The sequence below is a fragment of the Hemicordylus capensis genome, chromosome 4 (assembly GCF_027244095.1).
Source record: "Hemicordylus capensis ecotype Gifberg chromosome 4, rHemCap1.1.pri, whole genome shotgun sequence".
Classification (NCBI taxonomy): Eukaryota; Metazoa; Chordata; class Lepidosauria; order Squamata; family Cordylidae; genus Hemicordylus; species Hemicordylus capensis.
In genome coordinates this window covers 258,228,544-258,300,632 of record NC_069660.1, presented here as the reverse complement: position 1 = coordinate 258,300,632, position 72,089 = coordinate 258,228,544, and the positions used below count along the sequence as shown (strand labels likewise).

The following is a 72,089-nucleotide window of genomic DNA, read 5'->3' as shown; positions in this document are numbered from 1 at the left end:
AGGAAAGCGACAGCAGCGGTGGGGAAGAAAAGGCGATCGGGCAGGCGAACAGGCAGATGGAGCGGGAGAGAAAGCGGCAGCCAGGGGGGAGAGAATGTGGCAGCTGGTGGAGGTGGGGGTGGAGAGAAAGCAGCGGCTGGTGGGGGGAAGGGAAAGTGATGGCCGGCCCAAAAAAGGTGAATGGGTGAGTGGGTGATGGGGGAGAGAGAGGAAGCAGTGGGCAGTGGCAGCAGCTGGCCAGGCAGTTGGCTGGAGAGAGAAAACAGAGGGCGGGTGGGTGGGGGAAGAGTAAGCGGCGGCGGCGGGGTGGGTGGGAGGGAGGTCCAGAGGAAGCATATGCCATCTCCAACCTGTGGCCTCCACTGCGAGCCAGCAGGAGAGTGCACATCACCTCCAACCGGCCTAGTCACGAGGAAGATGGCCAAGCAGGCATGGGAGAGGGTGGTGAAACTTCTTTCTTAGGGCTTGCCTGCCGCCCAAATGACTGGTTTGGCCATACCCGGCCCATTTCAGGCCTCTCTGCGTTTGCACAGAGAGCCCCGAAATGGGACAAGAATGGGGCGGGGGAACCAAGGGGGAGAGGAGGGGAGAGGCGGGGGGGGGGCAATAATAACAGAGGGGCCTGAGAATGGGAGAGAGCTGAAAGGGAAGGGGGAAGAGGGAAGAGGAGGGGGTAGGGCTGAGAACGAGGGGCTGTGAACAAGGCTCGGTGAGAATGAGGGAGGGAGTGGGGGAGAACTGAGAGGGAGAGGGCAGGGGGAGAAAAAAGGGAGAACTAGAGGTGCAGATGCTTTGTGCCCGGGTCAGCTAGTATATATATATATAATATGGCTCCCTGTACCCAAGGGGCTCACAACCTAAAAAAGAAACATGATAGTCACCAGCAACAGCCACTGGAAGCATGCTGTGCTGGGGCTGCATAAGGTCAGCTGCTCTTCCCCTGCTAAATATAATAGAATCACCACTTTTAAAAGGTGCCTCTTAGCAGCAGGGATTTCAGATATTCATCATTGAACCAACAATAGATTGGTTATGGGAATTGGCCCTATTTATTTAAAATAATTAAATAACAAAGTGGGGAAGATGGAGATGGAGCTTTTCCACACCTCCCTCCCTATCTGATAAGCGACTGGTCCTATTAGAGTCCCCCTCCCCACCACCATGCAGTTCCAATCACTGTAGGAGCACATGTACGGTCGTGGGTGGATTTGCAGTTCTCAAGATCGAGATCAAGTTCTTTACTGACATGAAGAGATTGATTTATTACGTGTGTGTGTGTTTTGAGTGAAATGTTTGATGATTAATGTGGCACTTATATCATCTATTGATGCGGGATAGATCTGCAGTCTTTCCAAGGAATCCAATGGGAGTGCTAATAATGCCTAATTGGGCACAATATGAGATCTAAAAAAGCAATACCACTGTTTCATCCTTGAATTGAAATTTAATGAACATTGAGCTTAGACTGAAAAAATGATTGCAATTTCTAACGTATTATTGAGATAAATTGTATTACTGTTTATAATATAAAGTAATATAGATATTGATTTATTGACAATGGATCATGCTTTGAAATGGGTGAGACGCCAGCTGCCAACAATTGTGCCATTTAGTTTTCTATGCCATTGTAAAATGTTTAATTCATAATTTTCCTTTCCGTAAAAATACTGCAAGTAATTCATGAATGTTATGATACATTCCCCCCCCCACTTTATAACCTTTGCAAAAGTGAAAAAGTATGTAAGACTACATAAAAGTATATTTTTAAAAATCAAAAATTCTTCCTATCAGGATGATGATAAACATATTTGTACAATTTGATGTTCTTTGGGCTATTTGCAAAAGGCTTTACTAGTTGTTGACCCATGACTTCCTTGCTGTTTTGTTCTGCCACCTTAACCCTGTTCAGACATTATGTTGTACCTGTATTCAGATGACTGTACACATGTACATGTTTTTGTGTGAATGACTATATCTATGTTTTAAAAGTAAACCTGAGTACAGGCGCCTCAAATGCTTGGTACAGATAGGAAGTACGCCTGCAATGGAACATGTGCATACAGATCTGTGCCTGTGTACGCTATACACAGAGGTCATTCTCACAATCAAAAACTCTATTCTACCTAGGATGGGAACTGTGTGAGCAAAAGGGTTAGCAGGAAGAGCTTACTTCCCTGCACATGAGCAGTTTCTGTTCCTTGGGCAGGTGGATCACCTGCCCAGACAAGCACCGGCTGCTCCTTGTAGCTCTGAGGGTTGGGGTGCCGGGACACATTGCCCCATATCACCCCACTTCTTGGAGCTCCAGTAATGGACAGCATGAGTGTGTGGTGCATTATGGGGATCCCCCCTCATCCCCGAGAATCCCACAGTCTGCTAGTGGCTGACAGACAAGCAAAAAACCAAGTGCTTGCTCCCTTAACCTTGATTTAGAGGGAAGTTCCATAGGTGGTTTTGGTGACGCCGTGCCACTGGGATTGGACCTGATCCCAGTGGTACACAAACGCATGCAAAATTGGGCTGGGCTTCCTTCTCCTGGTGCTGCTCGTTTGTGTGAATAGCCTGTATGTGGTCACAGATTGTATAAGTGTTGAAAATAACAAGCCCTTTCTCACGATCAGTGAGAAGGACTACCGGTTGGGCAGTGGGGAAGGCTGAAGAATGTCCCTCCCAGGAGCCTCATGCTGCTGGGAGGGCCGTTTGTCCCAGCCCCGCCTGTGCACGAGCCCCAGAAGCCTCCTGATTGGCCAGGCACCCTGGGGGGGGGGGTTAGTCTGCAGCTACTGCTGCTCCCTGCCCCAAACAGTCAGTCGGTGCCTGGCTTTCCCCGCCCGTCCCTCCCCAGGGGTGCAGAACGGGCATGCACTGGTTGTCCTTTTGGGGGCTGAGTAGGAATTTTTGCCCCCAACTGATTGGCCTTTTGTTGGGGGTTTTCCCCGCCTACTCTGTTCTGCTGTCCTAGTTAGGGTTACAGTGGTCCCTCGACTTACGTAATTAATCCATTCCGAACGCACGTTCGGAGGTCGAAATTTTCATAAGTCGAAGAGCGCACCACGGAAGTCTGGAAACATTCATAAGTCGAGGAAACCGCATCTAAAAATTCGTAGGTCGAGTAAGCTGAATCTAAACCGGCAACTACTTCCTGTCTTTTTTGTCGCTCGTAACTCGAAAACATCGGATGTCGAGTAGTTCGTAGGTCGAGGGATTACTGTATCTAGTTAGTTCGGTCACAACAGGGCAGGGACAGTGCGGGCTGGGTTAGCAGAAAAGGGGATTTAACATCAGTAAGCACCCTTGGGCAGTTTTAATCGGTTGGGCGAACAATTGCTCCCTTGTGGTTCTCGCGGCCCAGGGAGGCTGGTTGGCCATTAAACCAGCTTCAGGCCTTCACAAATCCATGGGCTCAGCGGTCCGAGAGATGCGAACCCCTGTAAATGTCCAGACCCCTTGGGGTTGACTGTGAAGGGACAGAAGCAGGTTCTTACCTGCTTCTTTCTGGAGTCAAGGTGTGTTGCCCGTTTAGGACTTGGGCCAGGACTGCGACGTCTGAACCCAGTCTTTGTGAGGCCCAAACTGTCAAAGGGGGGTGGAGTGTTCCCCTCTTTTGTCCGCTACTCAAGTTTTAATTGGTTAAATAAGGTTGTGGCCCATTATACCAACATTTTGTGTCCGTGTCTTCTTGGGGCTATGGGCCTGGTGACAAACTTACCTCCCCCTCAGACAACTGCCTAGTCCTTGCTGGATGTGTTATTGCGCCCTGGTGGCCACCAGCTGCCTCTGGCAGCACAGAGGTTTGGGCGCCAGGATGCATTGTCCTGGCCCTCAGACATCCCATAATGCACTGCTTGAGAGCATGGAGCATTGTGGGGATCCCCAAAGAGACGGACGTGTGCTTGCCATTCCTTTTTTTGTTCATTGCTGCTTTTTATTTGCTCGCTGACACATAAGCAAAAACACCAAGCCAAGGGAACCTGGTGTTTTTGCTCCCTTAACTCCTTCCTTTAACTCCATTTTAGAGATGGGCTCCTCATGCAGGTTTGCCGCCAGCAACCCCTTGCCTGCTGCTTCTCACGTGCAGCCGCGACTGGACTCGGTTGTGTGTGAGAGCAGCCTCAACATGTGAATAGGGCTTTTGATTCTCTGGTTTCGTCATTCCTGTGGGATTTTTGTGTGTGTTGGAGTTGAAATGGCTATAATATTTTTGTTATTGTGTTATCACTTGACTTTCTTTGGTCTTGCTTCTTTGCTAGGAGAAAAAGGTGGGATATACATCTTTTAATAAACAGGTAGTTGGAATATAAAACAGTGGTGTCCCGTGAACGTGCCTCCGGAGTGTGTGTGTGTGTGTTGTGGTGGGAGACACCTTTAAGAGTAAATTAATTTGGTGCTCACTTATGCTGCCGCAGCACCTGAATGCTGTTCGGAGCTGCAGCATGCTGCCCATCAGCCTCTACGGCGGGGAAGCACCTCCGCCACTCACCTGACTTCTACAGAGATGAGCACCCTCCAGCTGCCAGGTGAGTGGCAGAGTCGCTTCCCCGCCGTAGGGGCTGCTGGGCGGCACATTGTGGCTCCGAACAGCATTCAGGTGCTGCCACAGCGGACGTAAGCACCGAATTAATTTACTCTTAAAGGTGCCTCCCGCCCCCTCACCCAAAGCACATTCATGGGTTGCTACTGATATAAAATAAGCTTTTTATGTGAAACATTCAAGATAACTAAGCAAAAATATGATTTTGTTTTTAGTAAAGGCTTAGGAAAGTGGTGTTTAATACTAAATGCCACCAGCGTTTGCACAGCTGAATATTTCCCTTGCTCAGCACTGAAAATAATGTGACTGACATGCCCTTAAAACCTCCAATCAGTTGGCTAATACCAATCAGACCATGCAGGGCCAATGGGTGACTTAGGCAGAGTAATCTCTCAAAGCAAAGGCTACCAAAGAAAGGCATCCCATGCATGAATAACAGTGGCATCAACCAATCTGTGCTGAGTGAAAGATTAAGTTAACAAGTCTTCATATTCATATTAATCACCAAGGTGAATTTTACAGGCGATGTAGTCTATTTTCTCATCTGGTTTGCTGCAGGCCATAGAGCACACCATGGTTGAAAAGAGCTGGTGTGAAAAAACCTGAAACATCCCCTGTTTCCAGCTTTTAAAAATGTGTCTTATGGAAGCGAGATAGCTTTTGATCTCTGAGAGTAATCTGTGTGTGTGTCAGGGGTGGGGGGGAAGCTAGGGATGAACTGAACTTTTAAGAAACCACAGGCTGATCTCCTGACTAAATACTGAAATTAAATCATCCTTTGGAGTAACTCTTGAGTAGCACTATTGAGTAACTTCATCTGGATGTTAGCAGAGGTGTGTAAATTTATGTCTGTTTGATTATTACATTTATATACTACCCCATCCAAATGGCTCTGGGCAGTGCACAAAAAAAAAAATATAAAACCCACAAATCAGTCTTTTAAAAACAATCCTTACAGAACAATGTAAAAACAGCATAAAAACATTAACAATCAAAACATTTTTAAAAGTTTAAACACCCTGGAAGGCCAGGCCAAACAGATAGGTTTTAAGGGCTTTCCTGAAGGCCAACAATGAAATCAAACTTTGGATTAAGATGTTGTTGCCAAAATATGAAAATAAGGGATTGTCAGAACACGGCCTCTGTGTCTGATTATATAGCTGCAGCAGCAAAGTATACCTTAGCACAACACAATGCAGCTCTGTGCTTCCTGTTCCTATTGTGAAGACAAATATGACTATGGCAATTTCATCCATCCTCCTTTCTTTGGATTGCAGAATCCATTAAAAAAGCCCCACTTTACTGGCAAGCAGAAAACCCAGAACCTTGACTTACAGAGTCAATTTTCAAAGCTGCCAGTGTGGCTTGTATACTTTAGTGCTTTGTGCTTTCTTCGTTTATCATCAGGCTATCTTCAGAACTAGAAATATATTTTAAAAGAAGAGATAAAAAGAATGAAAATATCTCATTGGCCCACATCCAGATGAATGAAGTGCTGGTACAGTGATACTACAACTCACTATGGAGGAGGGAAGATTTCCATCAATCTCCCTTTTCCGGTGAAGTTAATTCTGCCTCCTTACAATACATCCCTGAGGTTCATGCAGCCCTCAGGGACATATTTTCAGGAGACATAGTGGACTTCAGAGGGAACAGGAGACTGATAAAAATCACTCCTCCTGCCCAGAAGCAGCACAGCATTACCAGCACAAGCACTGTGTTAGTCTGTATGTCAGTCAATATATTCTTGCCCCTTTGCATGCTTACAATTTCTACTTAAAAAAATAAATAAAACTTCTTCACTTTACCATCATAGCCTGATTCAGACATTATGTTGTACAAATGTATAGATGTCTCAGGGGCATAGCAAGGTTGTAGAGGGCCCAGAGACAAGATTTTAAAATGCCCCCCCTCCTCCTGAAGTTCAGAAATCTCAAATGAGGCTGAATAGTGGTAACAAAAAGCACAGTAAAATGTATTATTTTATATCTATCTATCTATCTATCTATCTATCTATCTATCTATCTATCTATCTATCTATCTATCCATCCTATGTGCCACAATAGAACACCATCCTAAATTATTTTTTTTAAGGTTTTGTAAATTGTGGACGATGCAAGTCATATAATCGTGCTAGAGAAAGACATGCTGTTCTGGTAGCTCCAGGTCTTAACACTCAGATCAATTTTGGAGTATGAATACAACTGAAGGAAGCCTGGGCGGGTGCACGGCTGTGAGAGTCAGTCATGTGACTTGCCTCTGGGGGGCCCCCCAAGGCAGGGGCCCCCAGACAACTGTCTCCCCTTGCCCTATTATAGTTACGCCCCTGAGATGTCTGTACACTCATACAAATGTTTGTATGAAGGTACAGAAGAGGGCAACCAAAAATGATCAGGGTCCTGGAGCACCTTCCTGTTCCTTATATGAGGCTAGGCTACAGCATCTGGGGCTCTTTACCTTGGAAAAGAGGCGACTAAGGGGAGACATGATCGAAGTGTATAAAATTATGCATGGAGTGGAAAGGGCAGACAGAGATAAATTTCTCTCTCACACACACAACACTAGAACAAGGGGTCACCCCATGAAACTGAAGGTTGGGAAATGTAGGACCGACAAGAGGAAGTACTTTTTTACACAGCGCATAATTAATCTATGGAATTCTTTGCCATGGCATGAGGTGATGGCCACCAGTTTGGATGGCTTTAAAAGGGGCTTAGACAGATTCATGGTGGACGGACAGGTCTATCAATGGCTACTAGTCTGATGGCTGTGGGCCAACTCCAGCCTCAAAGGCATGATGCCTCTCAATACCAGTTGCAGGGAAGCAACAGCAGGAGAGAGGGCATGCACATACCTCTTGCCTGTGCGCTCCTCATAGGCATCTGGTGGACCACTGTCTGAAACAGGATGATGCTGGACTAGATGGGCCTTGTGCCTGATCCAGCAGGGCTGTTCTTCTGTTGTGTGAATGATTCTACCTGGGTTGATTTTAAAAGTGAACCTGGATACAGGCCCTTCAAATGCATGGTACAGACAGGAAGTTATGTACATTCTGTACATATGAATGACTGTACCAGTGTACAGATCTGTACCTGTGTGCACTGTATGTTTGTATGAGTGTTGAACATAAAATGTGAATGGGCCTTTTGTCTTGCTAAAACTAGATCTAGACTTTCACAGTTGAGTGTAAATCCTCTCTAATAAAAGCCTTGGTGTCCGTCCGTGGACACCCAGGCATGTGTCCGTGCCTCCCTCGGCCGTTCTGGGCATGCGCAGAGCGCATGCCCAGAACGCACCGAGGAAGACACGACCGCCAGCACCGGCCGCCATGTTGGGTGTCTTGCAGGCGGCGGGCGGCGAGCGGAGGAGGAAAAGCCCAGGCGTGCGGAGGAGGCGGCGGCGGAAGCCGGGCAAGGCGGCGGCGGGCCCGGCCGGAGCCGCAGACTCGCCCGGAGGAGGCGGTGGGCCCGGCGGGGGGAGGCCAGGGAAGACGGCGGCGGGGCCCGGCAAGGCGGCAGGGCTGGCCGCAAGGGTGGGGAGAGGGTCACGGGAAGCGGCGAAGGGAAGCCGGCCGGGAAAGCAATGCCGGCTGTGGAAGTGATGGCGGCGCTGGGGAAGCGGCGGGAAAGCGGTGCAGGGAAGCGGCGCCGGGGAAGCGATGCCAAACGGGGGTTAACAAGCACACACAGCCACGGGAAATACATTGCAAAAACAACGGCCCCTGCCGACGCCCGCCCCCTCCAAACCAGCAGTAGCCACGGTCCACCCCCACCCCTGCTCAGCCGCCCGAAAGCCAACATAGCCAAAACACACACACACACTCAGCCCGACCTTCGAGCGAGACCTCTTCGGCCCTCCGGGGCCTTGGCCGGCTGGCTGTTAGTGGTCAGGTAGGTGGGCCAGGCTGGTCTCCGCACCACTGCCTCTCACCGCGCGCCTGCCTTCCGCTCCCCCGTCCCTGCCCGCCGCTGCCGCTGCCTTCCAACCCACGGCCGCTGAGGGGAGCGGGTCTGGCTGTTGTGGCGGCGGCAGCTGGGTCCCGTTTCGGGCTGGCCTGTGTGCCGCCGGGAGCTCCGCACTGTGTCTGGCCTCAATTCCCTGTTGCTAGAGGGAAGCCTGTCCCTTTTCAGTGTTGCTTCATGCATTTTCTCCAGTTTGGCATGCTTTCCCCGACAACAATTAAATACGTGTTTCCTGATGGGCAATCACATGGAATAAAAGCAAGCAACAAGAATTGCTCCCCCAGGAGATGAAGAACGAAAGGACCAGGTAGATGACATACACAGAGAGGGGAACATCACACTTTCCAATTGCAGCCTTCTCCTTTCTGCTAAGGAAATGAAGTTCGCAGAGTAAAAACACCAGCAAACATCCATGTCCTGTTTTCCGCCCAGAGAGAGAGGGGAAGGAGTGAGGGAGGGAGACAGGACAATAGAAAGATGGAAAGAAGGAAGGAAAGAAAAGAGAGAGAAGGGAAGGAAAAGGACAAAAGAAACAAGGAGGTAGGGAGGGAAAGTAGGAAAGAGAGAAGTGAGGAAGGAAGGAAGAAGAAAGAAAAAGGAGAAAGGAATGAGGGAGAGGAACCAAAAAAAAAGGGAGGGAGGAGCAGCCAGCCCCAAAGAGTGAGCCCATTAAAGAAAGAAAAAAGGAAAAGAGAAAGAAAACAGAAAGATGGGGGTGAAAAGAGTGGAATACAGGAAAGAGACAGAGAGGGAGAGAGACGAAAGGAAGGAAAGGAAACAGAGAAAGAGGGAGAGAAAAGGAAGGAGTGAAAGAGAGAGAGAGAGAAAGAAAAATGGAACGGAGGGCGAAAGAATAAAGGAAACAACAACAACAACAACAGGTACTAGCGCCCGTTATTTTAACGGGCTTAAAAATACTAGTATTAATAATAAATCGGTTGCTTTTCAGTTCAAAGAGGGTGACAACATAGCATACTTCGGTCATATTACCCATAGCTTACATGCTTCCTACAGTATTGACCTTGGACTTAGCAGTGCATAAAATACATTGGCTAACTGAGCAAAGAGACACCTTTAAAAGTGGTGATTCTCTTATATTTAGCAGGGGGAGAGCAACTGGCTCAATCCAACCCCAGCACATTAGGAGTGTGCACGGAACCGGCTGGTCCACTTGGGTTCAAGTCTGAAGCAGACCCAAACTGGACTGGGCCATTTTGGTCTGGCACCCCCTCCAATGCCCCATGTTCGGTCCGGTCCGGTCCGGGGGCGGGGTTCACAAGTTTGTTTTTTTGTTTCATTTTTCTTTCTTTTTTTAAACTTACCCTCTCCAGGGGACTTATCTGAGGTGGCAGATGTATGTTTCTGCAGAGGTTCCCCCTCCCCCCTGCCAGCCTCCCTTAGTTCCAAAATTTGGACACCTCTCTCTCTCTCTCTCTCTCTCTCTCTCTCTCTCTCTCTCTCTCTCTGTTGTTTCATTTTGATTCCACCTTTCAAAGACATCCCAAGGTAGTTTTAAAAAGTTAAATTACAATACAACTCCATTAAAAAATCACATTTAAAACCTTCAAATTAGTTAAACAGTAAAAACCACAGGAGGTTTTTATATCTCAGGAGGACTACAAGTAAGACTATTATGCTCTTGAATAATGGTTGCATCTCTCTCCCCATCCTCTGTATTATCCCTTGTATTATATATGGTAAAATTATCTTGGTGCTCTCCCTTAAGGGTTGCTAAACATATGTCTCCCAGTTTTGGCATGAGGTAGGGCTGTGCCATCTGAACTATAAGGCTGTATCTATGCTAATAATATATATTTGTTGTATACCAGTTAATTGTCATGACATTCTTCAAGAATCCTAGGAATTATAAGCCGGTGAGAGTTCAGAGAATTCAGAGACCTCTATCATAGAACTACAGCTCCCAGGCTTCCCTGAGGAGAGAGAATGACTATTAATCCAGTCTACAGTGTAGATTTTTAATTTTTAATTTAATTTTTAATTTATTGTTAAATTTATATACCGCCTTTCATTAAAACAATCCCAAGGTGGTTTACACAAAAATTAAAAACAAGACTATAAAAATGACACAATTATAATATTAAGCTAAAATATAAAACAAATCTGACTAAAAAGATTTAAAATACAAGCATTAAAACTGTATAAAATACAAAGAAGCAGCAGCAGAGACAATCATATAAAAGCCTGGGTAAAAAGCCAAGATTTAACACGCTTTCTAAAAACTGTGATGGAGACCGAGGAGTGAATAGCCACCGGGAGGCGGGAGAGCATTTCAGAGTCTGGGGGCAGCAACAGAGAAGGCCCTGTCCCACATGAACGACAACCGAGCCTCCCTCATTGTCAGCACCCAGAGCAGAGCCCCCTCAGATGACCTTGTCAAGCGGGCAGCAACCCTTGGGTGCAGGCGGTCCCTGAGGTATCCTAGGCCCAAACCAGGATAACCGGTTATCCCCAGGTATCCCAGTTTCCCCAAGATATCTCCAAGTATAAGAAAACTAGACTCTGTCTTAGGATTTTACTTCAAGCTGCCAATTTTTGTTGTTGAGGGTGTATAAGAGATTTTCTCAACCAAACTGGGAATCTATCCATATTTATCTTGACTAGCATATAATAACCAGTTGGTTACAAAATGCTTATGGATCATTTCTTGAGTGTATAAAATACCAGTGTCTGCAAATGCATGATTACTGGCCTTGTTTCTGCAGCACTGAGTACATCCTGAAACGAGTGTCCAGCACCTAATATGGCTAATCACTGTAATGCTACATAGCTCCTCCTGTGCTCTGGACTCCAATAAACTGCAGGCTTTGGGCTCTGCTACCATGGTAACAATATTGTCTATTTCCCCATTATTAGAAAATATAAAATCTAGCAATTTCTTGGTTCTGTCTCCAGTGTATTTTGGAACAAAAGGGCAAAAAAGAGAAATAAACGAGTTGTTCTAGTAAGAACTAATCTGCTTACTTTCCTTTCACTATCCCTACAGCTGGACTAAATTTGGTCCAAATCAGTTAGGCAGTTCACAAGTTAGCCCACTTCTGCCTCAAATGTTTAAGTGTCTGCCATCTTGAATCGAGGTGGTAGACATCATCACAAATTATGCCCTTGAGCAATCCCTATATGTCCCCACACCTGTAGCAAATTTGGTTCAAATTGGTTAGGCAGTTCATAAGGTAGCCCAATTGTGCCTCAAATGTTCATGTGTGTGCCATGTTGGATTGGGGTGGATGACATAATTACAAACCATGCCATTGAGGTGTCCCTGTGTGTCACTCAATACAACTGTACCTAATTTGATTCAACTCAGTTAGACGGTCCACAAGTTAGTCCACTTGCTCCTCAAACATTTATGCACCCACCATCTTGAACTGGGGTGGATGGCATCATCACAAATTAAGCCATTGAGGCATCCCTATGTGTCCTCTGCAGCTGTAGCAAATTTGGTTCAAATCAGTTAGGTGGTTCACAGGTTAGCCCACTTGTGTCTCAAATGTTTACGCTTTTACCATCTTGAACTGGGGTAGATTACATCATCACAAACTACACCATTGAGGTGTCCCTATGTGTCCATACAACTGTGCCTGATTTTGTTCATATTGGTCCAGGCATTGCAAAGTTGATAGTGGGAGGGAGCACACACACTGTATAACACATGGACACACACACACACACACACACACACACACACACACACACACACACACACGGAATGCTGGGTGATCTCATAAGCCTACTGGAAAGTTGGCTAAAAAGAAGCATCATAATCACAGGGATCTTGGTTATTTCCTCCTAGGGAAGTTCAGTTTGTTTGGACACCATTAAAACAGGATTGTTTCATAGGGCTTTTGGGAGCAACTTGTTAATTGATTATTAGTTCTGCAGATGTATTTTGCGGATATTGATGCTTTTGTTATAATTATTGCTTCTGTAATATATTTTTTTGCTTGAGTTTTGTTTTTACTTTGCTTTATTGTGGTTTTAAATTATTGTAAGTCCCCCCCCCCCGCAAGTCCTGCTATGCTGCCTCATCACGGTGGTGGTGGAGGTGTCCCTGGGAGGATGAGCAAAATACGCCGGGAGGTATACTCCCAGTAGGGTCACCCAAAGTGCCAAGGTCATCCTAGCTGCCCAGCTAAAGCAAGCAGGCACCTATATTGGGCTGCAGCAATATAGGAAGGTGCTGGAGGCGGACGATCACTTCAGTGACAACGACAAAGGCATCATTTCATACTGCGTGGGAGAAGGCAATGGTAAACCACTCCTGTATTTTACCAAGAAAACCACATGGATAGACAAAATGGAATGATGGTTGATGTAGTGCTGGATGATGGGCTCCTCAGGTCGGAATGGTACTTAACATGCTACTGAGGTAGAGCTGAGGATCTCTCAGAGCACTAATAGTGTTTATGACACGGTTAGAATAAAGCCTTTTGGACATCTAGCAGCTGATGTTGTTGTGTGGGAAAAGAAACTCCAAACCTGCGAAGACAGAATTACAGAGGGAACATGGAACGTAAGAAGCATGAATATGAGAAAGCTCGGCACAGTGAAAGATGAAAGCTCGACATAGTGTGCCCTCAGAGGAAGGCAAGAAAGGAGGCGCCCAGGCTAGGGGAGAGCATAACCCCTGCTAACTTGGCAAAGAGGCACCTTTTAACGTGGTGATTCTCTTTATTTAGCAGGGGGAGAGTAACTGGCCCTATCCACCTCCAGTGACTGTTGCTGGTGTCTATATTATATTTCTTTTTAGACTGTGAGCCCTTTGGGTACAGGGTTCCCGCTTATTTGTTTGTTAATTTGTTTGTTTATTTGTTATTTCTCTGTGTAAACTGCCCTGAGCCATTTTTGGAAGGGTGGTATAGAAATTGATTGATTGATTGATTGATTGATTGATTGATTGATTGATTGAATGAATGAATGAAATAACATCAGCCCCATAGAGACCAGCTCTGGCCTGTGAGGAAGTTGGGGCAGCCCCCCCCCCCACCTTCCAGGAGTACAGAAAGACCAGTGTGCCCTGAGAGGAAGACAAGAAAGGAGGGACCCAGGCCGGGGAGCACTTGTCCTCAGCTTCTGAAAAGACCAAGAGCCTGAGACAACGTTTTATTAATATGTTATTTGCTTCTTTTAATATTGTAAACTGCTTTGGGTGCCTTTGTCAAGGCAGAAAGGCAGTATAAAAATGTAGTAAATAAAATAAAATAAAATAAAAATAAGTAGAATTGACTACAGATTAACATCTTGGGCATCAGTGAATTAAAATGGACTGGAATGGGACATTTTCAGTCAGGAAATCATACTGTTTACTACTCAGGACACGAAAACCAAAGAAGGAACGGTGTTGCTTTCAGAGTCAGGAAGGATATAGCAATGACAGTACTTGGGTACAATGTGGTCAGTGATTGACTAATATGAATTAGATTTCATGGGCAACCCTTTAACATGACAATTCTTCAAGTTTATTTCCCAACAAATGATGCAGAAGAAGAGGAAGTTGATGAGTTTTATGCTCAAGCTCAGTCTGAAATTGACAGAACATGCAAGCAAGATGTGATGCTGTTGGTTGGAGACTGGAATGCCAAAGCTGGAAAAGGTAAGGAGGAAAACACAGTCAGCCTATATGGCCCAGGAAACAGACACCAAGCAGGAGAATGACTTATTAGTTTCTGCCAAGCTAATGATATCTTCATTGCTAACACATTCTTCAAACCAAAGCGGCACCTATACACATAGACATCACCAGATGGAATACACAGAAATAAAATTGATTACATTATTGTTGCAAGGAGTTGGAAGAGCTCAGTTATAACTGGAGAGACATGGCCAGGGTCCAGTTGTGGAACCGATCATGAACAAGTTCCAAGTCAAGTTAAAGCAGAAAAACAAAGCTATCCAGCTTCCATGATATGATCTTGAGAATGTACCCATCATTTTCAAGGAGAACATCAGGAACCGCTTTGAAGTTCTGGACCTCATTGATATGGAACCAGAGGAACTGTGGAATGAAAGCAAAGAAGCTGTTAAGGATGAATGCAAAAAGAGACTGTCAAAGACCAAGAAACAGAAGAAAGCAAAATGGATGTCAGAATAGATGGTGGAAATATTCCAGAAGAGGAGAGAAGCCAAAGTCAAGAATGATAAAGTCCTCAAGAAGGAACTTAATGGGCAATTTAACAAAGCTGTTAGAAGAGACAAGAGCAATACTACAATGACATCTGTAAAGATCTTGAGTATCAATCCAGAATTTTCACTCGAGGCACAAATGACCGGGCTCAAACTATCATACTTTGGACACATTATACGAAGACTTAGCACCCTTGAGAAGTTTATAATGCTGGGGGAAGTTGAAGGAAAGAGAAGAAGATGAACAGCAGCAAAGTGGATGGACTCGATTATAACAGCAATGAATGCACCACTGAATGCACCACTGAGAGACCTTAAAGGCCAAGTTGAAGACAGATCATCCTGGAGAGAATCTATCTATGTGGTCGCTAAGAGTCGACACCAACTTGATGGCACTTAATCAATCAATCAATCAAAGTTGCCTTGGGGATTCACTGAGACTGAAAAGCAGATTCTAAGTACAAATAACATAAATACTGGCCTCGTTCATACAGTTCTCAAAATCAGGGGGAAAGCTGGACTATCCACAGTTGCATGATTGTATGAACTCAAAAAAATCCCTCCACCCCAGGTTGCTCAGAGCAGGGTAACACAATTTCCCTGCTCTGATCTTATCCTAGGTAGGAGGAAAGGAGAGCTCTCCTACTTTGATTTTCTGGTCATGTGAACCCACTTGCCTCTTCTATCCAGCCACTGGGACCCAGTAGGCTCTGCTTCCGATGGAAACAATAGAGTGCTCCCATGCATGCATATGGTACGCTGCAAAGCAGACTCGATGATCCTGAAATTGAAGAAACTTCAGCAGGGCTGCAGGGGCGAGCCCTTCAGCAGGGCTGCACTATTGGGCAAATGGGTTCAAAGGACCCGGGCCACCACCCCCATGCAGGCATCAGGAGTCAAAATCGACTTGACTGCACACTTTACTTTATGATGTTAGAGCCCAGGGTTGAGGAGGAAAATATTCTTATTGAGGAGAAAGCTGGGTTCCACAGAACAAATCTACAATTCACCAATGCTTCATTATATCATAAGTGTGTGCTTCAGTTTCATCAGATATTTATTTACACAAAAATTATTAATTTTCTGAATCTCATTTCATATAAAAGAAGGTGATGTGTCAACATTTGATTTAGATTAAAAGTGATGAGTCCTAATCTAATCCTTGTACACACCAGCTTTGGGAGCCTAAAGGTAAATTGTGTTGACTCCTGGCGACCACAGAGTCCTGTGGTTGTCTTTGGTGGAATACAGGAGGGGTTTACCATTGCCATCTCCCGCACAGTATGAGATGATGCCTTTCAGCATATCTTCCTATATCGCTGCTGCCCAATATAGATGTTTCCCATAGTCTAGGAAACATACCAGCAGGGATTCAAACTGGCAACCTCTGGCTTGGTAGCCAAGCCATTTCCCTGCTGCGCCATTAGATGCTAAAGCACAGCTTAAAGATTCTATTGCTACTGTAACTGCTGTTGGTTGGGGATGCCTTCTAGCTAATTTCCTCTTTATTTTTTATGTAAACAACAACAAAGAACTATCAGTATCAACCAGTATCAACCAGTATCAATCATATTGCAGATGATAAAATTGCTGTGTTTGTGTATGCTCACTTATTTCTACCACTTTAATCAGGATGACACACTTATTGAGAGATTTTGGAGGAAATTGTATAAAAAGGCATTTAATAATTCATTATACTAGAAGATCCAATTTAATGTTCTTGCAGGGAGAAAGTCTAGTATTCATATACTGAAAATCCATGGTATTGACATTGAACATTTGAAGCACTGAGGGATAAAATTTCATGAAAACTAGCTGGAACACTCATGTCAAAACAACAAAGCTTAAAGCTCTAGAAACATCTAATGCGATTTGGTTTCGCAGGAACAAGAAGGGGCAACTTAATAACATTTACATTGCAAGCTATTGAGGGAATGCTTGATTAACGGTGCTGAAATCTAGGGTGCAGCAGTGTCTAAAAATTTAGAACAGTGTTCATTTTAAGGCCTGGGAGTTGGTGGTGGCTTCCATTAAACCTAAGTGCAGCTCCCTGACCGATTGTTCATTGGGCCTATATGAAGCTTTGACCAAAGCACCATGTGGGAGCAACCTTTCCCACTGTGCAGTGATGCAGTTTGCCCAGTATTGGTAGAATTCCTTTAAGGGAAATGGAGCACTTTTGAGCCCCTGCACCATCTTGGAAGGCATGTGTGGAGTGTTGGGAAGTGGGTTTCCCATGATTGATTGATTAAGTGTCGTCAAGTCGGTGTTGACTCTTAGCGACCACATAGATAGATTCTCTCCAGAATGGTCTGTCTTCAACTGGGCCTTTAAGGTCTCTCAGTGGTGCATTCATTGCTGTCGTAATCGAGTCCATCCACCTTGCTGCTGGTCATTGTCTTCTTCTCTTTCCTTCAACTTTCCCCAGCATTATGGATTTCTCAAGGGAGCTGGGTCTTCGCATAACGTGTCCAAAGTATGATAGTTTGAGCCTGGTCATTTGTGCTTCAAGTGAAAATTCTGGATTGATTTGTTCTATGATCCATTTGTTTGTTTTCCTTGCTGTCCTTGGTATCCTCAAAAGTCTTCTCCAGCACCAAAGTTGAAAAACATCAATACTTTTTCTATCTTGCTTCTTCAAAGTCCAGCTTTTGCATCCATAGAGTGTCACGGGCATAACCATTGTTCAAACAATTCTATAGGGATGTGCGAACCAGTTCGGGTCCGAACCGGTTCGGGTCCGAACCGGTTCCGGTTCGGAGGTTCGGATCGAACCGAACCACCCCTGGTTCGGTTCGAATCCGAACCGAACTGGGGGTGGTTCGTTTCGAACCGGTTCGGACCGGTTCGGATCGGTTCGGAAAGCTGAAAATTGGTCAGATGGTAGCTGGCACCCAGGGGTACCTGTCACCCAAACCCCAAAGCAATCGGACACTCGTACGATTTTTTATGAATTTTTGAAAAATATTTTTATTTTTCTCTCATAGGATATAATGGGACCCGAACCAGGCCATTATTTCTTATTGTGGAGCACTCATGGGTGCCAACAACCATGCAAACCCTGAAGCAATCAGACACCCCTATGATTTTTTATGAATATTTGAAATATTTTTAATTATTTTTCTCATTGAGTATAATGGGACCCGAACCAGTCCATATCCCCTGTTGTGGAGGACCTAGGAGCACAAAAGCAGGGTGGGTGGTAGACAGGCATGGGTGCCTACCACCCAAAAAATCTCAAGGCAATTGGACACTCCTCTGATTATTGGTGAATTGTTAAGTGTTTTTGAATTCCTCATAGAGAATAATTAGGATTGCAGCAAATGTATAGCTTCACATCGGGGGGAAAGGGGTGTCATAGAGTGCAGTGTGGTGGGTGGTAGTTCCTAGGGTGGGCAAGGAAGCTATCAGAATTATTTGAAAGGAATTGGGCAAAGAGGTGATTTTTAAGTGATTTTTGAAGTTTACGCATCTTTAAGGTTTTTCCTCATAATAAGTTATAATGGAGCTTTCAGCAGCCCTATAAGTGCACATGGGGGTGCTGGGGTGGCCCAGAGCAAGTGGTGGTGTAGTGCACATAGGGTGCCAACCACCCCTATGGGTTTCTAACCCATGGGGTACAGGGATCTCTGGTAGGGGCACCCCCATGGGTACAGGGTTCTCTTGTTTCTGAGGTATTGAGTGTGGATTCTATGATAGCAAATGAGATTTTCAATGAGACACCATCAATCCACTCTAATATGCTATCATAGAATCCACACTCCGCCTCCTGCTTCTTCTCTGTGTGTGTGCTTAGTAGGGGTGTGCAATTTGGGATTTCGGGTGATTTGGCTCGGACCCGAACCGAATCACCCCTGTTCTGTTTTGTGCCCAAATCTGGGTCACCCGAATCACCCTTGATTTGGTTCGGATTTGGATTTAATCCGAATCTGAATCCGAATCGATTCGGGGGGTAAAAAGGGGCCCAGGGGCAAAATTTTGGGGTGGGGTGGTAGTGCCCAATGGGTAGAGTCTACCACCCCAATTTCAGGGGGATTGGGCAAAGGGCTGATTTTTGGTGAATTTTTAAAGTTTTAGTGACTTTGGGGCAGTTCGGGGGCAAAGCATGGGATCTAGGCAAAAGGAGTGGGGTGGGGTGGTAGTGCCTAATGGGTGCAGGCTACCACCCCAATTTCAGGGGGATTGGGCAAAGGGCTGATTTTTGGTAAATTTCTGAAAATTTCATGTCTTTGGGGCAGATTGGGGCATATTGGGGCAGAAAGTGGGGCCTGGGGCAGAATAGTGGGGTGTGATGGTAGTGCCTAATGGGTGGAGGCTACCACCCCAATTTCAGGGGGTTTGGACAAAGGGGTGATTTTTTGAGAATTTTTGAAGTTTTAGTGACTTTGGGGCAGTTTGGGGGCAGAAAGTGGATCTGCCCCAAAATAGTGGGGTGGGGTGGTAGTGCCTCATGGGTGGAGGCTACCACCCCAATTTCAGGGGGATTGGGCAGAGGGCTGATTTTTTGAGAATTTTTGAAGTTTGGGTGTCTTTGGGGCAGATTGGGGGCAGAAAGTGGATCTGCCCCAAAGGAGTGGGGTGGGCTGGTAGATAGTGCCTAATGGGTGGAGGCTACCACCCATCCCCAATTTAAGAGTGATTGGGCAGAGGGGTGAATTATGGTGAATTTATTTGTATGAGGTTTGTCTTCATAAGGTGAAGTGTGCTAAATTGATTACTTCCTCATATTATTCATAGTAAAGGAAAGTGTGAAAAAGTGAAAGTGGGGTCATGAGAGTTGTTTAATTGAAAAATATCTCATTTGCTATGATAGAATGAGAATTCACACCTTTTCTATTCACCATAATTCACCCCTCTGCCCAATCACTCTTAAATTGGGGATGGGTGGTAGCCTCCACCCATTAGGCACTATCTACCAGCCCACCCCACTCCTTTGGGGCAGATCCACTTTCTGCCCCCAATCTGCCCCAAAGACACCCAAACTTCAAAAATTCTCAAAAAATCAGCCCTCTGCCCAATCCCCCTGAAATTGGTGTGGTAGCCTCCACACATTAGGCACTACCACCCCACCCCACTATTTTGGGGCAGATCCACTTTCTGCCCCCAAACTGCCCCAAAGTCACTAAAACTTCAAAAATTCTCAAAAAATCACCCCTTTGTCCAAACCCCATGAAATTGGGGTGGTAGCCTCCACCCATTAGGCACTACCACCACACCCCACTATTCTGCCCCAGGCCCCACTTTCTGCCCCAATATGCCCCAATCTGCCCCAAAGACATGAAATTTTCAGAAATTTACCAAAAATCAGCCCTTTGCCCAACCCCCCTGAAATTGGGGTGGTAGCCTGCAACCATTAGGCACCAGCACCCCACCCCACTCCTTTTGCCCAGATCCCATGCTATGCCCCCGAACTGCCCCAAAGTCACTAAAACTTTAAAAAATCGCCAAAAATCAGAGGAAGGTCCAATCGACTTGAAATTTGGGTTGCAGGTAGAACACAAGGTCCCCTTTCAAACCAGCTATTTTTTGAGATCCGAACCGGTTCGGTTCGGATCCGAACCGGTTCGGATCCGAACCGAACCGGGGGGGTGGTACGGCAAAACCAAAACCGAACCACCCTGGTCCGGTTCGGACCCGGTTCGGATCCGAACCGAACCGGGAGAACCGGTTTTATGCACATCCCTACAATTCTAATCTTTGTAGGTAGACATGGAATGGCATCTAAATATCCTTTCCAAGGCCTTCATTGCAATTCTATCCAGTGCCCTAGAACTCTTAAAAGAGGCGACTGTCTCTCTATCCTCCCAGCACTGAGGAAAGTACTGTGCTGTGTGGAGGTCAACTCAGTAGAAAATGGCTCTCACATTGAAGGTTTGTTGCCCAAGTGCCCCTGCTTGTAAAATAGTGACTACTAGCTGAACCCTCACAGAGCATCTGTGTGGTAATTCACTTCCTTTTGGGGGTTAGTTGGGAGAATTTGTTTGGCTGGTCCTCCCACAGCCCTCTCACTCGCTCTGTCCCCCCCACAACAGCTCTCTTGCTAGCTCTGCCCCCCCCACCGCCTCTGTCGCTCGCTCTGTCTCTCCCCTCTCCGCGCCTGTCTCGCTCGCTCTGTCTCTTCCCCCGTGCCTCTCTCGCTCACCCTGTCTCTCTCCCCACGCCTCTCTCGCTCGCCCTGTCTCTCCCCCGCGCCTCTCTCGCTCGCCCTGTCTCTCCCCCCACGCGCCTCTCTCGCTCGTCCTGTCTCTCTCCCCCACACACCTCTCTCGCTCGTCCTGTCTCTCTCCCCCACGCGCCTCTCTCGCTTGTGCTGTCTCTCTCCCCCATGCGCCTCTCTTCCTCGTCCTGTCTCCCCCTCCCCATGCGTCTCTCTCGCTCGCTCTGTCTCCCCCTCCCCCCGCGCCTCTCTCACTCGCTCTGTCTCTCTCCCCCACGCCTCTCTCGCTCGCTGTCTTTCCCCCGCGCCTCTCTCGCTCGCTCTGTCTTTCCCCCGCGCCTCTCTCACTCGTGCTGTCTCTCCCCTGCGCCTCTCTCGCTCGTCCTGTCTCTCTCCCCCACGCGCCTCGCTCACTCGCTCTGTCTCCCCCTCCCCGCGCGCCTCTCTCACTCGCTCTGTCTCTCCCCCCCGCACCTCTTTCGCTCGCTCTGTCTTCCCCCCCCCGCGCCTCTCTTGCTCGCTCTGTCTCTCCCCTCCGCGCGCCTCTCTTGCTCGCTCTGTCTCCCCCCCACCTGCCTCTCTCGCTTGCTAGAGTCTGCGGCCAACACTGGTCGCCAGGCCAGGCCCGCCAGCATTGGACTGGGCCTTTTACGATATTAGATCGTTTGAGCCCATTGGTGTATACAATTGATATCAGTGGCAAACGGAAATGGGTGCATCAGAATCAATTGAACCCTGTACCTGATACTGCACCCCTTGTTTGCTGGAAACCAGGAGGGGTGCCCGATACAACAAGCTCTCAAGGCGACCGGCCAATTCTCCGCCTCCTGGGTGTGCCAGCCAATCAGGCGCCTCCACAGCCCAGCCAATCAGCTGGGCTGCCAGGACACATTTTCCCCAGGCACACCTAGGAGAAATATATATATAGATAACTGATTTAGAGCTTGTACAGAGCTCTGTGTCTTTTTACAAGCTCCCCTATACGCATGGATTCCCTAAGCGATGTTTCATGCAGAGACGGGTTTGTTCGGCAAAACCTGCCCAGGTAGATACCATATACTTAAATACACTGGCTGGAATTCACAGCAATATATGATGACAGATTGCTAAGAAATATTACTTGGATAACATGCATAGTTGGATCAAGAAATGTGTTCAGTTAAGTTCAACTTTTATTGTGATCTTTGATCAAATATACAATCCAGATCAAATAAAAGGAACCTTAAAGGTAAATATCAATACAGAGGCATATATTTTTGTTGTTGAAAAGTGGTATATAAATATTCATTGCATATATGTATATACACAGGTGGAATCTATTACATTAAAAACTGAGATAAAATAATATAGGGTAAAAGAGAATTTAAAAAGAAAGAAAAGAGGGGGAATGGGGGGAATGATTAAAATCGACCATTTCTGATACACCATGTGTAGATCTCAATTGCAGCCGTACAAAAGCTACTATGTGTGAGGTATCGGCGTATTTATCAGAAAGAAATATGTTTATATAAAATGTATCCAAATTATCAGAGTATCTATGAATGAGAGGAGCAATATATTTGGAACGGAGCTCACAATGGAAAGAACAATACAGCAGCACATGGCCAACTGTCTCAATATCTCCATTTCCACAAGGACACTTTCTCTCCGAGTAGGAAACTCTCCTAAACCTACCCTCTAGTACCACAGAGAGTTGCATCAAGATATGCAAAGATACTATGCTTAATTACAGATTCACCCTTCAAAAGTTAGCAGCTGTCTTAGTAACAACAGGTATATAGAGTATATATAAACTCTGGATTAAAGACTTTGACAGATGGTCTGACATGGATTATGTGTCTGTGTCACAAATTTCTCAGTGGTATAGAATCATTAAATTTAACAAGGTCTCTTAAGTCATATTTGCATAACTTAACTTTCTGTACCTTGTGCTGTATTTTCACATCTCTGTGAGTTCAATCTTGTACATGTGCCAAGTGGCTAGTTAGTAAATGATAATGTATTTGTGCACATATTCCCTGTATGTGCTGGGGCTGATTATGAGGGCCCTCCTCCCCCTCTCAGATCTTGGCTGGTTCTGTTTCTGGGATGTGATTGGGCATGACCAATGAGCCGGTTTGACGTGGATTCTGTATAATGAAGTAAAAAGGCATTGGTCTGTCTTTTGCATCCCTTCCGTCCCCTATGCTTCTGTTATTCAATAACTCTGCACAGAGAAATTGCTAACCTGTTTTGTGTATATTACTAAGCAACTTTTAAGGAAACTTTGGATTTCTGACAGGAACTTTATAGATACTTGAAATAGTAAGCACGCTTCAAGTCTCAAATGAGAGAAGAGCAAGGAAGTTCAAAATGCTTACCACCTTATAAAGCATTCACCCAGTGCTCTCTGGCAGACTGTATACATGTGATCTTGAAACCTGGAGGGTTGCTAAGCATTTTAAAAATAGTGATTTAAAAATAGGTGGGCAAGGGATATGGATCATGTGTAGAGTCAGGGTAGAATCTGACATGGTGCAATCAGAGCAGAAACTGGTGGTTCACTGGCTGAATCTTGTAAAACTTGGGAGCTAATGGATGAAAGATGGTAAATCCAAGGATGGGTCAGCAGGTCAGCTCTGAAGTGTATTGTGTAGATCAGTAAAATAAAAGCTTGGCTGCCCATTCTAGAGATGTGATAGACCTACATAATTGTAAGATATGCTAGAACACAAGAGGACACAACAGAAAGTGAGCCCTTTCTCACAATCAGTGAGAAGGGCCACCGGGTGTGCAGGGAAGAAGGCTGCTGAAACATGCAGATGATTATTGGGTCCGTGCTGAGCACATGGATCGTGCGCTCAGATGGACACCAGCTGCCCCAGCAGTGTGGAGGGTTTGGGGCCAAGATGTATCACCCTAGCCCCCAGAAATCCCATAATGAACCGTGTGAGTGTGTGGTACATTGGGGGATGTTCCCGGTGCTGGCCATGAGCCAGGCTTCTTTGGTGGGTTTGCCGCTGAGGCACTGCCAGGATCGGAGCCAATCCCAGTGGTTCTTACGCACAGCCCAACCCTGGCTGGCCATCACTAGCCCGGGTTAGGCTGTACATGAGAACAGCCTCATTGGCTGACATTACTCAATATTTCTGTTCAGGCTGACTAATTACTCAATATTACTGACTTACAGTATTATTTATCCAAGTGTATACAATATATTGGCCCTGTAAAAAGAAACAAGGTTTCAGCTGATACTTTCCCCACAGGATGCTCACTGTCTCAGCTGAAATGTTCCCACGTGTGTTTCCTTAGAGCAATGTTTCCCAACCAGTGTCATGGAACACTGGCTGGTATTCCACATTGATTCACTCTGGTTCATCCCATAATGCACAGGGATGTGTTCCTCCTGGTGCATAAGGTTGCGAGTCAGCTCCAAAAGCAGGGGCCCACATGGTGTGCAGCATTTTGTGCCAAGGTTGCCATGGACATGCAGGCAGACCTGGCACTGTAAGACTGAACGGTTGTGCAAGCAGTGCTACCACAGCTATTCCCAGTCATCCTTTGCCTGGTGCATTACTGCGGGGTTCGGGGGATGGCCACCTGTTATAGTTACAGGGAGCAGCCATTGAACTCCCCCCCCCCCGTAATGCACCAGGGAAAGGACACAACATCATGAAGTTGTTTCCTTCCCCAGGGCAATGTGGGCCAGTTACCATGGGCAAAGGCAGCATTTTAAAGTACCATTACTGTGGCTACCTGGAAGGCAGCTGATGCCTCATCAAATCATATTTATCTTTTTCTTGGACAAATTTTCCATTCCCTCATATCTAGTTATCAGCCCAATGCAATGCACAACCTCTGTGTATGAGGGCGGGGAGAGAAGGAGGGAGGGAGAAAGAGAGAGAGAGATTAATTCTTGATTCCTTCCCTACTATGGGAAGCCAGTTAATCCATTTTGTCAATACTGTGGGTGGGTTGGAAATTGATGTGTGGAGTGTAAATAAATAGCATACTGGAGTAAACATTGGTATGAGCACTCAATTAAAATCTGTGTATAGTTTGGAACAATGTCAATTTGAGGGAATTCTATACCTCGTGTCCCCTGCTAACAAATTACATGCAATAATATGACCCTCCTCCCACTTTCCACAATATCACAATAGCATAAGTGGGGGAAATGCAAGTAACGCCTTATTTCACTGGCTCCCAGAGCTAGATGTGTTTGAACATTGCTAGATGAGAGAGGTCAGTTGCTTTTATCTTATCGGGGAGGCTCAAACATATTTTGCCTCTACTTAAACAAATTCATGACAAAATCTGAGAACCTTTGGTTTAGGAGCACATTCCTCCAAATTTCATACAGTTCCTTAAAAAGTAGTACCTGATAAACTAGGAAAAGTGTGGGAAAATTTTTCTTTTTACCAATTCCATATGATATAATAGGAAAACTAAGAAAATTATTACCATATTTATGTGTAATGCAGCTAACAGGATCTAATATGTTTCTGTCCTAGTCTCTGCTTTAATTTCTTAATATGGATTGAATTAAACAAGAAACATATCAGTCCAGCAGTGAACAATCCTGCAGTCAAAATATAATGCATTGGATCAATGTATCCAATGTCTATTATGTGAGCAGTCAAATCTGCCTCACTTTAAATGTCTCTGTGTAGTATTACTGTACATACTGATGTATAATGCAGAAAATAACAGTAAGGGCTGAGAGTATCCAACTGCTTAAAAATCATAAAAGCTAAGTTGAAGAAAGATCAGGATGGGATAGGAAAGCAACTTGGAGCATTGTCTAAAATCTTCCAGGTGCTCTAGGACAGGCTGCTGCATTTCTCTTGCCTAGTACTATACTTTCCCTGCCATTTGGTGTTTTGAGAAAAGTCATGTGAGCTGGAAGAGAATGTGTGCTGCCGGAGTACAGAACTGGCAGAGTGAGAGCAGAAGGCAGTGCGTGTGAGAGATTGCTTGGTAGAAAGGTAAGGTGCAGGCAGGCTTCTGAAGTCCCGGAGCTAATACTTGTGATCTGCCTTGATATCCAGTCTGCTCATCACTCCCTGAAAGTGCAAATCCTCCAGAATCCAAGGTACTTGAAGACAAGGGTCACCTCAAAAGACAGACAGGGAGAGGATGCTTTTTGACTTTTGAACACATCTGTTGGAGGGACTTTTCCTGAATTTAAGAGGTAATGTTTCTCTTTTGTTTCTCTCCTTTTATCTGTCATTTCAATTTATTTTAATTGAAGTGCAATCTGTTTCCTCCATCTCTTTCTGGAAAAAGCTATACCTTTCCAAAGATATTGATACTCTTGAATCAGTGTTTTATGAATTCTGATAATTATCATACCTCAGATAAAATAATACTTGGTTGGATACACAGGCTGCAGAACTGATGGGAAGAGGAGAAAAAGGTTAAAAGGGAAGGAATAGAATTGAGCAGTTACAGACCAGGAATGCATGTTTGGTCCTGAACTGAAGATGCAATGTACCTCAGTCTAAAGTGAATTAAAAACTTGTCTAGACAACTCATCAAGCTTTCGGTTCTACCTGTATTTTAGAGTCCCAAACAATTTCTCACTGTTTAATTATTGTGGCTTTGTTCCTTAACCTTGCATCTGAGGTACTATCTTGAGATTAATTTAATGTTGCCTTATTGATTTCTACAGACTTGAAATCAAAGCACTTTGGCACAGCAGGGATGTTGATTAGGCTCTTATTTTGTTAAAGAATGTCTGTGAGTCTGTTTTAATGAATACCCTACCACCACTAGTTTCCTCTTTTCCATCCTCCTCTCTCCTTACTGATGTAGAAGTAATGTTTCTGAAGATGCTTGGGACTGTTAGAATGCCAGTTTAAGAATATTTAGTGATATTTCAATCTATTGCAGATACATTTATATTATTACTTTCCTCTCCGTCCAGTGCATTCATCTGCTCCTCTCTCCCTCCCACTTCTTCAGCTGTGCCGGAGGTCGTCTCCATGGACCCCCCAGTGTACATTTTTCGAGAGGAGCCAGGCTCCACCTGCTCCCCGGGACCATGCTCACTTCCGAGCAGTAACAGCAATAGTTGGCTTGTGGACTGGGCAGGACATGGTAACAGTGGCAGTGGCATGTATGAAGACTCACAGCAGAACCACACCAACATCTCCCCAGCTATTCCCATAATCATCACCGCAGTCTACTCCATGGTCTTTGTGGTTGGCTTGGTTGGCAACTCACTGGTCATGTTTGTCATCATAAGGTAAGAGGCACGAGGGAAGTTTATGGTGGATCTTTTAAGTGCCAGAATTAGGGAGCATTCATATAGAGGAGAATGGGTCTAAGGGGGAAAGGGAGTGAGAGAAAGCTCTTGGACTGGTGCATAATTGTGAACAGCTGCTTAATTGCTGAGTCCCTTAGTTGTAAGAATTTGAGAGTCTTCTTGGTGGAAAGAGATGCCAGATCCTGTGTCTAGCAGGATCTGTGTAGGTGGCATAATCCAAACAACAAACCACACTACTTGTTCTTGATTAAAAAGTGATACTTTCCCTTGAACTCCTGGTTTAGCACCCCAGATGGCTGGTTACAGCCATAGCTCACCTGTATGCTGAAGACTGTCTCCCTTTGATTGTGAGAATATAGTTAGAGCAAACTGAAACAACAACAAAAAAGAGTTATACAGTCTGGCCGATGTAGTAGAATAGTTTGAAAGCAAGTGAAAATATGTGGATAGAGCTCCCCCCAGGGATAGGAAGTGGTTAATGTTGTCTATAGTTTTACCAATGTTATATGATACACCACATACAGACATATGCACGCACTAACTGCTCATAGATCCCATCTTTATATCTCCCCCCTTCTTTCCTTCCTTTGACTATAAAAGAAACTGGTTCACTATTTAAAATGACTTTATAAATGTTAAGATTATTTTTCTGAATAGATAGTCCAATTCAGGCAGCTCCAAAAGCCTTCAGGGTGAATGGCAGGTCACCATACACCTCCCACAATGCCATTCACTCCAGAGCATGACTAACTTGCACTGAGTGGATGGAGTGGGTTGGATGGCAATAGAGAAGGCATGCAATAGTGCTGGCTCTAAGCAGAACAATGTGTGCACATGGATGATGGGGATGAAATGAGGGAAAGGGAGCTCTAGTGAGTTTATGTGAATCTATGAATAGGTCCTGTGTTTGCAGTTAACTGGATAATTCATATGGTATTTATATATACTCACTGGAATATATATAAAATATATAATATATAATATCACACACACACATTCATTATTATATATACTGAAGGTATTTAAATATACTGAAGGTGAATCTAAGAGGTCATTCACACAATCAAAACCTGTGTTCTACCTGGGTTTGGGAGCTGTGTGTGCTCCCAAAATTTAGTTGTGTGGAAGCAAAGTAAGCGAAAAATCTGGGTAGAAGTGATTGTGTGGAAGCAAGGGAGGAGAGTAACCTGAGCAGCTTTTCCTCCTACCTTTCCCACACAATCACTTCTACCCAGGTTTTACTCCTGGCTTGCTTCCACACAACTAAAAAGTGGGAGCACACACGCCTCCCAAACCCGGGTAGAACACAGTTTTTGACTGTGTGAATGACCTCTAAATTTGCTTCTAGATTTAGTGAAATCAGCACTATTAGAAAATGTATGCTTCCTACAAAGCATTTAAACGATTTATTGTTCCTGTAATAAATGATGGATAGTGTTAGGGTGAAAACAGACAATACAGGAGGTCTGTGATCAGATCTGCTGATGTTTTTTCAGAGGAGAAGAGCTGCTGAGGGCTCTAATTTTTATTGGACATCAGCACTGAAGGAGGGAGTGTTTTAATTCTTCCTCAGTGCTGTTTCCTTGACATAAAGTGCGCCACTCCATTTAATATTAGCCTTGTTGGAGGAAAGAATTCAGGCACTATGTAGGTACTTGTATGCTTTCCCCAATGGGGTTAATAGCAGTTTAGGAGTATGGTGGGCAATTTAGATAGGAACAATGGCACAGGGGAAGGAGGGTTAAACAGCCCCTTCTCCAGCACTGCTTCTCTGATCAAAGATGCAGCTCCCAGAGGGAGCATTAATGTATTTTTTCAAAAACCCAGATACATGACATCAAGAGATCCAGTCACAGATCTCGTGTATCACGTCTGTTTTGGCCTTCAGGGGTGTATGTGCATGTTTTTCTTTTCTTTTCTCTTCTTTTCTTTTCTCTGTATGTTTTAATTTTTATTTTAGTAATTTTGGAAGCAACTGGGTATTTGTGATAATCTTCCAACATATATCACTGCAGATGAAACTTTTGATCTCAGATTCAGCAGTTTTATTCTGTGTTTGACTGTAGATGTTCACTGATGATTGATAGGTACTTAGAAAACTAGGCTGGTATAAACATTGGCTCAAGAAATAGAAGAATGGTGGGAAAATATTTTGGAGCAAATTAAGCAGACAGTTGCATAACACCTACATTTGATTGTAATTCCTGTACACCAGTGCTATAATAAATGCATTTTTAATATTAAAAACATTACTCTTTTGTTATCGTAATCCTTTTTCTTCTATCTTATATTTTAGAAATATGTTTGTACTTCCTGAGCTCATTTCCCCTTTAAAACAACAACAATAAAAGTATGTTGTGGGCCAGAGAATTCTTTTCCTTCCACTTTTAATCAATTGTGTGGTAGTTAAGTGGATAATCTGTGAAAATAAATTTCAGTTCTTCTTTTCAACTTGTTCTCTTTTGTCCCTGTGAGTTCTTCCTCCACCCTATACTTCCTTTCTTCTAGACTTAGAAAAATAATTTTCATTTTTATATTTTCTTTACAAAAGGTAATATAGCCATAAGACTTTATATATGTAGAATGTATATACAGCAAACATTCTATGTTGTGGGTTAGATATAAACAACACATAGATAGGATAGCAGCATTAACAATTTGTGAATTTGTATTTTCTTGAGATTTATTTTCATTTCAATGGAATAAAATTGTTTGCCATTTCCCCCCAAAAGCAAATAGAGATCCCCCCCATCTTTAATAGTTATATATTTCTCTTATTGTCACTTTCCTCTAACACTCAGCTTTTGTATTTATGCCTTTTCTGAATGAAACTTTTGAGAATGTAAATATCCAATCTTTCTTTGGTTCCTGCATACTAATAGAATTGATTGGCATTATAAGAATCTCCTCCTCCTTCTCCTTCAAAAGGGAATTTCAAAATACTCTGAATCTACCTCTTGATGGCAAATTCAAATTTATTACCCCATTACCCTGCATCTTCTCCTGATTTTCCATGTGCACAAGATAATAGGTTACAATGTAATGTTGCTATTCTTCAGCAACAGGCTAAGATGGAGAGTGGTTGTATTACTTTCTCATTCCCATTCCCACTCCAAGAATCCCACAGAACAGAGAAGATGTCATACTTAAAAAAACCCACCTGCGAATGCCTTCATAAGTAGGGTTGCCAACCTGCTGGAAAACTACCACTTGGACAGTTTTTCAGGTTCTGCTTTCCTCACTTTCTTCATTTGTTGCCAGGTGAGTTAGGCAAAGAGCCTGTTTTCAACCCTCGCCCTGTTGTCAAGTTATTTCTTTTACATTCATTATTTGTTTTATGCATTCTTAAAAACTGCATGCATGAGTACTGGAGGAAATGCACAAGTGTGTGTGCATAGTGCACACATGTGGCAGCATGAGTTCAAGATACCACCTTTGGATCTCCTTGGCCTGGGCCTCCCTCCCCATTGTGTAGTGCAACCAGTGAGGCAGCAGAATTGTGAGATCATTGTGATGGTGCTGTTGCATGCCGTGACTGGTCATCACCAGCAGAGCAGTGGTAGTGGAGAACTTGGCTGTCCTCTCGCTCCTGAGGAAGTCCAGCCAGCCTGGCAGCAGGAACCAGGTGACATGAAGAAAGTGGTGTGAGGAAGCCATACCAAGCTGAACTGGCTGATTAGCTCACAGAGCTGCCAACTACCACTGTCAGACCAATCCTGCTTCCTACTCCATCTCCTAACAGGCCCTCCAATTGCCTGCTCTCAATTTCATCAACAGGAGGAACCAGATTTGGATAGGAGGAGCATGAGTGCAGGAGAGCTGGTCTTGTGGTAGCAAGCATGACTTGTCCCCATAGCTAAGCAGGGTCCATCCTGGTTGCATATGAATGGGAGACTAGATGTGTGAGCACTGTAAGAGATTCCCCTCAGGGGATGAAGCCGCTCTGGGAAGAGCAGAAGGTTTCAAGTTCCCTCCCTGGCTTCTCCAAGATAGGGCTGAGAGAGATTCCTGCCTGTAACCTTGGAGAAGCCGCTGCCAGTCTGTGAAGACAATACTGAGCTAGATAGACCAATGGTCTGACTCAGTATATGGTAGTTTCCTATGTTCCTATGGGTATGACATATGTGTATGAAGAGAATTTTTGAAAGAGTGCTTATTTGTGTTTATGAAAGTGTAGGGATGTGCAAAACGTTTTGATGTCAAAACATTTTGACTCAAAATGGACCATTTTGAGTGTCTCGAGCTCGAAACAAAACACCCGTTAAATAAAGGGTTAAATAAAGGGTTTCAAGTTTGGAAAGCCACCAAATGGCGCAGTGGGAAAATTACTTGACTAGCAAGCCAGAGGTTGCTGGTTCGAATCCCTGCTGGTATGTTTCCCAGACTATGGAAAACACCTATATCGGGCAGCAGCAATATAGGAAGATGCAGACAGGCATCGTCTCATACTTTGTGAGAGATGGCAATGGTAAACCCCTCCTGTATTCTACTAAAGACAACCACAGGGCTCTATGGTCTCCAGGAGTCGACACCAACTTGATGGCACACTTTACCATTACCTTTCAAGCTTGGAACAAAACAACCCTGTTTAAATTAGAAACATTTTGATGTTTCCAGCACCATTTTGAAGGCCTGTTTTCCCCTTGGTGATTGGTTTTCTGGCACTGTCTTCCGATTGGCTTGGATCTCCCTGCTTCTTGGTTGGCTTGTTCTCTTACAAATAATGAGTTGTCATGGGCAACTGTGCCCCCATTGACTGGGAGGAGGGGGGAGGGAGGGAGAGAGGAGCCAAAAGGAAAGAGTTACAAAATATAGAGATCCTATCCTGTGATAGGCTGTTAAAAAAGTAGGATCCTATGGTGGTTTTGGGGAGAGGTTAAAAATTTGTTAATTTGCCCATTTCTTTTGTAGGTTGTGTGGCAGTTAGCACCCATCATGCCCTACCACCCAACCCACCTTGGTGTCCCTAGGAGCTACACATGGGTAAAAATTGGGTATTTTCAATTTCCCAATTGTTCCCTATGGCTGAAACACTCAAAATGTTTTGAGCTTTGTTCTATCAAAACAACCAGGGCAACTGCTGTTTCAAAGAAATGTTTCAGACATCTGTGTCTTGTTTTGAGCTCGAAAAAAAATGCACAATCCGTTTTGTGTATGTCCCTTATAAAAGAGTGTGTTTCTGTGAAAAAGAGTTTTTGTGTGCCTATGAGTAAGCAAGGTGAGTTGGGATAAAGTGTTTCTCCATATCTATATGGGATTCTGTTTTGAGAAGGTGGGACCATATGGAAGTGAAATAGTTCTGAGTACTTGTAGAAAGGGTATGCATGTGTTCAGTGGGTGAATTATTTTCTAGATGTTTAATTCTAATATCTTAATCAAAGATGTTTTTAATATCCTAGTCAAGGATGCTCAATTCCTTGAATAAATGATGAATCCATCAATTCCTTGAACTTATGCATATTGTGATGACCTGTAGCCTCTGACTAAGCTGACTCACTTCCTTCAGTGTTCCTCTTTGCATGGGTTTTGAGTGCTTTGCTATGGATTAATTTATTGTCTTTTGGAATACAAACTTTTAGTCGCCATGGTTCACATTTTAAAAATGGATAACCTTTTTCTAGGATAGCTTCTAAATATCTGATTTCTTCTTTTTTTAAAAGTAAAGAAATAACGATGTGTACAAAATAGTTAAATGGGGGAAAGGATACGACATATCTATACATATTTTGTTTCTTAGTAATATGCTGCAAATATCTGAGTTATATATGTGGCTTGATATGTTTGCATTTGTCACATGGTTGTCACATGGTTGTATTTGTGACATGATTGGAGTCTGGATTGTGGAATAATTATTAGTGGACCAATTCAGATGCTCTTGCCCCTGACCACACAGTTAGGAAGGGATTGCACCAAGAGTGCTCTAGTTGGATATTCTCCATGGATATCCTGATGGGAGTGTTCTCAAAGCATCCTCTTCCTAATCACATGGGTGGGGATGGTATCATCTGTACTGGCCCTGGGTTAGCCTAGTATAATATATGGATGCACTGCTTGATGGTAGGTGATGTGTGAGGAATTGAATTCTTTCTCTCATAAGAACAGCCTGCTGGATCAAGTCCAAGGACCACCTAGTCCAGCATTCTGTTTCACACAGTGGCCCATCAGATGCCATTGGAAGCCTACAGGCATGCCCTCTCTCCTGCTGTTACTCCCCAGGAACTGGTATTCAGAGGCATCCTCATTTTGTAACTGTTGTTATATTCAGTATCATAAAGTGGTGTTAAAAGATTTCCTTTGGTTTAGATAAATTGTATTGCCAGATACCTAAAGAGTTTAAACTGAAGGTCTAGGACTGGGCTCCTGAGGATGAACTACTGGCAGCCAATATAGCTGAACAATAGATGCTCAATAGAGACAGGTCAATGCCCAAGTTTCTAAGATTTGGAGACAAGAGTAAAGGGTTTCAAAAAGGAAGGAGAAGGGAGTTTCTACCAAACAAAGAGCAGAGTTTTCCAGGTAAAGAGTATAAGAAAGCATAGGCAACCCTCCCAAGCTTAAGGACAGAACCTATTACCATTGTGGACATCTAGGACAGCTGAAGAACACCTGCCCAAAACTGCAGAGTGCCTTACCTCCCCAAAGCTTGTTTCACTAATATCAGGCCTGCAAAACCTCCAAGAGGTTACATGCATTTAGACCCTGGATACTTGAAGGACCACCTGCTTCCAAGGGTGTCTGCCTGTACAACAAGGGCCCAAACCCTTGTCAAGGGGCCTTTGCTCCGTGCACCAATGTTGAGAGAAACTAAATTGTTGTGCACGCAGGCAGAGGCGTATCTAGGGAAAATAGCGCCTAGGGCTAGCACTGAAATTGCGCCTGCCTGTCCAAACATCTGACACCCATCTTTTAGATAACTTTACCATAATATCAGCTCAAAAATACAAGTCAAGCTCTTTCATCTTTTAATGTTTCAAAAACTATTTAGCAGTGGACGTAGCCAGACCAAAAAATGCTGGGAAACGACAAATTTCAGTATGCTGGGGCTCATGAAATACCCAAATACTATGTGGAGGTGTACTTGGAAAACTAAACAGAAGTGCCTGTCTAATTCCTTACTATGCATTGTAGCATCACTATTACATAAGTTTTAAAAATAAATGGAAAATTTGACTTTTCTCAGATACTCTGAAGATAATTAAAGGATATGCAGAGTAAACTGTGTCACTGCTTGGAATATATTCTAGTCTTTCAGAAAGACAGTTAAAATGAGAGAAAGAGAGCCAGAAACTCCCAGTGGGCCTTAATACTAAGGATTTCACACTGATTCAAAGACAAACTTATCATTAATAGCCATATTATTAAGACATCACATTTAACTCACTTATCACAAGAAGCAAAGTAAGAGCAAATGAATACAATCCTAGCTCATAAGCTTCAGCTCAGTACTCACAAGTCTTGATTCTCTGTACATAATGCCAAACTGAATATGTGTACAGTGACTTATTTTATTTTATTTTTTTAAAAAAATTACCTCTAGCCCCTTCGGGGGGCTTCCTAAAGCCATGGGGTTTTTTTTTTTGCAAAGGTTCTCCCTCCCCTCTCTGGCCTCTAGGACCTTACAGGGACCATTTGAGCATGTGCGGTGGCCATTTTTAAAAATAAATTTTGTTTTTAAAAAATGGCCACTGAAAACAAAATGGCTGCTGTGCATGCTCAAATGGCTTCTGCGAGGCCTGGCATGACCTAGGGCCTCACAGAGGCCATTTGAGCATGTGTAGTGGCCATTTTGTTTTTGGCTGCCATTTTTGTAAAAAAAATAATTTTAAAAAATGGCACTCCCCTTCAAGTGGCGCCCAGGGCAAGTGCCCTGCCTGCCCCACCCTAGATACACCCATGCACGCAGGACAGAGCCTTTTCTGTGGTTGCTCCCAGGCTCTGGAATGTTCTCCCAGTGAATGTCTGCTCTTTGACATCTATGGCTGCTTTTAAAAAACAACCAAATACCTTTTTATTTGTTCAGGCTTTTGCCCGTTAGGGGCTGCTAGGTCTCTCAGCCCTCCTAGTTCTGTTTGTCTTTTTTATGCTTGATTTTTGTCTGTGTGTTCTATGGTTTTTACTGTTAAACTGGTTTTAAGGTTTTGAATGTTATAGTTATTGTTTTGTAAACTACCTTGGGATGCCTTATGAAAGGTGGGATACAAACCGAACAATAAATAAATAAATAAATAAAATTAATAAATATATGTAAAATAAATGCATGCTTTAGGGCTTTGTGATAACTAAAAGAGAGGTGGTACTTAGTACGTTTAAGGAACCAGAAGGCATAATTACACCAGGAATGTTAGATACAGGTGCTTCTGTTTCACTTACACTATAAGGTCATTCACAAAAATGCTTTGGGTGGGTGGTAGGAGGCAGGATCCTCCTACAGGTGGCCAGGTGAGTGGCTGAGCCAATCCGCTGCCACAAAGAGTGCTGGGCAGCACACTGCTGCTTGAAGTAGTTTGCAGCTGCAGCCAGAGTAGAGGTAAGCACCTATTAATTATTGCTTAAAGTTACCTCTCACTGCCTGCCCCCCTGCCTGTGGTGCTTGCACTGGCCGCTCCTGCCTCTATGATTAAAATGGCTGCTGGCAGCCAATTTTTCTCCCTCTCTCACAACATCAGAACCAAGGATCATCCCATGAAACCGAAGGCCAGGAAATTTAGGACTAACAAAAGGAAGTACTTTTTTCACACAGCACATAATTAATCTATGGAATTCTGTGCCACAGGATGTGGTGATGGACACTAGCTTGGGTGGCTTTAAAAGGGGCTTAGAAAAATTCATGGAGGACAGGTCCAGCAATGTCTACTAGTCTGGGGGCTATAGGCCACCACCAGTCTAGAGGTATGATGCCTCTAAATACAAGTTGCAGGGGAGTAACAGCAGGAGACAGGGCATGCCCATACCTCTTGTCTGTGGGCTTCTCAGAGGCATCTGGTGGGCCACTGTGTGAAACAGGATGCTGGACTAGATAGGCCTTGGGCCTAATTCAGCAGGGCTGTTCTTATGTTATTTGAAAGTTGCATGGACATGGAAATTTAAAGGTTAGGAAGTCAACCCTTTGATGTTCCAGTGCTTTGACTGGCTATAGAATTAAGTGGGTGGAGAAAGTATATGAAGGAGGTAGCTGAATCTCTGTAGCAGATTAAAGCCTTTGTCTCAGAGCAAGCTCATGTGAGGGAAAGAAATGCTGAATCATCCCTGCTGAGCTGCCTGGCTAGGCTTTTCCTAAGACTATTCTGTATGATTGGTAGCTTCAAAATGCTTTCCCCCACCCATTTTGTCTACAGAAACTCTCTGAGCTTGGGGTGGGATAACCCAGAAAAAACTTCTCTTAATTTAGCTCTTGGACAAGTACAAAAATCTCCCACATGCAAGCCTACATGTGGCGAGAAAACTGGTAGCTGCTGAGTGTTTGCACCAGAGAAACCCAACCACCACTTTCCTGAGTTAAAAACCAACTCAGAGAGGCTTGTAAAAAGAAAAGAACTAAAACCTCCAGTTTTATTCAATTACTACAGACTGCTTCCATCTGAGGCTTTCACAGCTTTTAGGTACAGTTAAGAACACTTAGTAGGGCTACAAAAATAGGTTGCCTTAATGCACATTTAAATGTTTATAGAGTCTTTTGCAATGCCCTAGGTAAGATGAGCATAGGCTAGTGTTTTTTTATTTTAATTATGTTACAGATAACCAATAATAGAACAGTATCAGGAATATGCAAAAGCACACACACCAAAGAAATATCACATCCCTAACATAAAGTCTGACTAAACAAACTTTTCCCTAGACTAAACTTCCCAAAGCCATAAGCCTTGGCTCCTTGCCTTGAACTCACCAAATGCCTGATGAGAACTTAAACTTCCTACCTTCCTGTCTTGGGTTATTGATTAGAAAACCATGGCAATGCCAAGCAAACAGATGGAGTGTATGGAACATTTATGAACACTCTAACTCTGACAGGGGAGGGGAAAATTGTCAATCAGTGCAACATGGGAAGGAATTGTAGTTTTGAATGCAACCATAATCCCCTAGTTTATATGTAACAAAGGTGAAAGTTTTCACTTCCCTTCCTGTGCATGCAAGAAAGACGGTAGAGAGATCACACAAGTCCACCGCTCTCCCATGCTTATTCTTATGGGAGGAAATTATTATTTCCCATTGTCTTCCCATCTGAAACTGGCCATTGTCTTTGAGCCTTACCTTCATCAAGCAAAGTTGTATTTGGAAGGATGAAAGGTCAGCGGCGGGGGGGGGGAGGAGGAACCTCCGTAGACCCCAGATGCCACCTTGGAACCACCCCCCCCCCAGGGGGTAAGTTTTAAAAAAGATTTAAATGTTTAAAAACTCATTTGTGAACCGCCCCTGCACCCAACCAAACTGGGGGGGGGGCATGTTTGAGAGGGTGCCGGACTGAACTGACCGTGCCCAGTTTGGCCTCAAACCAGACCAGCCGGTTCTGTGCACACCACTAGTGACAGCTCAAGGCCTTGGTATGCTTGAGGCAAGATGCCAAACACCACCTTCCTTGTGTGCTCCCTCCTGCCCTTCTCTCCCATCCCATTTACAAAATCAGGGGAATAGGAGTGCAACTTGCCATCTCGCTGGTCCCTCTGTTGTCTGCTGCCTGAAATTACCATCTCACCTTGCCTTATGGAAGGACTGCCCCTGGTGAGCTGTTAGGTGAGAAAAAAAATGTAGAAACCCGATGCAAATCCAATTGCCAGTGGTGGTCTGATGAAGGCTGGGGAACAAAGTAAAGGCAAGTAATTTCTCAGAGTGAACATTAAAATGCCTTCCTATAGCACCACCTATAGTTCTTTACATTACTTGTGGAGCAGCTTGGCATACATGGTCCTTATCTTGGGCGGACTGCACAACCACAGAAATCCTTCCAGATCACATTGCTCCATCAAGTGATCTTATGGACAGTAAGTTATTCATTCATTCATTCATTCATTCATTCATTCGATTTCTATACCGCCCTTCCAAAAATGGTTATTGTTATAAATACTTAGACTGGTACTTGTAGTTGCTAGGAAACAGTTATTCTTGCCCCAGGAAGTACAACTATCAAGCACACATTTCCTATGTGCACAACTAAATGGCAGTTCTGTTCTTGTCATGGTATGTCATGAACAGTGCCTGTACCATCACTGCTTTTGCCAAGTATATCAGACACCTGTCACACTCCATGGTATTTCAAATGGCCTGCTGTTTTAAACTGGTTTTCTTTTTCCCCATTTTTTCCCTCCAAAGGCTTTGCAATTATCGTCTAATTATCCATTAAAGGTAAAGTGTACTGTCAAGTCGATTTCGAATCCTGGTGCCCACAGAGCTCTGTGGTTTTCTTTGGTAGAATACAGGAGGGGTTTACCATTGCCACAGCCACCTACAATTCAATAAAATCAAATAAATCTTAACCCAGTCCTCCCCTCACTCCCCAGCTGGCCTCATAAAATCCTTTCCACTTTCTTCCAAAGAAAAAGATGATTTTCCTGATTATCTTTAAAAGCTGTCTGCTCAATCTTCCAAGAGTAGGAGAACAAAGTGGTTTTTCAAATGAATATAGACAATTACTAACTATAGTACCAACTGTACAGATGAGACAGTAAGAGACACTGTGCCAGATGGGAAATTATGAAAGTAGAAAAGCATGGATACATTCTCAACTATTGCTTGAAAACAAACTTTCCCCCAGAGTGCTTGTGGGCAATTAACAGCCTGATCCTATGCATGTTTATTCAAGTTGCACTAAGTTCAATGGGATTTTATCTCAGGTAGGTATGGAGAGGACTGCAGGCTATGGCAATCCTATCTATACTTTTGTGTAGAACTAACACTGCAATCCTATGCCTCCCTTTGTAGAATCCAAGGGAAAGAGTTGTGACATGCAAGGACAAGGCAGTGGAGTGAAATCGGGAATATTAATAGTTTTATGAAATAGATATGTGCAGAGAGGCAAGTGCAGACTGCTTTTCAGTGCTCTTCCTGCTGGCTGTTCATTCGCCCCACCTCTACTCCAGGACTAGAATACAAGTAACTAAAGCCAGTGGTGTTCTTACCTATGGACCTCAGGGCTGAAGTCCAGGGCCTACACACCCCCTGGGCCCCCCCTCCAAATCCTTTTTAATCTGTCCTGGGTAGTGTGGTTGCTGCTGGCCCTGGGCGGCCGGGTGTGATTGTGACCTCTGCCAGGAAAGAGAGAGAGAGAGAGAGAGAGAGAGAGAGGGGGGGGGGAAGAAATATGTGGGATGCAGGGACGTAACTATAATAAGGCAAGGGTAGACAGTTGTCTGGGGGCCCACTGCCTTCACACGACTGACTCCCCCAGCCACACACCCGCCTGGGCTTCCTTCAGTTGTATTCATCCTCCAAAACTGATGTGGGTGTTAAGAACTGGAGCTACCAGAACAGCATGTCTTTTCTAGTACCATTAAATGATTTGCATTGTCCACAATTTACAAAACATTTTAAAAAATAATTTAGGATGATGTTCTATTGTGGCACATAGGTTTTTTTTATCTATCTATCTATCTATCTATCTATCTATCTATCTATCTATCTATCTAAAATATAAATTTTACTATGCTTTTTGTTACCACTATCCAGCCTCATTTAAGATTTCTTTACTTCAGGAGCTGAGCTTCAGTGGGGAGGGGGGGGCATTTTAAAATCTTGTCTCTGGGCCCACTCCAACCTTGCTACGCCCCTGGTGGGATGGGAATATGTTAAGTTGCGTGTTGAAATGTTTCTGCTAATGCATATTTGCAAAAATATACCTGATTTATAGTCTTACATTCATGTGAGTTCACTTGCTGGTCTTGCCCTCAAAACCAGAGGATGTCAAATGCATAAGCATCTTGAATGGGAGGCATGTGCTAATTCTGAGGACACCCAAACAAACAGAACAGGGGTGGCCAGCCTGAGACTCTTTAGGTGTCATTGGACTACAATAATGGCTGCCCAGCCTTAGGTTGGCACTAGATCCAGATAACTCGTAAAGAGCCTTCTTGCTCGTAAAAACTGACAAAGTGTTATTTAAACATGTTGCTTGTTCTTCCATTTTTCTTTTTAAGTTTAAGCTGTGGGACTTGGATCTTGATTAAGATCCAGGTGTGATGTGGGAAATAATATATATTTACACCAGCAGGAAGTTTTTCACAGGGGCTTTTAAAGCCCTTTAACTTGCATCTCCTCTGGAATGGAGGGGGTGCATTCACATATCAGCCAGATTTACCCCAAAGTCCCTGCAAGTTATCAGGGAGCACTTCACACACAATTTGGGTTCTTCACAGTATGCTAGAGTGTAGTCCGATTTATATCCTGGGTAAAAAATTCCACTATTTGTGTTTTGGGACAACTTTGAGTTTGCAGCAAAGCCTTCCAGTAAACTCATGGTAAAGCCTGCTGTGTGTAAACGTCCCAGGAATGATAGCTGTCTTCAAAATGTGGTCTTGTGGTCTAGAACTGGAGCACAGTTTCCCAACAGGCTACCATTGATCTAGTGTGATGTAGTCATGTTGGTAGCTGAACTCAGCCCATTGGTCAGGTGACTTATAGCAGCCTTAAAGATTCAGTGGATTTGTTTTACCAGGGAAGTTGCCTTGATTATGGAGGAATTTTATGCCTGGCTGTTTGGTTTGTCTGGTTATGAGGAAGATGTCTGTGTGCTTCCAGTCTAAGGGCTTTATTGCACAGCTGCTATGGAAGGAAAGCTGGCTTTCAGGCCAGATTTTGGAGAGTGCCAGCTATCAAAATACCAAATAATTATTTCCCCCATATCTTGTATAAAGGGAAGGGTTGCTAGTGGAAAGAATGAGAAGGCAGAAATAACTTGACTGAATCTCTGCAGAGCTGAGGGCTTTGTTCTGCAAGAAGCTATCTTGAAAATAAAGATTTGAAGATATTGGGACACTTTTCGAATGCATTTCTAACACTGCAGATTTGCTATTGGGGGGTGTCTTTTCTTTAACACACACAGTCCAATTTCTTTTCACAGTAGGGACTTCACTGAAAATGTGTTAGGCGTAACTAAAAGGTTTCAGCATTAGCTCAAATTTCAGTTAGTAATGGAAGCTGAGCTGCAGCATAATGGATTTGCCATCTGATTCCACTGAATTTGTAACAGCCACCTTGTGACTCATTCCATAATTCCAGATTCACTTGCTCAGTGTATCTGGTCTCCATCACCCCAGGATGCCATTTAAACACATGAACAGCTGACAGTCATCAAGCTCCAAGAAGGCCGCTTGTTTCAAATTATCTTGTGAGCCATCAGTGATTTGAATAATGGCCAAGCCTAGGTAAAAATGGATCATTTTTAGGAGTATTTTACAGTTATTGGAATGCAGTCCTGATGAGAGTAAAACTACTGCTGTTTTTCTGATGTGTCCGAAATATTTCAGGGGGAAAAACTTATCATGATTCAGCAGGTAGTAACAGCCCGATCCCATGAAGAATTATGTCTAAGCCCACTGATTTCAGTGTATAATCCTTTGCATAGGAGCAGGCAGTTAGAATTCTGACTTCACATATTAGAATGTATTAAAAAGGTGATAATGTCTTCTTTTACCATCCTAACTACTACTAAAGTAACTAATCAGCATTAAGGGATTTTATGTAGCCTTATTGTGCAGCCTAACCATTTTAACTTTTTAGTAACTCCTAATAAAGATGTAGCCTAACATTCAGATATCAGTATAGAAAACTGTAATGTATTTGAAATAGGCTTGCTAATGCAAAGTATTTGTTGCATCCTATCCAGTTATCTTTTGTAGTTTGTTTATTTGGACATTTGTCCCAAGGGGGATACTGTAGAGAGTGTGGGGGAGGAGTCAGAAAGGAAAAGTGAAGGAAAGGAGGAGAAAATGTAGTTGTTGCTGAATAAACCTTTTATTAAATCCACATAAGATTTCAGCAGCTATAAAACGTGTGGCGACAAGATTTTGAACCAATTAAGTGCGTGAGCCTGCCAAGCTTGTGAATGTTCCTGCAACCTCATTCCATTGCATTATTGGACCTACATTCCTGTACTGCTTTCTATCAGCTACTGCTGGTAGTTTCTCCAGCTTCTTTACTTGCACAACTCCTGAAGGTATGTTTTCCTTCTCAATCCTAGACTCTGTAGTTCACTGGATGCCCACTGCAGCATGGCTCAGATCCCACCACCATTTTTCTTGCTCTTCCCTGGAAACAATGGAGGTCCTGTTTCTGCAATTACCTCCTCACCATTCAGAGCCCTGATTTTACTCCAGCAAAGCTGAAGGCTATATTCACTGCCTGGGCCCTGAAGGCCAGAGAATATATAATCATTTCCCCTTGCCTGCCAAATTTTAAAATTTTAACATTTTAATTTGTGGATGATTTTTAAATTGTTAAATTGTTTTAAGTTTTTGTATATATTTTAACTTGTTTTATGCTATTATTAACCGCCCAGAGATGAAAGTTTGGGGTGGTGTACAAATGTGATAAATAAATAAATACAATACATAAATTGTATAAGGAGATGCCAATTCTTATGAAGCTGCTCTTCAAGCCTTATATGATCATTTTAACCCCACTTTAAACGTGATTGATGAACATTACAAGTTCTATTCTAGATCCTAACTGTGAATCTATCACAGTCTTGCATGCCTTAAGAGTAACCTGTGGGTTTACCAACTTTACTGATGAAATGATCAGAGATCAGATTGTTATGAAAACAAACTGCTCCAAACTGCATGAAAAACTGCTATAGGAGTGGAAACATACCTTGGATAAAGTCACAGAGATGGCTAGGAGGGTGGAAAATGCTCTTCACTGTGCCAAATACTACTACTACTACTACTACTACTACTAATAATAATAATAATAATAATAATAATTTGATTTCTATACCCCTCTTCCAAAAATGGCTCAGGGTGGTTTACACAGAGAAATAATAAATTAATAAGATGGATCCCTGTCCCCAAAGGGCTCACAGTCTAAAAAGAAACATAAGATAGACACCAGCCACAGTCACTGGAGTTACTGTGCTGGGGGTGGATAGGGCCAGCTCTCTTTGTTACCCCCAAACCAACCTCCTAAAATCCAGGCTGCTCAGTCTTAATCCTTCCATACCCAATCTTCACATATGGCACTGTCTCAGAAAGTGGCAGCACAAGAAAAGAGGAGCTACCAATGCTGCTGATGTGGAGACACTGCCCACAAAGCCAATTTTTCTCACTGTCCTACACGGGAGGTCACTTGCAACTGGTTCAAGGACACATTGCTAAAGTCTGCTGTCCACTCCATTACTCATTCACCATATGATAAGGATGAGGCAGCTGAACCACTTCCTTGCAGCATTTCAAGTGTGACAGAGTCAGAGCCTGCTTCTCCACATTGACAAGTTAAACTTAATGGCCGTGAAGTGTGGATGATGCTGGCTGTTTCTGGTTCTCTATACACTGTCATTTCTCATCTACTTTACAAGAAACTCCTCACTACGTCAGATATGCACATGCAGCCTTCATACATCCACCCATGGGGATATGGAGGTTCCCCATTGCCATAAACAGATACTTCAGTGGGTCCTGGAATATGAAGGATGTACTGCAGAAGGGAAACTTTATGTGTCACAAAGAAGAGTCTCAATATTGGGCTGTAAACATCAGAAAGATTTACGGATAGTATTAGACCAAAATGGCAGAGAACCCGCATTACAGATGATGGAGCATCCATATGCTGATATGATTGCTGATTTCTTGAACATTTTTGCTGATACCCCTGGCACTGCCATACATTTTAATCATAAAATTCAGATGAGGGTAAATGCAACCTGTACAACACAAAGTGAGGAATGTACCAAAGGCATTGCGCCAACCAATCTCTTAAGACAACATCCTGCTGACATCATAGAACTTTTGATTCGTCAGAATGGGTCTCTCCCATTTTTCTTGTGTGGAAATCACTTTGAATGTGTGTAGATTTTAGAGATGTAAAATTCCAGCATGGTAGTGGGTTGTCATTCATTACCCAATATCAATGAAATGCGGCTTACTCTGAAAGAGGCCTCTGTGTTCAGAACTTTGGACTTTTCTTTGGCCTATCATCAAATTCCTCTGCTCAAGAATTCTCACAAATACACAGCCTTCATTACCCCAGAGGGTCTTTTCCAATACAAAAGACTGCCCTTTTGTATTGCCTCTGCTGCTTTGGTATTTCAAAGAATGATGCATGCAATTTTGGGGTGTACAGATGGCATCATGTACTTTCAGGATGACATTTTGGTCACAGAGTATGGCAAAACCATTGAGGAGCATGATACAAAACTGGCAGAAATCTTAAGAAAACTCTGATAACAAAAGACGTAGTATTTCTGCAGAGAAATGTCAGTTTTGCACACACTCAGTGACATACTTGGGACACACAATCTCTCAGAGTGGCATACTTCCCGTAAGAAACTTGGCGAAGGCTATTTGGGGAGGATGCAACAAGGATGCACTTCGATCATTTTTAGGACTCTGAATTTTACTTAAAATTTGTTAGACAATTTGCCTCAAAAACTGCATATTTTTGAAAAGAATGTGATATTTAACTGGGATGCATCCTGCAAGGCTAGTTTTCAGACTATCAAATCGGCCCTTGCTAAAAGCTCTGCTCTCACTTCTTTTGCCACTAACAGACACACTATTGTAATCACTGGTGCTTCTGAATATGGTTTGAGTGCTGTCTTGACCTAGAAAAAAGGAGGCAAGGAACTTACAGTTGCCTTTGCTTCCAGATTGCTTACTGCTTCAGCAAAGATGTATTCTGTCACTGAAAAAGAAGCCCTACCATGTTTCTATGTGGTGAGGCACTTCAGGACTTACTTGTGGGGCAGAAAATTCACTTTACAGTCAGACCATAAATACCCATCTGCTTTATTTACTACTCAGGGATCAAGTTGAGTGATGCCAAGAACAGGTAAATGGATTACCAGATTTATGCATTTTGATTTCCAGGTGAAATATCTTCCAGGTCTTCAGGATGTAACTGCAGATTGTTTATCTCGACTTGCTCAAGGAAAGGCAAAAGCATTTGACACTTTTAACTTTAGAAAGAAGTGAAAAAAGACAACTAAAGCCTTTTTTACTCAGTCTGGATCCATGTTTTTGAGCATTGAGTACAGCTTATAGAACATAGATAGGAATGATAGAAATAGATAATATACCAAACATGCTTTGGCAGGGATTGAGGGAATCTTGCACTTGCTGTTACCCCATATGTGAGGGTTGGAACAGTACATGCATACATACAGCTGAACATCTGTAAGGCTTTTTCACCCAATTAGAAACCTGCATTTTCTGACTATATGGAGAAAGAAAGCTCTTGTGCTGTTGCACATGCATAGGGTCTCTTCTGGCCTCCAGTAAAATATATATTGGGTAGGGACAGGGACTGCCATTGTGATTCTGTAACCACTCCATGTTTATTCAGTGTTCATGCCAAGCTTTCTGAAAAGGTCTTAAGAGAGGAACCAGAAGTCTGTAAAAATAAGCTTATCCACAGTGTGGAAAGAGAGAAACATTTCATCCTTCCTCATTATGTAGTTCATGACCACTCAAAGAAGCTTATTGGCAGTAGGTGTGAGGAACCCAATATCATCTTGAACTTGGAGATACTTTAAAATTTGTAAAATGATTTGTGAAAATGTAAGACCATCCAGTTCAAACTTGTCCTTTAACATGTTATTAATACCTTGCCAGAAAACTCAAATATAGAAAAAATCTTGCAATAAAGACACTACAAACTGGCAAATAATTATGAAAAAGATACTAGAAATTAGGCCTGTGCAAAATCGGATCGGTAAAACCAGACATGGTCCAATTTTACCCGAATCGGATGGGTTCAGTGAGAGAGTTCAAATCCGAACTTGCACAGCCCAGTTTGAATTGGACTTTACCAACCCCGGGGAAAAACAGAACTTTCTGGAGCTCCAAATGGCAACGGGAGTCTCCTCTTCTTCTTTTTTTAGTGAGCCTGGCTGTGGGAGGTGGGGGGATCTCCAGCCTTCTATCTGCCCACCTGCCTGCCTGCATGCGCATATCTCCTTTTAAAAAAAAATTTGCAAAGATTTTTAGCCCATTTTGACTCACAAGTGGCCAATTACTGGGTTTCTCCTGCGATTCTCTGATGTTACATCACTTTCCCAACAACTCTCTGGTGTTAGGTTACTTTTCTTTCTCATTCACAGTTAGTATTTGTGGTTACTTTTAATACATGTTTTAAGTTTTTTCTGATTCTGACCTTGATCCCAACCCCAAACCTGACTCCGATCACAACCCCAATCCCGACCCTGACCCAAACATGCAGAAGGGTCCAAAGGACTCTGCACTGACATTTGTGGGTTCGGATTCCATTGGGTCAGACCTGATGTCAACTTTTGCATACACAGCCCTGCTAGAAAGAAGAGTCCAGTGCTACATGCAAAGCAACACAATATTACAGAAGCATTTGGGCAGAAGTTTTATTTTTGTGTCTTAGCTAGAAAGGAGACTTTAATACATGTTATGAGTTATATAGTTGTCTTAATGTAAATGAACAATCTCTGTAGTTAGTATCTACTTAACCAACATTTGTCATCTATTTGATTTGCATGTAAATTAAATTCTTTAATTTTCTGTGCTTGTGTGCCCCTTGGGTTTTCTGAGCAAATCATCTTGTGAAGAAATTTCACAAGATCGTATTTTATGAACAGATGCTCAGCATTATATTTTCCAAATGTTGACTAAGAAGTTTATTTAAATGAGGCATTGCAACACTTAAGGTGATTTTGTATATTTTTGATTAATATAAACAATTGTGGTTACTACTGGCCACAGACCGAAAGAAACTATTCATTCAAAACATTTTAATATATAGACAACTAAAGCCTTTTTCACTCAATCTGGATGCATATCTTTGAGCATTGAGTACAGCTTATAGAACATAGATATGAATGGTAGAAATAGATCATATACCAAACATGCTTTGGCAGGGATTGGGGGAGCCTTGCATTTACCCCTGCCCCATATGTAAAGGGTGGAGCAGTACATGCCTACAGACCTTTGAATGTGTGTATGTGTGTAAGGTTATTTCTAAAACTGCTGATTAATAATATTACTACTACTACTACTACTTATTTTTAATAAATAGTAATACTAATAATTAGTAATACTTGTTTCTAAAACTGCAAATCCTACATTTTGTAAGGTATTACCTGCAACTGAATAGTATTGCAGGCTAGTATTACAAATTCCCAAACTGCTTAAATCAAGACCGGCTTACTTACCATGTTGTGCCTCACCAATCCAAGCATGAGTACACATGTTCCAACCATCTGCAAACCCTATCCACGCTGCTACTGAGTATGGAGGGGCTCTGTGGCATCTAACAATTGCAGCAGTACACTAATGATGATTTCTCCATCATTCCCATGGGTGAGTTGTCTCAGGAACACTTGGGCTGGTGGGGTGCTGTGTGGTATATAAGCCAGCAAATCCTGTGGTTTCGGTCCACAGAAAGCTAGTCACACAAAGCTCACTGAAGTTAAGAATGACTAATTTTCTTGGAGTCAATGTAATTGTACCATATAATGGTACAATGTAATTGTACCATATAGCGACTAGTACCTGTGAATTTCATGAGACTGAGGGTCAAAAATTTCAGATCTCTTTAATTTTCCATTTGAAAAACAAACTGATTTCCAGTTTTTTGCCCAGTCTACAAAAGAACAATGTTGACAAGGAAGCAAAACATTCTGTGTCATTGTTTAACAAGTTCTACTCCTGTTACATTGTCTAGATGCATATCCAAACAAAGCCACAGACCATCCTGTTGACCAGGATTTTCCCCACCACCATAACTACATTTGTCACTAGAGATATCTTGACAAGATCCACTTGCTTTTGGATGACTGCAGCTGGACCATGATGGGGCACTACTATTTGATTGATATTGATATTTTTAGACCACCACAAACTTCAGTCTCTGGGCGGTTTGCAACAGCATAAAACAAATTAAATCAGACATTAAAACATTAAAATTTCTAAGATTTCTAAGACAGGCCTTACACACGATCATTTGGGGATTGTTAGGAGGATAGGCAAGTGTTTATCTCATGTGGGACAGATGAGCAGTCCCACCAAACAGACGACTGGCATCCATGCACTGATCATGATTGAATTGGGAACAGCAAGCCCTGTCGTGCCATAGAAAGTCCTCCAGGCATGCCCCCACAAAACTGGCATTCATCACACCACCAGTAAAATGGAAAATGACATCAGCAGCTTTCCCATGACTGGGCAAGTAGATTCATGTGACCAGTGCTGCCCTGCCGAGTATCCTCAGACATTTTTGTTATTCCACGGGATGCTGCAGCCCTGCCATATGCTGATAGGTGTAGCCAGTGCCGATCGCCCATTTAGCATCCCTGCTAACTGGGCAAAGAGGCACCTTTTACCGTGGTGATTCTCTCTATTTAGCAGGGGGAGAGTAATTGGCCCTATCCACCCCAGCACGGCATTTCCAGTGACTGTTGCTGGTGTCTATCTTATGTTTCTTTTTAGAATGTGAGCCCTTTGGGGACAGGGATCCATCTTACTTGTTTGTTATTTCTCTGTGTAAACCGCCCTGAGCCACTTTTGGAAGGGCGGTATAGAAATCAAATTATTTATTTTATTATTATTATTATTATTATTATTATTATTATTATTATTATTAACAACAGCAACAGCCAATGGTGACCATGCAGCACACATCCGGCAGGGATTAGGCAAATGCAGCCCCCCACCCCCCAGCACTCTCTGGAATGTACCCGTTTGCCTATGTGCCATGGAAATGGGGGCACTGGCATAGGAATTGGTTGTTGCCTGCCCAAACCTCCAAGCAGCCCTGTAGGAATTCAGCATTTCTCACCCTCCAAGGACATCCTGAGGAATGGGTGAGGGGCCATCCCATTTTCCTAGTAGCCCCTTGCACCCATGCTGGCCCTGCATATAAATGACTGCCTTGTTAGTTAATCCAGCACTCATTCCGGTGAAAACAATGAATTTCTCCCATCCTATTATTTTTTTAAGGCTTTTCCATACCCTCACCATGTGTTAATATTTGGCAGAAGGCACATGCTTCTGCTGTTGTGGTTGCAAATGAACAGGAAAGAACCCTCCCCTCTCCCCCTTGCCTGATCAAAGGACCCCCTCCCTGTTTCCACCTTGCTTGACCAAATAACTCCCCTTCCCCCTTGCACAGCATCCTCTGCACAGCTGATGCACAGTACCCCCAGCCAGTGGCATAGATGCCCCTGGAGAGGCCAAGGAATGGGGACAGTCCACAGATGCTGCTGCTCAGGTAGCTGCAAGGAGGCATGGCCACCCATCCAGCTGCTTCTGGGTGCCCAGCCCATCAATGATCCCCATGTGCCACATCTCCGGGGGGTGCTGTGTTTTGTCAGCTGACCAACAACTCCTGCCAGTGCCAAACCCCCCCCCCCCACAACTGACCATGCATCACACAAGAAGCAGCCCTATGATAAATGAAAAGCATTTACTGTGCATTAGGGGCTTCTCCCTGGGGGTGCAGGGAGTGCTTTGGTACCCAGGCTACGATGGTCATGTGAAGAGGCTTTGTGAGTCTTGTGGCTAAAGCTCTGCTCTAATTCCTACCACCAGTGTTTTTTTTTAGAGCTACTTTCCCCCCAACATACTGGAAATATGACACTTGCAGATTCCCAAGGCATGCTCACTTCCATGCATGTTTCCGTTGTTCTTGCCAGTTCCCAAGGATTCCCTAGTTGCTGCAGCTTGCTCCGTTTTTCAAACAGCAAATGCAAAACAATCCATTCTTTCCAGAAAGCTAAGTACTTTATCGTGGTGCTAGACCATATGATAGCTAGAGGTACAATCTAGCCCATTAAACCCAAGGATAGTTTTCCTGTCAGTATTCACAGAATTGGCATTGCATGCTAGTTTAATTTTCACAACTTCTGTTAGAACCCAGTTTTGTTCTAGACAGGTGCATGGCCACCACTGAGCAGGGGAGGACAAGCCTTCCCTGGCCGCCATGGCCCCCAAGCAGTTCTGGGGGCCATCAAAGGTCACCCCTGATTTCCCCCACACTTTTGGAGAAAAGCTCAATCATCCCGGTTCTGGGCACAGTTCACCATGCTGTTCACCATGAAGCAGTTCACCATGCTTTTCCAAATGGCAAACAAATGCAAACTTCAAAAGGGGGTTTACTAATCACATGTTAGCATAAGGAATATCCTCCATAGCCCACAGAATGAATAGGGTGGCAAGCTACTTCTTAAGTCTAGCTTACCATGTGGAAAAGCTTCTACAGATGTGTTTGCAGATGGCTGGTTCAGAAGATTCTTCACCCACCTTGCCTAGTAGGGATTTGAGATTCAGGTTGATTTGAACTGTGGTTTGAATGGAACCGGCCCAGTTCAGGCAGTCCGAGTTCAAACTGGACTGGCCCCGATTCTAAGAACTGGTTCATGGTCCAGTTCAGGAGTATACTTGTAAAGGGGAATCCGGCAAGTATTTCCCTTTACAAGTAAAGGGGGATTCCCTATCATAAGGAGGGTGGGTCATTAGTACCTTTTATTTTCAGGCCACAGTGATGGCGGCAGAGAGTCTTTGGAGACATTGGAGGCAGCAGAGGGCAGTGGCAAGGGCTCCTCCAAGCCACCCATCGGCCTCCCGAATGACAGCCCAGGATAGCGAAAGCCCCCCCCCCACCGCACACACACACACAATAAATCTGTGGACATGTACTCCTTGCCTCGAGTGAGCTGGGTGCTGCTTCCCTGTAGTTACATGAGGGGCTAGTTTCATATTAGTAACACATATAGAGGATTGGTTTGGATGAACTACCCCCTCCCCCACTTCATGTGGGGAAGATGCCCTGAGATGCTAAGAGTGGGAGATGGAAATGCATGCTCACAACATACCTCTTTATCATGTGTCAGGCTGGATAGACAAGGAGGCGGGTCTCACTATCAGTGAGACCTGCCATAATGGAGCTAGCGGGGAGAGCAGGCTTAACCCACTCTCCCCACAGACGATCCCCAGACAGCCCTGGACACCTGGATCAACCACTCACATGACTGCCGGCTCCATCACAGAGCCGGCGGGGGCTTGGGAGTTCAGGGGCCGCGCAGCCCTGGGAAGTTCCAGCACGTTCAGCACAAGTGCACAGAGCATGCTGGAGAGCTCCCTGAGCCAGGAGGCCGCTTTTTAGCCTCCCAGTCGGGTGTCTCCTCGTGAGTTGCCACGGCATGAATCTATGCCGCTGCAACACACGATCCAGAAACCCCGGTTATTGGAGCGCTCGCTCTGCTAACCTGGGCTAACGGGAGGGCTTCGCAAGCAGGTTACCTGCTTGTAAACCACTGGGCTTGCCTGCAAAAATCACCAGTAAAAATCGGGCTAGGCTCTCCTAGCCCAATTTTTGCTGGTCGTGAGAATAGCTTCACAGTATCATCTGAACCAGCTTAGTAATGAATTGGACTTCATTCTAAATATTTTGGGCCAAAGCTTAAAAGTCATAGACATAATTGGTTGCAAATGATAATATGCAGTCCTTAGATCAATTGAGCACCTGGTCATGCAGCAATAATCATGGAAGTTTCTTTATGTCATTTCATGATCACAGGATGAGGGTAATTGCCCAAAAAACCTGAGATTTCTGTAAGGACAAGAAACAATAGGGGGTTCTGTCTGTCATCAACAGAGAAAATTATACCCTCATTTAGGTGCTGTTTGATCTTTGTTGATGGAAATAAATCTAGCATTTTTATGATGGTTTTTCTAATTTGCATAATCTAATTAAAATCACTCATAAATACATTTCTGCCTGTGGCAAGTAAAATGTAATTGGTAACACTGCAGTGCATCAATAAATCATATAACGAACTGAATAAAAGATAGGATTGTAATTCAAGCTACATTAAGTGTCAGCTTTTCTATTTGTAAAACAGAAACTGTACCCATCCTAGAGCTGTTTTCCTGTAAATCACATTTTCCCCTGTAAAACCTTTAGGGGTAAAAAGGGTGTTTGCTCTCCCCTCCCTGACAGCAGCACTACTTTCTTCTCCCTCACAACATGATCCCAGACAATCAGGGACCAAGTGGTGAGCAAGATGGCTGCAAAATATAGTAGTTGACATCCTGACTAAGGAAGTACCAGTGCAGCAAGATAATAAGAATTCTCTCTCTCTCTCTCTCTCTTCCTCCCCTCCCCTCCCCCCTCTCTCATGTTTCTATCATATTTATATACAGCCTGATATGTGTATCCCTAGGTGGTGTACATAATTTAAAATACAACACAACTAAAAACGGAGAGCGGGGAAACAATCACCAATTGCACAGAATAAAAACAGTTAAACAGTTTAACATTAATTTTAAAAGCCTGAGAAAACAGGTGCATCTTGAGGCTCTTTTAAAAAGCAATCAGAGATGGAGAAGCTCTTGTTTTGACAGGGAGCGTATCCCAAAGCCCTGGGGCAGCCACAGAGAAGGCCTGGAATGTGCTTCCAGACTTATAGCACAGGTGCACCAAGGGGCAATTTTTTACAATCTCCTTGAGGAAAACAAAGCAACATGATGCATAGATCCTTACTTGGAGGGAGAGGACCACATTCCCACATTGCTAAGACAAACAATAAAACCATTGCAGTACTGCATGGGAGACCGGGAACATCATCCAGTTGCCTTGTAAATGTAGGAATGTGTTCATTTCCTCTTTGCTCCACACAATGCGAAAAGTTCACCTACTCATATTATTCATTCATTCATTCATTCATTTATTACATTTCTGTATTGCCCAAAACTTGCGTCTCTGGGTGGTTTACAATTAAAATAATTTAAAACATCAAATCATTTAACAATCAAAATCATTTAAAACATTAAAAATTTTAAAATAGTTAAAACCAAGTATTAAATTTTTTCTTTAGAACCATAGATTAGGGTTGTGCATTTTGTATTTTTTCTATTTCGATTTGTACCAAATCCGAATCAGCCCCATTTTGTATTTTGTCTGAAATTAAGGCTTCCAAATCACCCCAGTTTTGTTTTGTATCCAAATTAATCCTAATCCGAATCTGAATTAATTCAGATTAAAAACTGGGTCATGTGGTCAAAAGAGTGGGTGGAAGTTATAGTGCCCAATGAGTGGAAGCTACCACAAAAATTTCAAAGAAATTGGACAAACTGCTGATTTTTGGTTAATTTTTGAAGTTTGGGCGTCTTTCAGATTTTCTCCATAGGGTATGATGGAGCTTTCAGGAAAAGTATAGTTTCACACGGGGTGGGGGGGAAAGGTGGCCCAGAGTGGAGTGTGGTTGGTGGTAGTGCCCAGTTGGTGCAAGGAAGCTACCCAATTTTTTCAGAGGAATTTGGCAAAGGGCTGATTTTTAAAGAATTAATGAAGTTATGTGTCTTTCAGATTTTCCTTGTAGGGTATAATGGAGGTTTCTGCAGTCCCATAACTCCACTTAAGGGGCACTGGGGTGGCCCAGAGCAAGTGGTGGCGTAGTGCACATAGGGTGCCAACCACCCACATGGGTTGCCAACCCATGAAGAACAGGGTTTTGTTCTAGAGGTGTTCTGAGTGTAGATTCTCTGGTAGCATATGAGAGTGGATTCATGGTTTTTCATTAAAAATCTCATTTGCTACCAGAGAATCTAAACTGAACACCTCAGAAACAACAAAGCCCAGTACCCCAATGGGTTAGCAATCCAGGGGGGTGTTTGGCACCCTCTGTGCACTACACCACCACTCGCTACGGGCCATTCCAGTGCCCCCCAGGTGGAGTTATGGGGCTGCTGAAACCTCCATTATTCCCTATGGGAAAAAATCTTAAAGATGCGTAAACCTCAAAAATGTCTAAGAAATCAGCCCTTTGCCCTATTTGTAATCTGGGTACACCACCCTTGGGGCACTGCCACCCAACCCACTGTTTTGCCCCTGAAGCCCCACATAAACAAGTTGAAAGAGTGAAGAGAATGACCAATGAGCCAGCATGGTTTAGTGGTTAGAGTGCTGGACTAGGACTGGGGAGACCCGAGTTCAATTCAGCCATGATACTAGCTGGGTGACTTTGGGCCATTCACTTATCTCAGCCTAACCTACTTCACAGGGTTGTTGTGAGGAGAAACCTAAGTATGTAGTACACTGCTCTGGGCTCCTTGGAGGAAGACCGGGATTTAAGATGTAAAAAAATAAAATAAAACTGCCTTGGTACTATGGAACAGCTTCAAATGTTCATTTAATTGAACTGGAGTGAGCCGTTGCCCAAACAAATCAGCCTACTGTTCAGAATTGTTGAGATTTATCATCACTGCATTTAAGAAAGTGCAAGACCATGGATCATGGTTACAAGAAAGAGAGAAGCAACTAAGATTCCTGAGGCTGTCAATAGATTGACAGGTGTGTTCCCCACCCCCCTCCTTTTGTCTCCTGTAGTCCCATGTGGATGACCTGTCCCTGCAATGGCAAAAGTTGTGAACCCCTGGCTTAGACATCATGTCCCACCAAATTATATTGTGACCTAAATTACTTTAGACTGCTCAACTTGGGCATCAAAACTTAGACACCTCTATAACTCATAAAAATCAGAAGAAAAACAAAATAGCTCTTCAAAAGAGCCCTGAACAAGTCAAGAGATTCTTTCTAAACTTTTGGAAAGAAAAACCTATGTAATTTCAGAACTTTCCTAACCAGCTTCTCGAAAAGCTTCTCCACACAGTTTATACCATGGCTTTTAGCAAGAGCTTTGGAACTGCATTGAGCTCCCAAAGATATTTGGATATTTCTGTCTCAAAATGCTGTCTTCTAAATCGCTTGCAAGGTCAGTTTGCATTTCAATCACACTGAATACAACACTTAACTAAACTATTCATGCTCAACAGTTTTTGCATATCTTATCTTCTGCTAATCACTCAGTGCCTCAGCTGGAGTGGAGAGAGTCAGAGAAGTCAATTTGAATTGCAATGCTTTCCCAAAGAACAAAGCATTCTGTCCAAAACACAGTCATTTTGATTTGGAAACAAAAATCTCTGTTTTTTAATTCTTGATTTTCTTTTGTTTACAAAACCTCCGAAATTGCCATTTTCGGGCACAAAACATTTTGCTCCTGAATTGAAATGCACAAGCCTACCATAGATCTAATTAAAATCCAGGGTGAATAAATGTTTCTTCGGTGCCTTTTTAAAAGTTGCCATTGATGGGGAGGTTCCTTTCTCAACAGGGAGCGCATTCCAAAGTCCAATCCATAACACAGCTGAAAGGAGAAGTGCTCTTTCTCTCTCTCTCTCCCTCTCTCCTCTTGGTGACAGTTGTCATGGAAAGGGACCCCCATTTTAGCTCAGCTCTAAGTCAAAATGTGGTTTGAGAATATTTTCTGTGGTAGACTGATACATTGGGAAGACATAAACTTTTTTTTTTTTAATTCTTGTGCTCCAGGTACACAAAGATGAAGACAGCAACCAACATCTATATTTTTAACCTGGCTCTGGCAGATGCCCTGGTCACCACAACCATGCCTTTCCAAAGCACTGAGTATTTAATGAACTCCTGGCCATTCGGGGATGTGTTGTGTAAAATAGTTATTTCAATCGACTACTATAACATGTTTACCAGCATATTTACACTGACCATGATGAGTGTTGACCGATACATTGCTGTGTGCCACCCTGTCAAGGCGCTGGACTTCCGTACTCCACTGAAGGCAAAGGTCATCAATATATGTATCTGGCTCTTATCTTCATCCGTTGGTATATCTGCCATAGTCCTTGGAGGCACCAAGGTCAGGGAAGGTGAGCACAGGCTTTGTTTTTGCGTGACAGAATTCATGTTTGTTAATATTCTTTTAAAATTAGCATGTAAGGAAGAGGCCTACTTCTGAGTCCAAAACATTTCTGTTAGCCCTGCAATTCTGGGAATCCCACCTTTTATTTTCTCAGAATCCTGAGATTCTTGAGATCCTGAGAATCTTTTACTTACTTACTTACTTACTTATATTTACATTTATATCCCCCCACCACCACCACCACACACCACCCAGTGATAATTTCTATGGGCAACTTCACACAACCACTGTCATGGCAGTAAACCAGTAACTTCTCAATAAAATGTTGGGCCTCTAGAGCACATGTTCCTGGTGGGCATGATGTCTGAACCCTCCCAAGTCCAGTTCCCAAGATTCTCCACCTGACATTCACCTGACCTCCATCCCCAAGATCTGGAAGTCAGGCAGAGGATCTTGGGAGAATATCAGGTAGAGAATCTTGAGCACAGACTAGGGCAGGTTCATGCCTGCTAGGAAAGTGCACACTTGCCATTGGATATTTTACCAAGAAGTTACCAGCTTACTCCTGTCCCAACAATAATGTGAAAAAAACTACCCTATGTATCACCATAGCAGAGAGATATTTAAAATTGAGGGGTGGTGGGGAAGCAGTTGCAAAGATACAAAAATAAGTACCACATATCATATGAAAGTCACTATTGTGAATAATGATGCTTGGCATTTATATAGCGTTTTAGTTTCTTCAGAGCACTACATGTGCTTTGCCTCAGGAATGCTTACAACAGCCTTGTAAAGTAGGTCAGTATTTTTTTATTTATTTAAAAAATGGTATTCTCCTTTTCAGATGTATTTGCGAAGAAACATAATATCAAGCAATATGAAAAAATAATGTTATAACAAAATCAGCAATCCACAGATTATTAGTTCAGCTCTCAGCAAGAGGTACCTTTAAGGAGTCAGATCTTCACCAGGAAGGGCCATAGAGTGATGAGGCCAAAACAACAGGTCTTTCTAAGGAAGGCATTCCAGAGTGTTAGCACCGTAAGTTGGTTAGCAGCAAAGAGACATCTTTTAAAGTGGTGATTTGCTTATATTTAGCAAGAGGAGAGCAACTGGCCTTGTCCAATCTGAGCACAGCATCCCTCCGGTGGCTGTTGCTGGTAACTACCTTAAGTTTCCTTTTAGACTGTGAGCCTTTTGGGGACAGGGGACCATCTTATTTATGTATTTTTTTTTTAAAAAAAAAATCTAAACCGCTTTGAGAACCTTGGTTGAAGAGCATTATATAAATATTCATAGTAGTAGGAGTTGTGGTAGTAATGAAAAAGGCTCTGTTCTTTGGTCCACTTGTTAAAGTTACTTTGTAAAGTCACTTTGGTTCATGTGTTGAAGTTCAGTCATGTGTTGAAGTTCAGTCACCTGAGCTGGATCTCAGATGTTGAATGGAGTGCATGGGAGGGCAAATATGGGACAAGGCAGTCCTTAAGGGAGTGGGAGTTGTAGCTTAGTGGGAGAGCATCACTTTGTATGCAGAAGGAAAGACACCTGGAGAGCCAACAGAGTAGACAATACTGACTAAATGGACCAGTGGTCTCACTCAGCATCAGGCACTTTCATGTGTTCTTGAGATACCAGGTCCTTTGCCATTTAGAGCTTGAAAGGTTAAGAAAGATCTACAAAGTGGTCAAAACTCTCTTGCTCACAATGTCTTTTTGTCATGGGGCCCATAACGTTGAACAAGCTGTATGAGATAGGATGCTGACTAGAGTCAGAATGCATTCATTTTCATTCAGTTCATTTCTGCAAGTGACATTTCACATCTCAAGCACAATGTGGAACCTCAGTTAAAGTCTGGCTCTGTGTAATGTCTCTGAGCCTTGGGAGTCTGAAATCCACTCTCCCATGCCCAATGCAAGCATCTATATCTGATTTAACTTAAAATAAACCAAGATCAATCATGAAGTAAGTTACAGATCACAGTTTATTTCAGATAAAGTAAAGTGTGCCGTCGAGTCAGTGTCGACTCCTGGCAACCACAGAGCCCTGTATTTGTCTTTGGCAGAATACAGGTGGGGTTTACAATTGTCATCTCCTGCACAGTATGATATTATGCCTTTCAGCATCTTCCTATATTGCTGCTGCCTGATATAGGTGTTTCTCATAGTCTGGGAAACATACCAGTGGGGTTTCGAACTGGCAACCTCTGGCTTGATAATAAGTCATTTCCCCACTGCGCCGTTAGGTGGCTTATTTCAGATAAGTAGGTGAGAATTAATCAAGGTCAGTTGGTTTGGACATCATGATCGACCTTGACTTATTTTAACATAAATCAAAAGGATATCTCATGGGGGCATGGAAGGGGGAAGTGCCCGCTTGTGGATTGGGGACATCACATCACATGGAGCTTTAAACAAGGTGCTTTGTGGTGTCTGAACCAGCCCATACAAATCTGCCACACTAAAACCTTCTGAGCATACAGTTAATAACTGTGTAGACCAACATTAAGAAGCACTGAAAGCACAGAGTGACCGCAAGATAGCAGCTCCAGGATGAATGGTACTAATTGGCCACCTTTGGACATGGAACTACAGAACTGCAGTGTACCTGCCATTCCACTCCACCTCCTCCCGCTCTCCCATCTGAATTCAGACGTTCAGGAGAGCTTCCTTTCTGCAGTCTCGCTGACTTCAGAGAGGAGGGCGAACTGGACTTCCTTCTTTACTCAAGGACAGTTGTTAGATGCCAGGAAGGCCATTTTTCTATGGCCAGCTTGACCATTCTGCTCGACAATGGTTTTGGGGGAAAACTAGGCTTTTAGGCCTATGATGGCCGAGACATGCCCTCTCTGCTGTCTTCACTAGGATCTGTTATTTTAGAAGTTTCAAGCAGTTTCCAAATGTCAAAGGGTGTTCTTTTAGGGGGACACCAAAGGGCATGATCAAGCGCATCTTGGCAGCCTTCCCAGTTTAGTTTGAGTTCTACTTCAAAGGCGATTTGAAGAGATATGGCATTTTGACAGGATGAGCATAAACCACAGAAAGTTCGGTATGATGCAGTTGTGCTATTGGTAGTTTCATTAAAAACACCTAGATATAGATTTTGCAAGAATTGTTTGCTCAAATTCTACTCACAATATGGATTGACCAACTGATATACAGGCCACGAAAGGGTGACGAATTAGGTTATAGGTTATCCGTGGTCTGAATTCTTCTGGCAATGATTATTGAGACAAATGGGGAGACAAAATTGAGTGGGTGACTCTAAGACAGTATATAAGGGAAGATGATGAGAGAACAAGGGGCAGAGAGATCTTTAAGGAACAACACCTTCAAGAAACCACAGAAAGGAGAGAGGGGAGGGAGACAGGAAAGAGAGAAAATGTGAAGGTATTTAGCTTCCAATTCCAGACAGCCAAATTTCTAATTAATGCCACGAACACGGTGCCTGAACCCTGAAATTGTCTTTTACTGCTGTTTGCTAAAGGCTGTCAAGATTTGGGTGAGAATAAATGCTGTTAATTTTTAACCACTTGTCTGTGTGCTTTCATGGGTCTTGGAGGAGCAGAAGAAGCCAAGAAAAAGGCAAAGTACCTAGCCTTCTGAATGTTCTTTTTCCTTTTAGGAAGAGGGAATTCTGCTGTCCCAATTTCTTACGCAGCCTTGGCAGCCAATAGCAGCTGGAGTGAGGCAGGAAGCTCCTCCCTCAACTCTGGTTGCAAAGCAACCAGACTGCGGTGCCAGCATTCAGACATAACACTGGCACTGCAGAACCAGAGGTCCAGGCAGCAAACCTCAGAACAAACCAAAGGTACAAAACTCTGTCCAGGGAGGGAAACTGTAGGGCCATTTTATGGCAAAACTGCGGCTGCCCACATTCAGATGTACAGTTTTTGAAACTGGAGGTCCCTTCACCTCATATGAGAATGCGGCCGTTCTTTAGCAGTTCCTTGAGCAGTTCCACTTTTGACCACAGCTTGATTTAGGCTAGCCAGGACTACTGAGGGCTGGATAACATGTTTTAGGAGGAAAATGTAGCCTGCAAATGACTGTGGGCCATCCTTGCACTGAAGCACCCACAATGCCCCTAAAATATATTTAGGTATAACCTACTAAGCCAACCGTTTAGTCAGAGCCTAATACTCAAGCAGGCTCTGACCCAGCTACATGGAGGCTGCTGGGAACTGCCTTACTGTGGCAGGTGCTCCATGCAACTGCTGAACTGTGTAGAGGGGCTTGCTATGTGAATGCTCTATTGGGTGGAGAGTTTCAAAGAGACTGCTAGACACACGTGATGGTGGAGAACCCCCACAAGGTGGATGCTCCACAAATGATCTAAACTAACATGTTACATCCACCAGATGGAGCAGCAATTGGTATAGATTCTCTTCCCAGCAGCTTCCATTTGGCAGCTCATAGTTTTTTGTGTTTTCCCCCTTTCCATTTAATGTCAGGGCAGTAAAAAGCACAATTTGCTTCAAAGGAGCAAAGACTGTTATGTCATCAATTCAATCAAGTGGGCTGGAGCATTATAGTGCCCCAAAGAATATTTATCCTCTGCACCATAAATTTCTTATCTCTGTAATTCATGCATTCTCACTCCCAGCTCTTCCTCTTCATTACTTGAAGAGCGATTCCTCTAAAAACTGCTGCTTCCCTTTCGGACCACTGTAATTGTAAGTGCTCCAGTTCATTAGAGAGATACAGAATGGCCTGTAGGTAAAGACAACACACTCTCCTTTAGAAATACATTTGTAAAGTCAGGTTTGTCCTCTAAAACCAGCAGTAAGATTTGAAACAAGAAGGTTAGAAAACTGTAGAATATGCTGCGTAGGTGATTGGCATTAGGAAAGAACTTTTAGCAAACTGATAAAAACATCTAAGTTCAGTTTTTGTCACAGTGTGGGCTCTGCACGTTTCAAGGGCCCCAAGGTTGTCAGCATTTTGTAAGCATTTCATGTGAGCAGGGAGCCCACCGCAGGATTGAAAGAGAGTATCCCTCTCTCTGCACTAAACTGGGGAGACATTTCAGTCAAATATTTTAATCTTGGACAGCAGGTTATATTTGACTAGAACGGCAATAACCTGACTTTTGAAGAAAAAAAGTCATGTGAAATCTTCTCTGGCCCCAGTAGAACAAAGAGAATGCTCAGTGCATCCTATTATTTTGATTCCCCATCACTGAATATTTAATCTGAAATATCTTTATACTTGGTGTAATGTATTTTGATTGATATGCATAGCCAAAATCATCAACTGCCAGGTACCCTGGCATTGGCAAAAGCTGCCTCCCAGATCTTCTGAAAGGCAGCAAGATCTGGATGAGAGGAGACCATAGACAAGCCTTGCTAGCCATCTTACTAGCCATCAAAGAGAACAGCAATCTGGAGGGAAAGAAAGGTAACTTGGGATCCTCCTCCAGCAACAAGTTGTCCATAACATATATAGCTGCTTTATATTCAGTCAGACCATTGGTCCACCCAGTCCAGTATTGTCTACTCTGAGAGGTATCAGCTCTACATTTGGCCATTGTGGGTAGGGATAATGGGATGTATAGTCCAACATCTGAGGACCCAAATTTGAGAATCTCAGTTTTAAGTGGATATCTCAAAGACTGAACCTGTGATCTTCTGCACGCAGAGCACATGCTCTACCACTGACCTTCAGCTCTCCCAAATTAAGAAAGCATAGCCTTAGGAAGCTATGACATTAGATTGTCTTCCCCAGATTAGGATTAGATTAGGAAATGGCATTAGATTGGTTTTCCCAGATCACTTAATTCCCAGAATCAAGAGGATTCTGGTCTGTGCACTGGAGTCAAACCAGATATGATGCTTAAAAAAAAAAAGCAAGCTTATTTGTGCTTGCATTTTTTTCTGCGCATGTTGGGGGGTGATTGGGATCAAAACCATAGCATGTGGGGAGAGGGCATTTAACCTTTCCCCCTTGTGCTACAGTCCCAATTACACCCCCCCCCCATCTCAAAGCTGGTATATACTCTGGAAAGGACACTTTCATTGACTCCTCTGCCCAGTTACTGAAGGGAGCAAGCAATTAGGACCTGGTGAACTGGGTTTCTAGATCAAGCCCCACAACACAATACCAGCATCTTGGAGTGAAATCTTTTTTTAATCATAGCCAAATTGATACTATCTTGTATAATGACATTGTGTTAATTTAACTTCTTGTTCTACTTTCTTCTTATTGGCTCTTGTTTCCTTGACAGATGCAGGCAGCACTGAGTGTTCTTTGCAGTTTCCAGATGATGACTATGTCTGGTGGGACACCTTTATGAAAATCTGTGTCTTTGTCTTTGCATTTATTATTCCAGTGCTAATTATAGTTGTTTGCTATACTTTGATGATTCTGCGCTTGAAGAGTGTGAGACTTCTTTCTGGATCACGAGAAAAAGATCGAAACCTCCGCCGTATCACCAGACTGGTCCTTGTTGTGGTAGCAGTGTTCATTATTTGCTGGACTCCAATCCATATTTTTGTTTTAGTTGAGGCCCTCGGGGATGTGCCCCACAGTACTGCAGCCGTTTCCAGCTATTATTTCTGCATTGCTTTGGGTTACACCAACAGCAGTCTAAATCCCATCCTGTATGCTTTTCTGGATGAAAACTTCAAGCGGTGTTTCAAAGATTTCTGCTTTCCTTTCAAGATAAAGAGAGATAGGCAAAGCACCTCTAGAGTCAGAAACACCTTTCAAGACCCTGCTTATACAGGGGAAGCTGATGGGACTAACAAGCCAGTATGACTAGTTGTGGAAATGTCATCTTACTGTCCTCCAGGACGAGAGGAATCCAATGATGTAGGACTAACACAGATAACCACAGCTGTGTGAAATGGACCATTAGATCTATTGGGTACTATGTATGAATTCCATAGTCTGAACTAAAATCTGACGATGGCTGATAGCAAAGGTTTCCTGGGTGATGCTCACTGGTGATCAATTTTTGGATCCTATTAACAACAGTTCTCTGTACATAGCAAAACATCCATCTTTGGCAAAAGATGAAAAAGCTCTTCACAATGCTGATGTCTTTGTGGCAAAGAGAATTTGTCTTTCTGCTGTGACTTAGATTCCATATGAAAGCTAAAATGTGGCTTTTACTTATTGCAAAAAAATTAAAGAGGAAAGATCTTACTTTGCTGTTTATAGTGTTATAATGAACAGTGCCAATTTTGAACCTATAGTACCTGCCACAACTGCAAAATCAACATTTACATCCATTGCATGAAAAGTGTATTGCCAGACATTATATGGCTATGAATCATGTAGTGAATTATGGAATCTAGTCTTCTGCTGCAGAAATCCGGGAGCTTCTTTAGGATCCTGAGGGTGGATTCACTTGACCAAATAATTAATGCATTTATTATTTGAAAGGCAGATAAATTGGAACATCCATTATGTGGACGCACGTTCACTCTGTTCAAGTAACAGCCATTAATACCAAGGGAACCATATATATGAAAAGCTGGTCATATAGTTAGTGCATGGTTGGATTGTGTGGATATTATTTATTTATACAATTTAAACTTCTGTGTTCTCCCCATAGTGGAAGCCCAAAGTATTAAAAGGAATATAATTTTTCTCACAGTAAGTGTCTGAAATTTGATGAATGTTGATGTGCATATGTGAATGGTGACAATCCTGGGTGAACTCCATCAGTCTTCAAAAATTGAGATCTGGCTCCCCACTTTTCAGACATACCCCATGAATGCTAAAATCACATTTAACTGTCTACATTTACCAGGGTATTTCTAAGTTTTCAGATATTCATATTTGTCTGGTATTGACAGCATTAATTATTAACAATGTTAGATTGATTTTGTGTGAATGAAAGGCATGATTGTCCATACAGTGGGGGATTTGCTCCAGTCTATCTTTCCCTTAGCAATGCCCCCCCCCCTCCATTTTGCATGGCATCATGTTCCTTGGGAATAAATTTCAGGAGCTGTAGGGGGCTACTAAGGGGAAACAATGATCAAGAAAGTTCAATTGCAGTAGTTTTCCCCCCACCTGTGCATCACAGAATACAACCCATAACCATGTATACATAAGTCAATTGCATTGCAACCACCATTATGAAACCTGGTTAAAAGGAACTGCCTGGCTAATGGTGTATGTATAAAGTTGTGCTTGCCCCAGAAGGTTGTAGAGTTGTGCAGGGTTGTGGTCCTCTGTGATGTTGAGCAACCGCTAGTGGAAGATCTTCTATGGTACATATACAAGATTGTGCAGTGAGTGTCATGCAATGATGCTGTGAAATAGTTGGGCAATGATGTTGTGTAATAGGCATGCAACAATGTGGTGCAAAAAGTGTTGTGGAGCAGTCATTGTGCAGTGATGTTGTGTCATGGTTGATGTGTATCTTGTCAACACATCTTCTGTTAGCTTAAGGACTGTTCTCAGATAGACTTCCTTTCTTTGGGCTATGCCCTTGAGCTAGCACAACAGCATTACACTAGTCTGGAACACAAGTTCCTAATATAGCAAACTGACATCTGCAGCATCCTTGTGCAAGCACAGTGGCCTTCCACAAGCACATCATTAATCAGGATGTCAGCCACTAAACCTAAAATAAAAGTGGTGGTTGTAATCAAATTACCTTATTACCTCCCCAAGTCTGCAAGGATATTCCCCCCCACTTTTTAATAAAAGTTATTATGGTGGGCTCTGTTGAAATTATTTTGGGTGATCCATAACTGAGATGCTATGATGAAAAATGAATGTGAGTGAATAATGAGATTAGAAAATTAAGACACTAACCTTCCAATTAGCATAGAAAAATGGAATCATTTGTATCAAGGAGGAATGGGAACAGTTCAGTTGAACAGGAGATGTTTTTCAAACAAAAGATCCGTTATTCAGTCCCTAGCACTTTTGAGTTTTGTTGGGGGACAACTGGTGTCTGAAATCTTGGAGAGTTAGTAGGCAACATTCAAACTAGTTAGTCATGACTAAGCACCATTGAAATCAATGAAATGAATTAGTCACAACAAGCTTCAGTCCCAGTAATTTCAGTGGTGGTATGTGATTAGTTAATCAGGATATTGCTCAGTGTAGACCATGTTGAGCTAGATAGACCAATGGTCTGACTCAGAATATGTCAGCTTCCTATGCTCCTAAATATTCTTCTGCTAAAGGTTTAGAAACCAAAGGACATCTGGGTGTGGCTTTAAGTGATCAAGAAGAGAATGTTTCTTCTTCCTCTTCCTCTTCATTACTCTTAAAATTTCACCCTTTGGGAATCTTTCCAAACTTCTGGGAGGAATCCAAAGTTATTTTGGTTAGCCAAGCCATGAAAAGAGATAAAAAACACCAGAATCATACAAGACTGATCACATTGTCAAATCAAATTTGTAAAATTTGTTCATCTATTTTAGCCAAGAGATTGGGGAAGACAATAGGATCATATGGTGATGATGGGCAGTCAGGTTTTATTGCTGGTCATATGTTTGACAGAGTGGAGCTTCCATTCTTGTGTTCCCCATTAGAGACATTTGGTCTTGGTGGCAATTTTACATGAGTATAGCTTATGTATAGAAGTCCTCTGGCAAGAATAGTGGTTAGCGAGGTTATTACCTGATGCTTTTCTAAAAGAAAGAGGAATCAGGCAAGGTTGTTCCCTTCTCCAAATAACAAATAAGACTATTTGCATTAGTTATGAAATCAATGGCTGGAACTGGAATCAATGGTAGGAAGAAATGATCTAATAAAAAGTAACATGGTAAGCAAGAATTTACAATATCCTTATATGCTGGTGGTGGCTGTTATATTGACAAATGTGGAATTATCATTCAAACCATTTCTGCAAATACTGGGACAATTTAGAGTAATCTCAGGTTATTAAATATATTATAGTGAACTGGAATCTTTGGTTATTAATATTAGCAAGGAGAAAGCAGATTAAGTTCAAAATGATTTTAAGATTCAAAAAAGATTAAAACCAATCAGATATCTGGCTATAACTACTGAAAGTGATTTGGGGAAACTGAGTGAGTCAAATCACAAAAAGCTACTAAATGAAAGCATGGACAATTTGGGATAGAACATCAACATTGACTCTCATGGCTAGGATGTATAGCCATATTTTAGATTATTATGAGCCAGTTTGGACAATTGTCTGCCAGCACACATGAGCAGAACAGGGTCACACCCAGTGTGCACCCACCCTGATGTCACTGCGGGACATTCTGACACACTGTCAGAGCATCCTTTAGTTGCATGAGAGGTGCATTTGTCCCCGCTACATGTGCTCCAAAACCCCGTTTAATCCAGCTAGCATTCCGCTGAACTACCCCCAAATTACCCAGAATAGTGTCGGACATGATGTGCAGCCTACCACTGCCATAATGTTCTTCACTGGGGCTGCTGTGGACCCCTAAGCAGCCCTGACAATCTTCAGAACCAGTGGTTGTACAAGCAACACAACTGCAGTTTTCCCCATTGCAGCAAATGGGGGAAATGGCAGTAGCATTGTTTGTGTACCTATTGGCTCTGAACAGTACCTGGGCTGCTTAAGAGTCCACAGCAGCCCAAGGGTGGAGCGTTACAGTGACTGTAGGCTATGCATCTTGTCAACCACTGCTTTTATTTATGAATATTCCTTTTATTTGTGACAAATTAATTTTGAGAGCAAAAATGGCAAAAGCTCTTATTGAATATTGTATGAGAAGAGAACTCCCCTAGAGTAGTATAAGCTAAGTTGAATAGACATAAATGAGAAGGAGGCATGGCGTTTGCAAATTTGGAATGTTATTAGAATCTAAGTCTTAATAACCTACACCTTCTGCTTCTAAGTTAGCTGCAATATCACACTGGAATTCCCTGGATGAATTAATTTTAGCAGGTGAAATCAAATTAAAAGTTAAATTTACCAACTTATTGTGGTATAGGGATAAAAAAAGTGGGAGAGAAATTTACTCTCAAATTATCTGCTTGCTGATTTATTGGAAATGTGAATGAATTAATCAATCTTTATTTTGATCACAGAGCAGAGAAAGGAAGAACAACTAAATAATACTAACATAATGCTAATCTGATAACACTACTAAATAATACTAACTGAATGCTAATAAACTAATCCAACAGTTTAAGCATAACACAGTTAAAATATAGTAACAAATATTCCAATCAATTTATCATCTTCTGTCAACCTTCCCTGGTGTAAAACAAAAATTAGCTACACTTAAAGATAACATATTCATTATCAAATAAAAGATAATTTACATAAAACTTATCAGAACACCCTGGACAATATTTTTGTTTAAGGCAGCAGATAATAACTAAGAATATCATTATAAAAATTACAGTATAACAAGAAATGAACTGTTTCAACACTTCCTGTGTTACTCAGACATAGACACTCTTCATACAGAACTTTCTTAAATATTCCCTCAAGCACAGTTGAATGTACACAATGCATATCAACAGACTAACAAAAAAACTTTACAATATTTGGGGACCTTAATCTGACCAAAGTACCTGGGAGGCTTGATGAATCTAAGTTTATAACTACCATTTTTTAATGCACAACCACAGACTTGGTCACTTGGCTCAATTCTATTTGCCGTCATCCACTAGCTGTTTAATCATTAATCTAGCCCTTTCATAGCCCATTGATACAAGAAAGTCTAAGGAGAAGTCGTAATGAAATATTTTCCTTTCTAATGAATGTTACCAGCAAGATGAAAATTTATCTAGTAATACCAAAGGAACTAGACCAGTAGGATGAAATTTTAACTTTAACCACAATGTAACCACTGACCCACTTCTACTTTTGTGACACCCACTTCCAAGTGGAGTCCTGCATTTGTGACACAATGTGGTGTGGTGTCTGCAGTAAGCGCCTCAAGAAATCTGACTGCTGAGCTTCAAGTTCTGCAGGATTTGTATATGGACCAAACCTCCCCTCCACCACCCCCTCCATACAAAAGCTGTGTATGGGACTTGGCTAAATATAATTTAACTGCAGCAGAGATAAATTGAGCACCCTTGGATTGATAGAAAGTTAAAACAGCCCTTTTAGACCTCTGGGCACTTCGAAGAACATAATTTAAATGTACTATTCTACTGCCCGATGCTTGCATAACTACACCAAGATATTTAAAGCAGGTAACCTGCTCCAACCTATGATTATTCAACAGCCATGTTCTTATTTTAGATCTTTCCCCAAATGCCATCATTTTCATTTTATCATAATTTATTTCTAATGTCTGATGATCACAATACAAAGAAAGGGCCTTCAAGACTCACCTTAAAAAAGTCAATATCTGGGAAAGCAGACCAGCATCATACGCATAAAGCAGAATCAGTAAATAATGGTATCTCAAATCCTTTAGGTGGAAAACAAGAGAATTAATATAAAAATTAAATAGTATCAGTGCCAGAATACAGCCTTGTCTGACTCTTCTATTGATTGAAATTTCTTTCATAAGATGTCCTAACGAACTATACCTTCGAGGAATTGTGATATAAGGATAAATTGAGCCTGAGTCTTTGCTCTTTATGCTGGTTTTCTGGAATCAAGAAGTCCCAGGAAGAGTTAATATTGGGGAGGAATTATTATGGATAGAATCACCTTAATCAAGTTATTCAGCTATGGACTCTGGCTATGATGCAGTCTTTGATTAATAGATAAAATGCAAGGAGAAAGACCTTATCTTAAAATTTGAAATATGCTATCAAAAGACATACATGCCCATGGTGGAAATTAAGGTAGAACAGAAACTGATTTATATTACCTAAATAAATGCCTTGATTGCACACACAATTGTACCTGATTTGAGCAGTGTTATTACATTTCATCTAGCAATCACACTGAGTGGGTGGGGTGGGGGGAAAGTCATATCTTTGAGACAAAGGCTGTGAGACAATTTAACAAGCATGCATCAGACTGCACCATCAATCATTAGTTCTGATATCTGCTGCTTAGGATTTCTAAGTAGAAGGGAAAGGAAAAATAGTCAAATGGCACCATTTGTTGATACATTTAGGTTTGTTCGATCACAGCCAATTATAAAGTTAACTAATTAACCCATTGAGTAAAGAAGAATGAAAGTGGCTGTGGAAAAACAATTTTTAAAATGATGAATGTCTGAAGGAAAATTTATATCAGTTACAATTTGGATGGTACCTTACTCTATCATGCTTTAAAGGTGTGCACCATCTATCTGATGGCAGTTGCTGAAGATGCTGAACTGGAGCTGATGTGGTTTATATTTTTGGGTCCTCTATAGCTATTGAGGTTTTTAGGAAAAAGGTAATCTCAGAAAATGAAAATATAGTAGGATGGGGGATGTCATATAATCCTAAAATAATTATTTTTGCGTACATAAGAGAGCATGCATTGAAAGCTGACTTGTCAGCTCTTGACTGTAGCCATACTTTGCATTGATCAAGTGTGGGGAAAAACAACCACATCAATTGAAATGAACTGGCGTTATCAGAATTGGAATGTTTTGTTTTTTATTAACTTAACTTGTTATAAAAGTGCCAAAGATAATGACACAACAGACAGATTTGTTAAAAAAAGTTCTATTTATTGATTATTGGAATAATAATATTAATGATCTAATTTATCCTTACATGTTGTTTTCTATGATTTAAAGTATGTTGCTTTTTTCTTTCTTTCCCCCCTCCTCCTGAAAGATTATGTGATCCCAATTTTGTGACTTGTAAATATTCTGATGTTTAGTAAATGTTCTTATTAAATTTAATAAATATTAATTTAAAAATAATCTTTCAACCTGTCCTAAGATATAAGACTCTCCTAACCTCTCACCAGCCCTTGTCTCTGCTGAATTTCACAAATGACACACATAAAAGCCACATAAACTTTGCAGCCAGAGTACAACATATAAATAATATGTATAATTGTTTGAATTAGGGTCTTCTGGCTAAGTAATAGAGCCAGAAGACCTTAACTGTGGTCTCTGCAATATTCTGATCTGTCTGCATTATGAATTTTATAGTATGAGCATGTTCACTGAAGTGATTTTTGTATTTGTGCCTATGACAAAAGTTTCATTTAAAAATCAACACAAAAATTCAGCTGTATGTGTGTATGTTCATTATGATTAGTGCATCTTTGTGTGAATCTCCAGAAATATCTCTGCCTACTTATTGTAAGTGTGACAGCAGTATTCCTTTCACTCACATAGCATTGTTGAGAAAGACGACCAAATTATTGACAGTTGAATATGGTAAAAATAACATTTCTTACATAAACTGTTGATGATGGAGGCACATTTTTTATCTTGCAAGCATTTATTATCCAGTCTTGTTATGCTTTTTATAGCTGGTATTTATAGCTGCTTACCTACTTCATTCAGTGTTCTGAGGCGAATCTCATAAGTTCATTCTGTGTTGGCAGGAACATCCCTTAGTTTAGTTTCCTTTATCCACCTTTGTCCTTTTAAAAACATCTTTTGTGAGAGTTACAGCATTTTTGGTGTGTTTTATATTACCTAAACAAATCCCTTCATTGCACACAATTGTACCTGATTTGAGCAGTGTTATTTCATTTCATCTAGCAATCACACCAAGGGGTGGGGGGAAGTCATATCTTTGAGACAAAGGCTGTGAGACAACTTAACAAGCATGCATTAGACTGCACCATCAATCATTAGTTCTGATATCTGTTAAGATTTCTGTCCATATACATGTCTTATTGTGAGGTAAGTTGTAGTGGGGAAAACTGTCCCTCTGAAACGAGTGCAATTTCTTGTATGTGAAATGCCTGGCGTCTCCAGGTATGCAGCTCCATCAACAGTATTTACAAGTGTGCAACAGGGCAGGTGGTACTCCAACCACGAATTTCACATTGCGCTGTATGAGTCGGGTTGATTTTGTTTTGTTTAATTCTAAGTTAACCAGCTTTAGGATTTTTTTTTTCATTTTATGATATAAACTACATTGGAAATTAATGTTGGAAGAGATCTGAGAGTGCCCATAGACCCTTCTTATTAGACAGCTATGTTCAGAACCAGGAAGTCACTTCCAGAACTTGCCAGAACTTGTCCCTCACAATTTTGCTTTCAGAGTCCAATCAGTGGGCAAAATTAATGATAAGCAGACTAGGTTGACTTCATTATGTTATTATGGGGACTTCAGACTAGTAAGTCAGGAAGTAGAGATGTGTGATTTGTTTGAGCCCAATTTGTTTGGGCCAGCTAGCACAGGAATAATTTATTTTTTCCACATATTGCCCAAAACAGGATTTAATTTTTTTTTAAATGGAACATTCTTCCATTTATTCAATTAAATTCAATACACATCAATATAACATAATTATAATGCAAACAAACAATACCTACATATCAAAATAATCATGATTTCCAAACTTCATGAACAGGATCACAGTTGTTGTTGCTGTTATTAACATTTTATATCCCACTCTTCCTCCAAGGAGCCCATCTCCATTATGCTCCATTTTGTTGTATTTTTCCCAAATACAAATTAAAGGTGACAAGGGACATCCTTTTAAAAAAAAAATGCTTTTCATTATATAGAAAGGTAAGAAAAAGGTTACACCTCTGAGCCACCAACTTGTCCAATAATACATAATATGATATAACACATGTTCATACCCATGTATGTGCTATGTACTTTCATAGTTAGCATAGTTAATTGTTTACATACAGAACAAATGCAAAAATAAACTAAATCTTGCCATCAATAACTTTCCATCACACCTAGCTGATATGAATACCCCTGCTAACTTGGCACAGAGGCACGTTTTAACATGGTGATTCTCTTTATTTAGCAGGGGAGAGTAACTGGCCCTATTCACCCCCAGCACAGTACCTCCAGTGACTGTTGCTGGTATGTATCTGATGTTTCTTTTTAGATTGTGAGCCCTTTGGGGACAGGGAGCCATCTTATTTATTTATTATTTCTCTGTGTAAACCGCCCTGAGCCATTTTTTGGAAGGGCGGTATAGAAATTGAATTATTATTATTATTATTATTATTATTATTATTATTATTATTATTATTATTATTATTAATCCCCCCAGTGAGGCACTACCTTGGCATGGTTGTGGGGCTTGTGTGCTCTGAGGAAGGTGAGAGCTATGCCAGAGGTCCAACCATACTGGACAGGTCTCACCAGAGGAGCCAGACAAAGAGTGCCTCTCCCATCAACAATATGGTGAGATGTAACTTTAATAAATCTATACTGGATCGGTCAGCACCTGGGTCA

The 72,089-nt window shown here is 42.6% G+C and overlaps 1 protein-coding gene across 1 annotated transcript; it reads left to right on the top strand.

The window, feature by feature from the left end:
* Positions 1-25,743: 25,743 nt before the first annotated feature.
* On the top strand, positions 25,744-63,479 carry OPRK1 (opioid receptor kappa 1). The gene is made up of 4 exons (XM_053249488.1): positions 25,744-25,964; positions 26,738-27,020; positions 55,536-55,888; positions 62,104-63,479. The coding sequence occupies exons 2-4, from the start codon at positions 26,758-26,760 to the stop codon at positions 62,634-62,636; spliced, it is 1,149 nt and encodes a 382-aa protein (XP_053105463.1). The 5' UTR covers positions 25,744-25,964; positions 26,738-26,757; the 3' UTR covers positions 62,637-63,479.
* Positions 63,480-72,089: the final 8,610 nt, after the last annotated feature.

What these genes read in the sequence shown, in the direction of transcription:
- OPRK1 (XM_053249488.1), top strand. Translation starts at nt 26,758, where the DNA reads ATGGACCCCCCAGTGTACATTTTTCGAGAGGAGCCAGGCTCCACCTGC. An exon ending in GTCATGTTTGTCATCATAAG is followed by an intron (nt 27,021 to 55,535) that starts GTAAGAGGCACG and finishes CTTGTGCTCCAG; the next exon opens with GTACACAAAGATGAAGACAG. An exon ending in AGGCACCAAGGTCAGGGAAG is followed by an intron (nt 55,889 to 62,103) that starts GTGAGCACAGGC and finishes TTTCCTTGACAG; the next exon opens with ATGCAGGCAGCACTGAGTGT.